At 56.2% G+C, this 59,158-nt stretch overlaps 2 protein-coding genes and 1 long non-coding RNA gene across 3 annotated transcripts; 1 reads left to right on the top strand and 2 right to left on the bottom strand.

Annotated features, from left to right (window-relative positions):
* The first annotated feature begins 7,463 nt into the window (after window positions 1-7,463).
* On the top strand, window positions 7,464-14,363 carry LOC119100390 (FERM domain-containing protein 5). The gene is made up of 9 exons (XM_037223489.1): window positions 7,464-7,566; window positions 7,958-8,100; window positions 8,766-8,933; window positions 10,056-10,144; window positions 10,521-10,643; window positions 11,219-11,293; window positions 12,600-12,703; window positions 13,446-13,483; window positions 14,253-14,363. The coding sequence occupies exons 1-9, from the start codon at window positions 7,464-7,466 to the stop codon at window positions 14,361-14,363; spliced, it is 954 nt and encodes a 317-aa protein (XP_037079384.1).
* Window positions 14,364-22,692: 8,329 nt separating this feature from the next.
* On the bottom strand, window positions 22,693-35,476 carry LOC119101440 (protein O-linked-mannose beta-1,2-N-acetylglucosaminyltransferase 1). Its single transcript, XM_037224780.1, has 13 exons — window positions 35,401-35,476; window positions 34,263-34,390; window positions 33,877-33,947; window positions 33,190-33,334; window positions 32,465-32,583; window positions 32,081-32,194; window positions 29,868-29,955; window positions 28,313-28,503; window positions 27,456-27,579; window positions 26,183-26,260; window positions 24,468-24,577; window positions 23,456-23,558; window positions 22,693-23,041 (listed from the first exon to the last, which is right to left on the bottom strand). The coding sequence occupies exons 4-13, from the start codon at window positions 33,331-33,333 to the stop codon at window positions 22,934-22,936; spliced, it is 1,179 nt and encodes a 392-aa protein (XP_037080675.1). The 5' UTR covers window position 33,334; window positions 33,877-33,947; window positions 34,263-34,390; window positions 35,401-35,476; the 3' UTR covers window positions 22,693-22,933.
* Window positions 35,477-35,535: 59 nt separating this feature from the next.
* On the bottom strand, window positions 35,536-38,014 carry LOC119099856 (uncharacterized). The gene is made up of 4 exons (XR_005094424.1): window positions 37,966-38,014; window positions 37,181-37,287; window positions 36,542-36,724; window positions 35,536-35,614 (listed from the first exon to the last, which is right to left on the bottom strand). It is a non-coding gene; the product is annotated as an uncharacterized LOC119099856 (long non-coding RNA).
* Window positions 38,015-59,158: the final 21,144 nt, after the last annotated feature.

Genomic DNA, 59,158 nt, shown 5'->3' with positions numbered 1-59,158 from the left:
CGAGGATCCGCGTCATTCATGTGCACGTTCACGCATCGTTTTTTATCCTGGGACATACAATCAGCCAGAACCGCTCCACAGATTAAGCTAGTTGGGATCAATGCAGCAGAACGAATAAACCACTCGTATGTGGACTACATATTATCAATAAGTCCCTGAGAAGACAAGATAAATACATATATTTCATAGAAATGAAACGCATGTATATCGCATGAAAGTATACGACCAGCAGCACAAAATGAGCCACGGAGACTGCTCGCAAGGATCGCCACCATCCCCGGTCGATGAGAGCCGCGTCGATGCGTGATCAAGCGCGCGCGCGCGCGCGTGATAATGCGTGATCATGATCTGCCAGTCTGGAATGTTTGACGACATAACAGACGCCATCAATATCAGCTGGCCATCATAACACGGACGTTATCGGTATCAACTGGCCATCATCACACGAACACCATCAGTATCAGCTGGCCATCATCACACGGACGCCATCGGTACATCTGATTATCATCGTAAAAACGCAATCGGTATCAACTGACCATCATCACACGGACGCCATCGGCACAGCTGATTATCATCACACACACGTCATCGGTATCGGCTGGCATCATCACACAGACACTATCGGTATCAGCTGGCATCATCAGACACCTCATCACCGCCATCACTGTCGGCCTCTATGACAAACACGTCACTTCTGTTGACTAGAGTGGCACATGCAGCATCATCTAGCATCCGCCCCGACAGCCCTGTCACCACCCCATCGGTCCCTAGCTGCTCCACACGACCCGGGTAAGGGTCTGTCGTGTTTCCATGGGATGCTCTACGCTCTGTCCGAGTCGAGGAAACACCTGCCACTACTTCGGCAGCACCAACACCGCCTGCCGTCACCAGGGGCAAATCTTGCACCACTCCATCAGCGCACAGCTGTTCTGCCTGGACCGGGGAAAGGGCTGGCACCATTCTGGCGGCATCCGGCTGTCCTGCTCGGTCCTGAGGCGGGTCTGTCACCACCTCACCCGACCCCAGCCGCCCCGCCAGTAGACACGACGTCTGATCGAGCCGATCGGTGCTGGCCAGAGCCCAGTATTGCTCGATCAGACCACGCACCAGCGGCACGTACTTGGCCGGCGCGGCCGCCAGCCGGCCGGTCAGGTCAGAGGTCACCGCCTGCAGGTCACAGATCACCGAGCTCATGGCTACCTCCTCCGGGTCGTCGACCGGGGCGGCGCCACCGTCGGCGTCCCCGGCCGCCGTCGGCTCGGGCGGGTGCTCGACGGCCGAGCCGAGCGGGTCGCCGCCGCCAGCCGGGTGCGTCGGCACTTCGGTCGGACTGACCGGCTCGCGGCGGGTCGGCGGGGCGTCCCCGTCGCCGTCCGTCGGGTCGACCTCGGCCGATACGAGCACCTCTAGTCGGGAGAAGCCGGCGGCGGCCGTCACCGCGTCCAGCCAGCCGGCGGGCACGGGCGGTGGCGCGGAATCGTACAGCAGCAGCCGCGCCAGCAGCCGGCGCAGGCGCGCCGCCGCCGCGCCCGATGGTGGCGCTGGCACCAGGGGCCGCTCCAGCCGCAGCGCGGCCGACTGGTGCGCGCACGGGCCACCGGCGCGGCCCTCGCGGCACGTGCAGCAGCCGAGCGCCAGCTGCACGCGGTGAACGACGCCGCGCCGCTCGCCGCCGCACGCCACGTGGTGCTCGTGCGGCCCGACGCGGCGCGGTCGCAGCTCGGCGTCCGGAGGCGGTGGAACGTAGCGGGCGCGCGCAGCCAGCGCGCCGCTGCCGGCCAGCCGGGCGCGCACACGCCGTGCGTAGTCAGCGTCGGCACGGCGCGTCCAGAAGTCGAATGCCTCGGCCGGGCCGTACTCGGCGGCCATGAAGATGAGCCGGTCGCGCAGGATCTCGGCCGCCATGTCGAACAGGCTAGCCGTGTGGGCGGGCCGATCGCCGCCGCTGCCGCTGTCCTCCTCTCCGTACCAGACGGCCCAGAGGTGTCGGTGCTCGTAGATGGAGGTGAACTGCTTGAGGAAGTCAGGGTGGCGCGCCATGGCGGCGTCGGCCACCGCCTGCTGGTAGCGCCGCTCTAGCTGCGCCACCGAGCCTGACTGCAGGAGGCGACGCGCCAGCAGCAGCAGGCGGCCGCTATCGGCGCGCGCCACGCGTCCGCGCATCTGCCACAGCCAGCGCCAGACGGCCTGCAGCAGCCTGAAGGCGCAGAGCACGGCCATGGAGGCCGGATAGCGGGCGGCGAGCGCGGCGCGCTGGCCGGCGCTGTCGTCGGCGATGAGCACCTGCGGCCCGGCCGCCGCCCGGCCGAAGAAGGCGTCCGGCGGCAGCGTCTGCTGCCAGACGTCGAGCGCGGCCAGCAGCGAGCCGGCCGCCTCCGACGAGGCCAGCAGCAGGCCCAGTGGCAGCGCGCCCGCCTCGCTGGCGCAGACCAGCAGCCAGAGGCAGCAGCCGTGCCGCTCCGAGCGCCCGGCCGAGTCGACGAACACCAGCTCGCCGCTCTGCGGCATCAGCCGGTGTACACGGCGCATCAGGGGCGTGGTGAGCGCCGCCGCGAAGCCGCCGTCCACGAGCCGGAACGCGGCCGCGCCGGCGCCCGCCATGGCCGCCGTGTACTCGGCCACCAGCTGCTGCAGACGACCGCCGGGCGGGCCGGTCGCAGGCACCGAGCGGGCCGCCAGCAGGCTCGCCAGGGGCGGCACCTCCTCCTCGTCCCCGTCACCGTCCGCCCAAGCGGGCACTGCCGACTCCGCTGCCGGCGTGCCGGGCTCGGCCGTGAACTCCACCACCAGGAGACGAGGGTCGTCGGTCGCCTCGGCCGCCGCCGGCGACTCCAGGTCGAGGTCGGCGTCGGCGTCGGCGTCGGCGTCGGCGGCACCTCGGCGCTCGGCCGGTGCGCCGTACTGCTGGTAGTAGATGCGGCACACGTCCTTGAGCGAGGGCAGCACGGCGCGGTCTGCCGCCGCCAGCGGGTAGTGCTCACCCAGCTGCAGCTGCAGCTGGTGCTGAAGCGCGCGCCGCGCCGCCGCCGGCGCGTGCCCGCGCGCAAACAGCGCCAGCAGCGCGGCGCGCGCCTCGACCGACACGTCGCGGAAGCGCAGGTCAGCGGCGCACCGGATCGGGTGGTTGTGCACGTGCTTGAGCTCCACACAGCCGGGCGAGTCGGGCAGGTGCGGGTCGGCGCGCCGCGAAAGTCGGTCCGAGCAGACGGAGACGGCCAGCGCTGCCGGACACGCCGTGTGCCGACCAGCGCCCGCCGCCGCGCCCGGCACGTTACGCTGGCATCGATACCACGCCTTGTAGAGGAGGCGCGGGCCGGGCCGCGGGAAGGTGCGCCGGCTGCGGAACGTCCCCAGGCTGCTCTCCTGGAAGGCCGCCAGCCAGGTCCGCGCGCCCGCTTCTGAGCAGAAGTTGACGCGCAGTGTGGCGACGAACCCCTCAGACAGCAGCTGGAAGCTACACACGTGGTAGTTGTAGTTGACTGGCAGGAGCTCCAGCAGCTGGGGCAGCGTCTCCAGCTGAGGCGCGCCACCACGCAGGCAGGGGTACTGACGGCGCACTGGTGGCCGGCCGACACGGCTCCTCCAACGGGGGCGGCCAGATGGCGACGGCACTGTAGAGGACTGGCTTGACAGGGTGGCACCAGTGGCTGACTCTGGCAGCCCTCCCACCTCTTCCATTCCTATCACCTCCATGTAAGATTAATTATGCCAGCAAGCCAGGACCCAGCAAACTCCATTGTAGCAAGAGTCTTGAAGGGTTAACTGCAATATGCAAAGAGAAAGATAGCATAAAAAACATCATAGCTGACCTAATCAACATGCAGACTGGATGCAATGATGTAAGCTTTTGGCCTTGGCATATCTGAGAGTACTGACTTGTCAAACTGCACATTGCAATGTAAACCAGCACAAAACAATCACAAGAGAACCAGGAAGCACTTTTCAGCATCTCAATCACTTTTTCACCACAAAAATGGCTTGACGATGACCTGTGCTTTAAGTTTGCTCTGAAAAGGAGCCGTGACTTCCATACCAAATTTGGGTTGGAGGTGATTAGAAAGATAAGTAACACAAGCTTGAAGATACATAACAAAGCAAAAGTGGATCTTCGTTGTGAACTTTACATACCTACCAAGCACCATGAGAAATGAAGGAGTAAAATATATCTGGAACAATAGTTCAACGACTTAACACTCAACCAGAACCCTGCTTACAGACAAGCTTTGCATGCAGTGTTTAATATGCCCAAGGCCAATATGCCTACAAATGTGTAATACAATTTGGTCATACTAAACGCCACTTCTGTCATGGCCGCGCATAATATCCCTCAATAAAAGTGCTGGACGGTGGTTAGAAACCGTGTTTTTCGAGATTAAGATGCCTAGCCTGATTTATTTGACCTGAAACGATATTAATTAAGTAAATAATTCATGTTTAATAGCCGTAGGTGACTTAACTCTACCCCTTTTCAGTAAATACGTTAAATCATCCATAGCATTGATGTCCATTTCTATTGGCGATGTTACTGTGGCGCGACGGTGACAATGTAGCTAATCTACTATTGCTTTATTTACTGCGCGAAGCAGGAAGTGGGGGTGGAGGATGCAGAGGCGGGAGGTGGGTGGTGCGAATAGGTCGCCGAAATGATGCCGTCGCGCTGTCTTTGCAATGTTTTTTTTTAAATCTGCACTTAATCTTGCATGATTGAAATGGAAAATAAATCCGGAGTCGCAACAGTACACGCCTATTTCCTGGTTTCGCCCAGGTAGGGCGGGTCCAGTATTGGACTTGGGGGGTGGGGGGGGACACGAGAGCTAATAGTGTAAGGGGACAACTTCCAGATGTTGGCAGTGAAATAATGAGGGAACAAGGCTCTATTGGAAAGCTCAGCTTGTTTTACCATTTACTCCTCTGCTACCATTGTTGTGATCAATCAGTGTCACTGCTCAATGTAAATGGTGTGGTCTTCAAATTTTTAATAATTTGATGTCCCTGGAATGCAATGTATGTAATGTATGGAATGTAATGCAATGAATGTATCTCAAACATGGAGCATAATGTTTGTTATCTCTAGGTCAGTACATCATCCTGAATTGTATTTGGAAGCATGTTCATGTGTCAAAAGTGTGCATCATCTGTATGAGTGCGGGAAAGCAAAACTACATTTGTCTTGAAATATGCCAGGTAATAGTCTGCATGGTGTTGCATGTGTTTGCTATTAGAGCCAACTTAATGAGAATAAATGGCTGGGTTTAAATGTATAGGCTTGATCACTATGACTTATGTGCTAGACATTCACTCATACAGGCAGTCATTGAGTGGACATAAGTATGCAGTGCCCAGTGATGTAATCTTCCTCATATGGTGCGCTATGCTGGTGTGCACATGGAGATGGGATACTGTATTGCTCAGAAACTAGCTTGTTATTTGGTGGACAAAGCTTTCTTTGTGTACTGATGCATTGCTTGATGTGCAAGAGTCCCTGGCCTTCTTGGTTTGTAGAAGTGGGATCACCTGACTATACTTGGTGTGTAAAACTGTGAGATTTGTGTATAACCAGTCTATAATAAGCTAATTTTTCCATGTCTGATGACCTTATGTCTGGGCATGGGGTCAGGGGTCATAGTGGTCAGGGGGGTCATGGGGTCAGGTGGTTTTACCATAATAAAGTATTGGGGAAAATCAAAACAACAAGCTCACTCATGGGATGTGACTGTAATGTTGCAACATGATCTGCCAATTTTGAAATAATCAGAATAATATCCAGTATCAAAGGAATGGGCTGGCAAAACCCATTGATGCAAGTCAGATGGTAATGCTGTTTCAAAACTAGATAGGTTTTTTGATATTGTTACAGTCTGCAATGTTCATACCTACATGGTCTTTTAACAACTGAAGCTCAATGTGATGACCTAAGAATATGCTTGGTGAATATGACATGAAGTGTTGAAACTAATTAGGCCAATGAATTATAATATCTGACAGGTACCATACCACCCTGTACATATGCCTACCTACATGAAGGTCATGTTTGTAATCCAGGGTCACCAGACTCACATTAGTTGGTAAGATCATGTGCTAGGAGCTAGTTAGTGATCATTCTGGGTTTGATTTGAAGGTTTTTGTGGCCACACCATAGACTGCTAGTTTGGCCCATTTATGTTGCTGCTTTGGATTTATCACCTGATGTAATTGTGAACTTTTCAGCTGAACTTGACAGGTCTTGTTGCTTGAGCAGTGGCTTGCATGTTACATCATTAATGCCATAACCTGTTTCCCACCAAGGCTGTTGATTATATCAGCTGGCCAAAGAAGTACTTCAAATAAGAAAAATCATGCCATTTTTGTCCTCAAAGGCTAAGAAGTATGCCTACAAGTGTACAGTGAGATTGCTGGATGATTCAGAAATACTCCAGTGTGAGTTTCTGGTGAGTGCTATCTTTCTTTTCCACATCTCTGGTCTGTTCATTTCAGATGAACTGCAGATCTTTGATTTGAAGTGTAATATTTTCTATGATATAGTGCTCTCTCCAGTGGCATGGTGCTGTAAGCATCACAACATCTTTGTAGTTCTTCAGCACCCTGATTCCTCAGCAACTTTAGGCTGGACTGCATAGCAGATGTATTGTTGCTGTTTTTGTATGATTCTGAGGTCTTACCAAAACTTGCATGGCAGGGCAAGGAGACTGGCCAGTACCTGATTGACCAGGTGTGTGCCCATCTGGACCTGGTGGAGAAAGAGTACTTCTGCCTCAGCTTTGAGGACTGTAATAAGACAAAGGTATGCCCTTTTCTATCCCCCTTCAACTGAGCTATGACAGATTATCAAGGCTCTGCAGAGCTCAGAACTAAGGTGGTGAAAGTGGACCATGTAGCATTAATACTTCATTGATGATGTCATATGATCACTGAATATATTAATATCCAATAGGTGTTTGTGACCCACCCAGCTGTTCTCTAAATAAGTGTTGACTGGTGTTACATTGATTATGAAGCTGTATCATATATTGCATAATGGTCTGTGTTTGTCACCATGTCAAAAGTCTCTGCTTCTGGATCAGATGCCTGTGGTATAAGATAGCTGGCATGGCAGGGCATTGACGGTTTTATCTTTCCAGCAATGGCTAGAGCCGACGAAACCTATCTTGAAGCAAGTTAAAGGTGAGGACTAGGATAACTTCAGAAGGGATGAGAGGTCAATAGTTCAAATTCAAACCAACATGTAAAATTTGTCCCATATGCAAAGAAACATATCGATTTGAAAAACTTCACGTCACCACTGTTAAACCATGTAGCAATCATTAAGCTTCATTACACAGCGCAGAACCGAGGAGTGCACATACAGCCTCCGCACTGGTAACAGTGTCCCTGTACTGAACGGGTGCCCCGCACCAGCACGACCGCGTACCTGCGAGGCCGCGTTCCGACCGGACCGTGCGCGCGTGCCGTCAGATATGTGGCCAATGGTGTTCAGCTTCCGGGTCAAGTTCTACCCGGGCTGGCCGGAGCGGCTGCAGGAGGAGCTGACCCGGTACCAGGTGTACCTGCAGCTGAAGCGGGACCTGCGTGGCGGCCGGCTGACCTGCGCCGACGAGGAGGCCGCCCACCTGGCCGCCCTCGTCCTCCAAGGTGGGCCGCCGCGAGCCGGCTGACGACAGCTGGGGGGAGGGGAGGTGTCACATGGCCCCCAGGCCGTGCAGGCGTTCTGGGCGTGGTTAGTCGCCGCCTGTCCCTGGCTGTGCCGGCCTCCTGGCCCGTGCTCGTGTCTGTCATCGTCCTCGCGTCGTCTTTGGCCGGCGCCGAGGACCGGCGTCCCAACACGGTGGACGCGCGTCACTTCTCGGACGCCATGTGTCGTCGGCTGCCGCTGGAGACAGGCTTCGCGCACCAACTGGCGCCACCGGCGTGGACGGGTCCGATCACTGACTTGACCCGTGACCCGTGCCGCCGCCGCCAGTGGAGACGGGCGACTACGACCCGGAGGAGCACCGCGGCCGGTACGCGTCGGACTACTGCCTGGTGTCGCGCGCCAGCAGCCGGCTGGAGGAGCGCGCCATGGAACTGCACTGCTGCCAGATGCGCGGCCTGCTGCCGGCGCCGGCCGAGCTGGCGCTCCTGCGCCGCGCCGCCCAGCTCGAGCTGTACGGGCTCCGACCGCAGCCTTTCAAGGTGGGCGGCCGGCACGGGCACGCGGGCCTTCAGGGGGTCCCGCGTCCATGTCTGTTGTGGAGAGAACCCATGCACATCTGAGTTGGCTGACATGTACTTTGTCTCCACACGTCATGTGATGCGCCTCGCATTGGGATGCTGGACAAGTGGCGGGCCCTCACTGTGGAACGAGACCCTGTATTCAGAGAGCAGGTCCTGAGATTCATCCGACTTCGTGCACCGTCCATAGATGTGGTGTGCCTCGGATATGACGAGGCGGCATCGCATCCAGTATTCCCATGGACCGGACGATATCCAGCGCATGGCTGTCCTCAGTCATGACCCACCGGCTGGCGCGTCCCCGCTCCACCGGTCGGCCGGCGCGCCCCGCTGTCGGGTGCACGCGGCTCGCTGCGGAGCTGCCTGACTCGGGAGGACTGTCAGTGGGTGGCACGTCTGGCCGCGGGGCGACAGAGCGGGCGGTGAGCTGGTGAGACGCTCGCCGTGCTCGACATCTCACCAGCTCACCGGGAGGACTCCGCGACAGGCGCGGCCCTCACGTGAGCGCCACGCGTGACTGGATCGCCTGACGGTGGCGGTGCGTGCTCGTCTGTCAGGACCAGTGCGGCCGGCCCGTCAGCCTGGGGCTCAACTACCGCGGCATCTCCGTCATCCAGGACGGCCGCCGCTCCCACCTCTTCCGCTGGCAGGACGTGCAGAAGCTCAACTTCGAGAACAAGATGTTCATCGTCCACCTGGTGTTCGTCGAGGACTCGAGAACCAAGGTCGGTGACCCGCGCGCTGCGGGATCCGGAACCGGTATGCGTTTGTGTGCAGACGGTTTGCTGTGGCTCTGTGGGCCGGGTTCGTATCGTCTAGAGGTGTGGTCGTATTTAACGACGTTCTCCGACGTGTTTTTTTTTCAGTTCCTTGGTGCCCCAGGCTGGGTTGCGACAGCGTGATTGGCTTGTGGTGTTGTTCAGATTCCTTGGTTTGCTGCTATGTGATGTGTTTTTGTGTGACGCTTAGGCATCGTAGGCTTAGACATCGGCGCTCCAGATTTGCAACCGGCGGCATTTGAGGTTTCTGTAACATTCGTCAAGTACCACAACGCAACTACGCGAGATGAATGGGCAAAGCAGAGTAGCTAAATACGGTTTCACGGTCACCAAGCAGCTGAATGCGGTTTTAGACGGATAAGAAAATTACGATGACGATTTTGAATAGGCGCTGATGTGGTAAAGGAGGGAGTTGTACACTCATCTTTAATGAGGGACATGATAGATGTAGTGCAATGACAGTTTTCGCATGGCTTGTGTACTCATGTTCCCCACAAGTCATGTAATTTGATTGCACCGTACCCCAAATATGCGGTGGAAATAAGGCATAGGCAGCTACTACGAAAGTAGATTACGAGATACCATGACAATTTTACTCGCTAATTAGATAGGTAATAGATAATGCTAGGTTAGATAATGGTCTCAAAATCTTTAGATCGCCCAGATACATTTTTAGTGCAGAATGAGATGCCTTTGGTGCGATCAGTATTTATGTAACTTATCCCATGGCCCACAAAGTGCAACACGAACATGCAATTACATTGCCTAATCAAGCATGTATGGCGCTATGGACCCAGTCATAAGATCGAATATTCTACATCGCTGCTGACCTCAGTCTGTGGTTAGGCTACCAGCCGCTACCTAGAACACTGGCGAAATTTGCTGGACCATATGCTCCATCCTATGACGCGGTCGTTTTAACGCCGATCAGCACTTGCCTGTGCCGTGTGTACATACACCGCTGCATGCGAGGCTGCTGGTTTGTGGTTGGTTTGAGAGTGGGCGCTGCTGCACATGGCCTCGACGTGTGTCGGCCGGCTTGGCACTGACGCCGACGGCGTTCTGCAGAGTAAGCGGACGGTGGGCTACAAGAGCGACTCGGTGCAGAAGTGTCGCCACTTCTGGCGGGACGCCACCGAACACCGCCTGTTCTTCACGTGAGTACGGCGTCGCCGTCCGAGGGTGCCGCCAGCCGCCGCCGTGCCGCCGCCGCGCCTGTCATCAGCGGCCGTCGGAGACTGACGCCGGCTGTGACGCCGCCTTCGGTGTGTCAGGCGCCGGCCGACCCGCGGCCCGGCTCGTCACCCGTGCTCTGGCACCCTGATGTCCGCGGACGCTCCCGAGCTCCGCGCGGCGGCGGCGGAGGGTGCTGCGGGCGCGAGCCGCGCCAGGCCCCGACCTGACCTGACCTGATGTGAATGACCTGACATGACCTGACATGACCTGACCTGGTCTGACCTGGCCTGGCCTGGCCTGACCTGACCTGACCTGACCCGTGCGTGCGCGCGCCGGCAGGTGTGAGTCGTCACGCAGCGCGCCGCGCATGGTGCTGGGCGGCTCTCTGTTCTCGCGCCACTCGCGCGTGCGCTTCTCGGGCCGCACCGAAAGGGAGGTGTGCCGGCAGCCGGTGCGCCGCGACCCGCCCCAGTTCAACAGGTGAGCCCACCTGGCCGACGCGGGCCCCGCTGGCTGGAGGACTGGCTGTCGGAGGCGGTCAGACCGCGCGGTAGTCAGCTAATGGCGGAACACCTCAGCCATGGGTGAAAGGGTACTGGCATTGTCATGCAAGGATATTTGATGTTGATGTGTGGCGTTGGCTGTATCGGCGTGGATGCCCTTCCAAGGCCGTCAGTTGGTCACATCATTCACACCTAACCATGTATAGCATTACTATTTGGTTGGTGCATTGCATCTTTGGGTGTATCGTGTGGGTTGCGGTCAGAAGAATCGCGAGCCGTGCGGTTAATCATGGCCATCTGGAGACGGCCTTCAAGTCTCCAGACCTGCGCCCCCTCCGCTTACCATCTGAAGGTATTCTGTCCCTAATTGACGACGGTCTGTGTGGGTTCAGCGCTGTGTTCCTTGTGTGAGTATTGGGCGGGGCTGTCCTTCTGATGATGTCTCGACTGAGAGCACCGGGAGACGGCTCGTGCCAGCCGGTTCCGCCGACGGCGCAGGCGTCCGTCGGCACTGGGCCGGGACGCGACTGACCGGCGCCGTGTGGCCGACAGGTACGGTCTGCGGCCGTCCGTGCGGCGGAAGGCGCAGAGCGTGCCGGCCACGCCGTGCGACTCGCAGGAGAGCTCGTCAGGTGAGCGGCCGCCCCCTCCCCCCCCCCCCCCCCCCCCACCACTCACTGGGACACCCCTGTTCCCAGGTCAGGACAGCTGCCGCCGTCAGCGTAGCCACGGTACAGATATTGGAGGGGTTCATCAGGCTCTGGAAGACTAATCTTTCCTTGTTTCATATGAGAAGAAAGGCCTTCAACTTCTGGTGTTTTGGCATTTTAAGTTCAAAGTTCATCTGTTGAATGAATTGGGTATTCCACACGGAAGAACATTGCCTTGTTTACTATCGAACGTAGTATGTAAGATATCCTGTAACCTGTGCCTAGGGGTATTTTATTTAGGGGAAACAAACCGTAGCATTCGTAGTCACTTTAATGTTCCGTGCAAAAGAACGTAGCATACAAGTACTTGTAACCTGGGCCGAGGGACATTATATTGAGGGGAAACAAACCGTAGCATCCGTAGTCACTTTAATGTTCCACACAGAAGAGCGCAGCATATAAGTACTTGTATCCTGGGCCGAGGGACATTTTATTGGGGGGGGGGGGAAACAAACCGTAGCATTATTGGCCAATTCAATGACCACCTCTGAGACGCACGTTCAGGGAGAGCGTACACACCGCTAGAACACATGGAGGATCGGCACGCAGTAATGGAGCATAGTGCAAGCAATACCATCTTCAAAATATCAACTTCAGCGACAGCTTAAGACACTGCGGATCTCCAGATCTTAGAGTCACTGCACGTTCGAACTGTCGTCGGAGGATGAACTAACAAACTCCCGGTACCCGGACACCTGTCCGTGCCGGGCTGGACGGAGCGGGTCCACAAAATTGTCTATTCCAGGACGCCCTTGGTGTTTGTTGGTGAGCATGTCAATCGTTTCATGCGTTCTCCAATGTTTGTACTTAATGAGCAGGTACATACGTCCGTGTTGGCATATGCAGTGTGTGTATGGGTGTGTGCATGCGTGCGTGCGTGCGTGCGTGCGTGCGTGCGTGCTCTTTAAAGAGAATAGCTGCCGTTGTATTTGATCACAAACCCTTCCGTGATGAGTACCCTTGATCAGATATCCCTAAACATCACGCTTGAAAGTTCACATAGGTCGCCGGCCAAGGTCGTATGACTTCATCCCCGGAGTGGACGCCGCCCCTCCAGTTGCTTTCCCGCGAGGTTTTCTCGACGCGTGCGCGTCCTCGTGCGGTACACGCGTACATGCCTGTGTGGGTCCGTGTCCGGGCCGGACTGACACCTGCCGGCCGGCTCCAGCAGCTTGCGGCCCGGCTCGGCTGCCGCACGACTCGCCGATCCCCGAGCACACCAGCCTGGCCGACGACGAGGCCATGATGGTGTCGCCGACGGACGAGGCCGGCCGTCTGCTGCAGCCGCTCAGCGAAATCGCCGACTACACGCCGCCCTCCAGTCCCGGTACGGCCCCGGCCCTGCCGCACCACTCACGGGCGCGCGTACCGGCCGGCCGCGGCCGGCGCCACGGGCTGGCCCGCCCTCGGGGAGTGGTAGCGTGGACGGCGTGTGTGGCCCGCCTGCTGGACCAAGCCCGGGTTAAGGCGCACGCCTTCGGGACCAGCCCAGCGTCATGTGTGTGATTCGGCTCTTCTGAACAGCAGACCAGCATTCACTCCGCTCTCTTCGAGCTCAGTTTCAGGCCGGATGGAGTTTGTGTCCAGTACTTCCATCGGGCTGCACTGAGATGGTTCTCTGGGAGCGACTTTGATGTCATCTGGTGGTTTAGGCCTTGACGGCTTAGGTGTGAATGTTGACTAGCGGCGTACGCGCTTGGTTTGTATTATGCCTACGGGAAGAACACAGTAAGTGGCGTTCAGGTCCCTGTTGGTACACCAAATAGCGGGAAACCTACAATGGTAAGTTGTATTGCGGCTGGGTTAGATATTACAGCTGATTGTGTGACAAGGGAGTCAACAATCTGCTGTCTGTTTCCCGGCCACCATTCTGGAAGTTTTTCCCCGACAGGGTAGACGGGGCCGACGCTCTGGTATTTTGCCGGTGACTCCCGCCTGGTCGTGCCCTGAAGCCTGTGACTCAGATCGGCAGCGGTGACCAGCCGGCGCCTTGTCAGTGGCGCGCCTCCTGTCACGGAGTCCTCACAGAGTCCTCACGGAGTCCTCACGCGTGTGGTGTGCGCCGTCAGACCTGTCGCCGATCCGGGCGTTCGAGGACGGCGGCCTGGCGGAGACGGAGCCGGGGACCGAGTCGCCGCCGCTGCCGTTGGACGCCGGCCCGGCCGGCTCGCCGCAGCGCTGCGGTGAGTCCCGCCCCCGTCTGCCCCGCCCCCCCCCCCCCTTTCCACCCGCCACGCCCGCACTGCACTGCACGTGCTGGCCAGCTGCTGCGGAGAACGTGTGGTGTCCCTGGTAGCGTGGTGGTTGGGGATGTCGGAAGGCGTGTTTGTGGTGTTCGATGAGATATCCGAGACATCGTTTGTGCTGCGGGATGACGTAAATGGCGGGGACGGTGGGTCGCCTCTGTGTATTGGTTGTGTATCGGACGAAATAGTCAATGGAGTCGGTGGACCATCCGGCACTTTACTAAAAACATTTCGTGCACTCTGTCTGATTGTGACTGCAGTTCCCTTCGGCTTTTGCGCAACGGCTTGTATTGTTCTCGTTCATTCGGCTGTTCTCGATCACTGGATGGAAGTTTTGCCTGTGAGGCGGCTCGTGTCGACCTGGTGGGCTGCGGTGCGGGCGTCCGTGCCGCCCCGCTGACCGATGCTGCCCGCCCGGCAGCGGTCGTGACCCGCCTGGAGCGCGGCGTGCCGCCGGAGCCGCCGGGCGCCGGGGCCGGCGCCGGCCCGCCGCCGCCGTTGTGCGCGCGCGCCGGCAGCGTCCATTCGGACCGCCGGCTGCCGCCGCTGGTGCCGCTGCTGCGCGTGCTGCTGTACGCCCTGCTGACGATGGCGGCGCTGGTGCTGCTGCTGCTGGTCTGCGTGTTCGAGCTGGACACGGCGACCACACGCGAGCTGCGCGCCTACCCCGAGCTGCAGCTGCTGCGCCACCGCCTGTACGAGCCGGCCAAGCAGTTTGTGGCGCGCGGCTCGGGCGTCTAATGGGTCAGCTGCGACACGCGGAGGAGGCAGCGAGCCTGCCTCGCCGCCCAGCCTCGCGCATGCGCAGTATTGGAGCTTACCGTTCCCTTCGTTTACGGGACCCGCGATGTTTCCTTACGTCCTCGATTTGACATCAGTCCCTTAAGGCCGCTGTGGCCAGAGACGTGCCGTGACGTCCCAGGGGCCGGAATCGTTTTTGAACGCCTGTTGGGCTGAGGTGGCGCTCTGCCCGTCGGACTGAGGTGCGGAGCGCGGCGACGTTTTGATCGCGACAGCCTTGCACGCAAGAGCCTCGCATTGCTGTCCTCGTCCGCGCCTTGTGCACGGCCCTGCCGTGTCCTCACTGTGACGTGCTGACGCCCGGTGATGTCCCCCCTGTCGCGTGCCGACGCCCGGCCGTGTCCTCCCCGTCGCGTGCCGACGCCCGACCGTGTCCTCCCTGTCGCGTGCTGACGCCCGGCCGTGTCCTCCCTGTCGCGTGCCGACGCCCGGCTGCGTCATCCCTCTGCTGTGCCGACGTCCGGCCGTGTCCTTGTCACCCGGCGGTGTCCTCCCTGTCACGTGCTGACGTTCGACGGCGCGGCGGGCGACGAGTTGCGTCCGGTCGCGTTCTGACCGTCAGTCCCTTTCTGCATGCAGCCCGCTCGTACTAAGAGCCGTTGTCTGCTGTGGACCACGCGGCGGCTTACCTGGCTTGGGGTGCGGGCATTATGCGACATCGCACTGAACCGTGGCAGCTACAGTCCACGTGGGCTAGATCTGTAGTGTTTTACACGATTTGGAAGCTTATAACTCGCCGTTATTAAGGCGCGTGTCTGTGCTTTGCTTGCTACGCCATTACCGGCGAGGAAGATGCTAGCACGGTTGTGGGCAACTAACCGATCTCAGCTGCTTTTGCGGCGCGTTGCATTCCAATTCCAGCCGGCAGCGGCTTGTCTGCGGCTTATGTGGCCGGGATGTGTCCAACTGTGTTTAGTTGTCTAGTCTTTTAGACCAGGGGGTCGCGTGTTCATGGAACTGGTGCGTGATCCATGTTCGTTTTATATATTTGTACCTGGTTGACTTTTGTCTCGTTTTTGTTCAATGATTGCGTCACTGATGTACGTCCTTGTTTGAGATCAACGTTAATCATGTTATTTGTTGTTTTGTGTGGGCGCCTTTACCCATGAGATCTGCACACATTGCCGGCATTTAATAATCAAACTATTCAGTACAGTGGTATTTTTGGCGGAGGCGTCACGCCGACTCTCCCGAGGTGGCACTGAGTGAACCGATGCGCTGACCCCGGACCCCGGATAGCATTCGCCTCCCGAGACAAAGGCGGGCAGTCCCGCGGGCCATTCCAAACAGAGCTTACAACACGAGTTCCCAGAGCACAGCAGAGTTTGACGGATGGCCACCCCGCGCGGGCGTGGGCGTCCCGGCGCAGGCGCGGGCCGCTGCCGCCGGCCCCTCGCAGCACCCCCGCCGCGTCAGACCGCGCGCCAGCTGGTCCGCCGCCCGCCGGGCATTGGACGGCCTGTCAAGCGGCGCTCGTTCCCCGAGACTGCCCCGAAGACGTCACAAGCCGACACCGATGGACAATCGCTTATATTCTAGTGACGTACAAACTCTCGCGACGATAGCACGGCCTTGTCTGAGTATGGGAACAGATCAGCTTCTTTCAAGCGAGCGGACGTTACGCACGCGGCGTACACACAGGGACAGTCCCGCCCCGTCCACCCGTCGACGGAGACGAGTCGGGCCCGAATCCAGCGCCCGCTGCCCGCCGGGCTGAGCTGGTAGAGAGGAACAACAGTGCAGAGCGACAGGTCTGCCTCATGATCGGGAGACAACGCACGCACTCTCACACGCGTCCGCAGCCGGATGCATGCGGAAATGATATGTCATGCACGCCGAGGAAAGCCGAGGGTAGATGCTTATGGCTACCAACATCTCTAGCATCAGAAGGGCATGATAAGCGCGAGTCGTGACGCGGCGCGCCAGCGTGACTGTCCTCTCCCGGCCGGCGCGAGCCGCCGCCGGCGCCGCGCCGCGCGTCCGGCCGCGGCAGCTCTACCACAGACCGAACAGACGCTCGCCGCTGGCGCAGTACCAGCTGACCAGCATGACTACGCCCAGCAGCATGGCGATCACCAGCGCCACCGACACCGTCCGCCAGAGGCGCCACGATCGGCCACGACGCGCCGCGCGCCGCCGCTTGGCCGCCGCTGCCGCCGCCGCCCGACCGACGTCCAGCGAGAGGTCGGCGAAGTGGCGATCCTGCAGGCGCGCGTTGACAGTCAGCTTCGTGTCATGTCTCTGCATTCCGTTCAGCAAAAGTGAAGTGCGCCTGGACCAATGCATCAACTGATGAGAAGAACACGCAGATATTCCGCCTTTCTTTACCTTTGTTTGACGTTCACGTTTTACCAACATATTGTATTCCAAATCTAGCTGTGTTCTCAGACATCAAACCAGAGCGATAATAATCACCTAGTTATTGTGCCAGTCATTACACAATCAGCCCGAGGTGAACTGAACAGGCGATTCCTACTACCTGAACGGCCAGAGTCGATCTGTACTTTCCCACCCAACGAGAACGGGCCGGTCGGACCAGACGCGGCCCGCCAGTCCCGGCCGCCGTCTGCTCACCCGTCCCCAGCCCGGCCGCCGTCGCCCCACCCGTCCCCAGCCCGACCGCCGTCGACTCACCCGTCCCAGCCCTGGCCGCTGTCGGCTCACCCGTCCCCAGCCCGGCCGCCGTCGGCTCACCCGTCCCCAGCCCGGCCGCCGTCGCCTCACCCGACCCCAGCCCGACCGCCGTCGCCTCACCTGTCTCGTCGCCTTCGTCACGCCCAGCCGCCCGTACACGTTGGCGGCGTAGTAGCCGCTGCGCTGGCGGGCGGCGGCGCGGCCGGCCGGGCCCGACTCGGGTCCCAGTGGCGGCCGGCGCGGCCGGGCCGACCCCGGCTCGTTGTCGACCGTGTCGGCCGAGAACGTGACCCGCCGCTCGCTACCGCCCTCAGAGCCGTCCGATGGCAGCAGCTGGTTCAGGTAGGCCGGCGGCTCCTCCAGCGAGCGCTTCACGTGCGAAGGCTGAGCTAGCGGTTGAGCCAGCGGCTTTTGTTGCTGGCAGGCGGGCGCCGACACCAGCAGCTGGCTCAGCTGCAGCAGTTGGGAGAGCGCCAGCTGGTCAAGGTACAGCGGGTCGGCCGCTTGACAGCTGCTTCAGAACATAGGGTTGGTCTAACGGCGGCCCGTCCAGTGTGGATGGGGGCTTCTCGGGCAGCTGGTCGGGCTTTGGCGGCGGTTTCCAGGGCACCTGCGGCAGCTGATTGAGCTTGGGCGGGGCCTCCCATGGCAGCTGGTTTCCTTCGGACGGAGGTTCCCATTGCAGCCGGTCTGGTTTCGACGGCAGTTTCCACTGCAGCTGGCTCAGTTTGGACGATGGCTCCCACGGCACCCGGCGCGTGTGCGCCGCTTGCTCCGCAGGCCACGCGTACAACTCCTCCAGGCTGTCATCGTCCCGGCGCTCGCCGCAGACCTCATAGTACTCGCCGGACTGTGCGGAGCTCGGCTGCGGCTCAGGCAGCAGATCCTGCTCCGACCCCGTGGACGTGCGGGGCCCGGCCCTCTGCCAAAGGCGGCGCACGAGCGCCTCCGACTTGGCTCGCGCCGAAGCGGCGGCGTCGCCGGCCGACGCCGCTCTGGAGCCGACGCCTGAGCCCGTCTCCAGGCTGCGGTTCGCCTCTCCCCGCGAGCATCGGGCGCACACCGCCCCGGTCAGCAGCGTAGCCGGCTCGCCGACCGACGGAGGCCGGCTGGCGAGCCGCGAGGCCTCCCCTCGAGCGACTTCAGCCGCTCCGCGAGCCGCGCCGTAGCCGGGCTCGGCCGGCGCCCCGGCGGCCGGCCGCAGCGTGGCGCTCGGTGTCGGCTCCGGCGACGTCAGGATCAGCAGCGAGTCGGTCACGATCGAGTCGGGTGCGCAGTCGCCCCCCAGCTCCGCCGACTCGTCCGTCTCCTCCGGCTCGCGCTCGTTCGCCAGCCAGCGGGCGGCGAGAAGGCCCGGAGCCGTCAGCCGACCGCTGGCGGCGAGCGGACGCGACGTGCGCGGGCCGGCGAGGAGCCCGCCGCCGCCGCCGCCGCCGCAGTCGGCCAGCGACCCACGGTCGGCCGGCCAGGTGGCGCTGCTGCAGCCTGTGCGCCGCGCCAGCGCCGCCGTCGGATGCCCGGTGGAGTTGCAGGTCCGCGCCGGGGGCCAGACGGGGCGCGGCAGCGTGCAGAGCGCGGTGGCCGGCAGGTCCGGACCCCGCCGCAGCTCCGGATCCCACCAGAGGTCCGGATCCCGCCAGAGGTCAGAGGGCGCCGGCGGGCCGCGGTACTCGACGAAGCGCCGCGCCGAGACGGGCGAGATGGGAGCCACCTGCGGCCTGTCCGGTCCGCCGCCATCGCCGGTCCACCGCTCCTCGTCAAACACAGGGTTTACCCTGAAAAACGCACATCGGCACAGTTACGCCGGCTGAATCGAGATGAATGAATCGATGTCGTTCCTCGTCATTACGCTAGCCATGGGATTACATTTAAGAAACGGCTATATCCGTTGTAAGCCGGAAACTACGACAGGAATGGATAATTAGACAGCGCGCTTAATTATCACATGCTTCATACTTGACAGCGTGAGAGCCGACCGAAGACGCTGAACCCGACGACCCGCCGCGGAGGTTATTTCGGCCATAAATAACGTGACGAATAGTCATCCGGTAGTTGGACACTGCCACCTGTGTGGCATCCTCGCACGCAGCCCAGCACGGCGCCGCCTCGCCCCCAGCCTCGTCCCCAGCACGGCGTCGCCTCGTCCCCAGCCCGGCGCCGCCTCGTCCCCCAGCCTCGTCCCCAGCCTGGCGCCGCCTCGTCCCCAGCCCGGCACCGCCTCGTCCCCAGCCCGGCGTAGCCTTGTCCCCACCCCGGAGCCGCCTCGTCCCCAGCCCGGCGTAGCCTCGTCCCCAGCCCGGCGCCGCCTCGTCCCCAGCCCGGTGTAGCCTCGTCCCCAGCCCGGCGCCGCCTCGTCCCTCAGCCTCGTCCCCAGCCCGGCGCCGCCTCGTCCCCAGCCCGGTGTAGTCTCGTCCCCAGCCCGGCGTCGCCTCGTCCCCAGCCTAGAGCCGCCTCATCCCCAGCCCGGCGCCGCCTCGCCCGCCGTTAGACACGCGTCGGGGGACGATCGGCCGCCCTCGTCTGAGCGGCGCCGGCCGTTTGCCGCGGCTCGGCTGCCCGACACCGAGAAACGAGCGACATCCGGCGCAGCACCTGCCGGCCGGCGGGCGGCGTCCCCCGCCCCTCCCGGCCCGGCCGGCCCGGCCGGCGCGGCGGGCGCGGCGGCTCACCGCGACACGCCGTAGACGGTCGGCGGCTCGTGCGCCAGGCCGGCCGAGATGGTGGCCAGCGGGTCATCGGTGAGCAGCTGGACGGCCGACGGCGACCGGCGGCCGGTCAGCCAGCCGAGCATGGCCGGCCCGGAGCTAGCGCAGCGGCCGGCCGGGCGTCACCCAGTACGGACGGCGCAGCGGCCGGTACATGTCCGCCATCGCGACCGACCGAGCGGTGCTGGCTGCGGCAGGTCAGGACGTCAGGCTGGCGCAGAGCAAGGCGGATGAGGACGGGGACGAGCGTGGCGGCCCTCACAGCGTCTGATAAACAATGGTCGGGGGATGTGCACACCTCATCAGCGTCAAATGGGCGCAACGAATTCGGTGAAAGGGTACCACGATTCAAAGGGTCAGATTAACGTGACGGCGTGGTACGTGGTCATGGTGCGTGACGGCGAATGAAGCGTGCGATGATCCCGTCACGCCGGCATCCAAAGGTGAACGCGCAAGCTTTGAACTACTAAGGCGCCGCCGCACGCGCATTGTAGGTACTACTTGCTGAGTCTTAATATCAAATATAGGATTTGCGAACATCATTACACTCGCAACATGAGGAGACTGCGGGTCCGCACATTACCGGAGGCACAAACACCTCGAACATATTCAAAACTAAAACAAGCTGCATTCGGTGCCGGAGGTCTCCAGACGTGGCCACTGTGTACAGGCAAAGTGCAGACATCTGTTTGCCCAGCCTGCGGGTTTACAACCCCCTCGTCTGCAGCACTCACCTGTCGACTGCGACGCCGCGCGCCCGACACCCGCCATGGCGTCCGTCCCTCTCGCCCTCCTCCCTCCCGCGAGCACGGCTCACTGCCGGCCGGACGCCGCTCAGTCAGGTGACACGCGCCGCCCGCCCGCCGCCTGGTCACGTGACGCCTCCCGGCGGAGGGGAACAGCGCTGCGATCGGGGGTGAACGGCCGGCGTCCAGCGACGTCGCGAGGGGCGCCGACTTTCCTGGTGCGAGGCAGGACTTCCTGACGGAGCGGGTCAGGGATCGTCTGGAGTTGACGGATACGGCTGAAGCCAAGCGGGGGAGCAAAACGGGGGACAACCCAATAACATATGACAAATGCTGTTCAAGCTCTTCGGATTTCGACCACGTTTTGAATCCCAGGATCGGCTAAGCAGTTAATCGGTAGTTTAACCTTGTACTGCGGTCCTTACCTAAACGGCAGTTGTTCCAGTCTGAATTTGAAGTCTCAGAATAACGAATAACTATCACTGCGCTTGTGGCACAAGAAGAAAAAGGCTCCAGATATCACCGAGGACAAACGACCTGAAAACATGACACAAAACTAAAACAACTTAAAAGTAAAGGCTGGGATGAAACCGCAGAATGTGTGGCGCAGCCAAGGGGCGTCGATTTTCGTATATAGATGTCATGCCGGGCTCATGAACGACATTTTTAACTCATCGCCATGTGCGTTAGTCAAACCGTTTGACGAACTTTACTTTGATGAACTTTCTTTTGATGGACGTCAATTTCTCTCTTTCAATATATGTCACATTTATCAAGTAGTCCTCTCTTAAGTATGAAAGCAGTCATGGACAACATGTAATGCCAATACAGCTTTGTCAGACAATTGTCTTTGCTGAAAGGCTTTGTCTGACCATTGTCTTCGCAAAAAGGCTTTGTCTGATATCAAACTTTTTTTTCTCCCTTATGCCGTAATATTTCAGCAGAAGGTATTTAGAGCCCATTTTAGCCTTGAGGGAGGGCAGGACTTCCATAAGATAAAGCAAAATCGACACCCCTGCCCCCCCCCCTTTCCCCGTGTCCCCAACGTGCCCAGGCTTCCGGCTTTCGGAACGCTGCGCGACAAACAGGGATTCTCACCGCCGGCCTACCCCGACCTTCTGCCGCAGCCGCGCAGCTAGCTCATCTGCCCTGCCGCCAGCGCCGGAAGTCCTTTGTCCGCCAGCTCGCCGCCGGTGGCCGAGATCATCGCGTCGGATCGGTCCGCATCAGGCCGGCTTACTCATACAGAGCGGCGCCGGCGCCGGCCGCGCCGCCGGCGTTGGAGCGTGGCGCCGCCGGCGGCCCGGCAGGTGGAGGCAGAGCACGCTGGGTACGGCCGGCGCCGGCGGCGGCGTGGCCTTGGGCCGGGGCGCGCGGCGGACCGGTGCCGTGCTCGGTCACGCCCGCTGCCCCGCTGGGAACGGCCGCCTCTGGCCAGCTCGCGCCGCCCGGCCGGCCGGGCACGTCCGGTCCGGAGCTCGCCAAACGGTCCGGTCCGGTCCGCCTGAGTCATCCGCCGAACGGTCGTCTGATTCGTGTGAAGGCGCCCGCGTGCGGAACAGCTGACTCCGACTCTGAGCGGGGGTCTGTTCGGCTGACGGGAGGAGGGAATGCCGCGTCTTGCTCGTGCGGGGCGCAGTCCGTCCGGCGCGAGTGGGGAACGGCAGTCTGGCTGATGTGGTGAACAGCGTGTCTGGCGTGTGCGCGGACAGCTCTAGTGTCACTTTAAGAAACTGCCCGCGATGAAATCGGCTGTAAAGAAGTTTGTCTGGACCCGTGCAAAAAGCAGTCTGTTTGACTCGTGTGGGGACAGTCCGTTGTGGTCCTCCTGAGTTGTGTTGCGAACATCAGGCCCCGTCTGGCAAGGGGCAACTCTGCTGACCCGAGCAAGGAACGGTCTGTCGGACTTGGCGTGGGTTCGGCCAGCTCTCCTACAAGTACGAGCTCTATCTAATCAACTGTATGTCTGTAACTGTAACTGTAACTGGGAACGGCCGTACGTCCCTGCAATCGCTCGATGCATGTTTTTGTAATGGGTAATAGTGCTTCAAACGCAGCTCGAGCATGATGTCACCGCCTTGCCTGCCAGCAGCGTCGATTGGGGCATCCGGGCCCGCATGGACATTGTAGCATATTATTATGTCATTGCACGATGACGTAATGGACTGGGAAATGATCCGCCTAGTTTTATTGTTGCACAATGCGCACTAACCGACACCTTAAAGCGGTCGCCGATCACTACCGTACACATGAAGGCACTTAATGTAAGCATGGCATATAGACGACACAGCTATGGCACGGAGCAATGCACGTACATACTTAGCGATCGGTTTAACAGGCTTTCAGGTTCCAGGCTAACAGGTTTCCAATGGCGTATATCAGGCTGAATGAGTTCATGCAGCTGCTTTTCAGCTAACTGGTCGCATTATTCCACCATTGAAGCAGCATTGTAGTCTGAATCATGATCATAGGTGAACATTTTGGAGTTGTAGTCGTCCTCATACTCTTCGTCGGGAACGCCGAAGGTCACGACCTGCAGCAGTGTGCGGTGCGTCATCAGCAAAACATACCGCGCTCGTGCACGAGCTGCGGACCGCTGCCGCCCAGCCTACTCTCCGATCAGGAACTCACGATCGGAAATGCGGATGCAAAACTGATCTGATCGGTACTGGAGCACAGGGAACCAAACGACACGCTACAACGTTTCGTGTAAACTTGTAGAGCGAGAGAGAGAGGGAGAGAGAGAGAGAGGAGGGAGAGTTTAAGTTCACTTGTAGGATAATATACCAGTACGATTATGCTTATGCTTAAGCACACAGTAGGATTCGTGGGGCCCTGTTCTTACATACGAAGTGCTTCCATAAAGGCTGCCGCATGTCATCGCCACTCAACACGTGTTTGTAGAAAACCACTGCCGCCAAACTTGATCTTGTAAAACACTGCAGACCTTGGGATTTTCGCCGTTAGATCCGGGACGTCTTGTTCTGGTCAGGCTGTATTGCTTGAAGTCGAAAACCGGTGATATTCCAATGGCGCCCATCACGCTCTCACTGAAATCATCGCCATTATGACGTCAGAGGTGAGTGTGACGCCGCACGCCCCGCTGGAATACATCGAACAGCTCACTCAAAAAGCTTGGCAGAAAACCAGCACCAGCGACGCATTTCAGTGTTCCAATTTGTAACAGGTATCACTTAGTAAAGGCGGCTTCGTTAAGTTTTACTTGTCTATGCGGATTACATCATGGTGACCATCCTTATGAATTACGATAGTATACTTACTGAGCAATCTAAATCGCTCTCCCGAAATTCCAACGCGGGTTTGGCAGCTTTAAGTGCTGGGTCGACAGAAATATACATTCAAAGTTCCTATTTTCTATTTCTATAAGCTCAGAGCTCTTATCATTCGCATTAGAGTCCAATCACCTAACGACCTTCAGTATGCCTGGAGATACTGGCTAAATGACGTCATGGTGCTGAAAAACGGTTACATTTGCGGGACTCAACGTTTCGAACTGCACTCATCCTCAGGCCTCGTTATAGTCAAGAGTGATGAGCGCAGTGTGTCGTAAATTGAGTACCGCCAATGGAGTCATTGCTTAGCACTATACCGTCGTCTAACCAGTACCTCCTGGTGTATCGAAAGCCGTGAGCTTCTGGTGCATCGAAAACCGTGAAATCAGGACTAAAACTCAACACCATCATGCCGAAAAACGAGTGAAACGAAAAACTGAGGGACTTTCCTTCTTACATCAAGACAAATATGCTTAAAGATTGCAGACATATCTAGTGTCGCTTTTCAGTCGGGTAGTTCTTTTCAGAAGTAGCAGTATTTGGAATGCTCAGGATTTGTTCGTGTCCAAACAGCCAACACGCCGACAGTGACACGCGCAGCCCCGCAGGGTCCGTGCTCCGTGCTCCGTGCTCCACGCGGGGTCCGTGCTCCTGCAGAATGCTTACGCATACTCCGAGTAAGGCGCGCCCACGGCCATCACTGGGTTGCCATTGATGTGGAACCTCCAGGTTCCCTGATGCTCGCCTCGCACATCCGTATCCCACAAACCCAGGCACTGTGGACAAAGGCACGCATGCTGCTCAAATTGATAAGGTGTTAGACGATACACACCATTGGCTCGGTATGGTAAGCGTACTCCGTAGCGTTGACACCGCGCCGTTAACTTGAAAAAACACCGCAAACAAACGGATGCACGTATGGAAGTTTTCAACATCATGTATTATCACAGACCACAGTACATACAAGCCCTGAACAATCGGAACACCTTTGAAAGGCTGCAATACGTGGTGCAGAATTTTTTCGTCACTCCAAACCATTCCATGGATACGTGGCTTACGGCATTCAGGAGCTATAGCTTATCATTACCGAAATGTAGCCAACGCTGTGAAATCACCATGGCTGTAAAAGCCTTCCAAAAACCGAGAAGCCTCTCAGTGAAATCAACTTCTTTCATGCAACGTAATAGGCTAATGTTAAACTTACACGAGAAGGGGGCAGCCACGGATCTTGCCTCCCCCCACCCTCCCCACTCACTGTCCCGAGGCTTATACAGCCCGCTGCCAAAAACACCTCGTGAAGACTAACAAAGCGTTGTCTGCCCGATGTCTTAATGATCTCTGGAGTCAGCCGGGTGAGACGGTGGCAGCGCGGGTCAGTGACGCGTGAACGTTCCGCGCCACAGACCCCGTCCACGGAGGACTGACCGCGCTCCCGGCCCGCCCCACACCCTCCCCTGTCTGAGCTGCAGATCAGCGAGCCACCGCTGGGAGCACCCCACACCCTGTCCCTTCTGAACTGCAGACGAGCGAGCCACTGCTGGGAGCACCCCACACCCTGCCCCGTCTGAGCTGCAGACCAGCGAGCCACCGCTGGGAACACCCCACACCCTCCCCTGTCTGAGATGCAGACCAGCGAGCCACCGCTGGGAGCACCCCACACCCTCCCCTGTCTGAACTGCAGACCAGCGAGCCGCCGCTGGGAGCACCCCACACCCTGCCCTGTCTGAGCTGCAGACCAGCGAGCCACCGCTGGGAGCACCCCACACCCTGTCCGTTCTGAACTGCAGACCAGCGAGCCGCCGCTGGGAGCACCCTACACCCTGCCCTGTCTGAGCTGCAGACCAGCGAGTCATTGCTGGGGGAACCCCACGCCCTGTCCCGTCTGAGCTGCAGACCAGCGAGTCATTGCTGGGGGAACCCCACGCCCTGTCCCGTCTGAGCTGCAGACGAGTGAGCCGCCGCTGGGAGCGCCCTACACCCTGCCCTGTCTGAGCTGAAGACCAGCGAGTCATTGCTGGGGGAACCCCACGCCCCGTCCCGTCTGGGCTGCAGACCAGCGAGTCATTGCTGGGGAACCCCACACCCTGTCCCGTCTGAGCCGCAGACGAGTGAGCCGCCGCTGGGAGCACCCTACACCCTGTCCCGTCTGGGCTGCAGACCAGCGAGTCATTGCTGGGGGCAGCCCACGCCCTGTCCCGTCTGAGCTGCAGACCAGCGAGTCATTGCTGGAGGAACCCCACACCCTGTCCCGTCTGAGCTGCAGACCAGCGAGTCATTGCTAGGAGCGCCCTCTAACGGTCAGCTGGTGAGGAAGGTACCGAGTACACGGGAAAACGGAGGTCACGTGTGGAAACAGCGCGCGCGCAAGCACGGTAGCTTACCGTCAGTACGTTCTGTATGGCGGCACGGTCGTAAGCGTGTTTCATTTCAAAAATGATCACGTAGGTTTTCTTCCTCTCCTGTAAAAGAACAAACGGCGCTCGACAGCACAGTGCAATTCTCGGATAGACAGGACGAGCCTTTGACGAGTAAAACACACGTCAACTGTCAATGCACGAGCGAACGCTGCCAGAGGGTCTCAGGTCCGGCACACATTTGGGCATATATCACAAATCAGATCGGTGGAAATGCCGGACAAGACGCATGGAGATGTAATTTTCAGCACGTTCTACGTAACTTTCATGAAACGGCAAGCTGCTCAGTTCCCAGTTTCCCTGTCGTGCGGCCCATAGCCCAGCGGACAGCTGGAAGGTGCGTCATTTTGGGCTGCCAATGATGCGGAGACGTTCATACCACAGTCTACTGCCTCCCGCAGAGTAGATGGACGGAAGCCATGCATACACTTCTCGTATCCCATACGGCACGTATTTCGGTAGATGCATCCGCCGAGATGACGTCATGAGAGCCAGAAAATTATCACTTGCATCGTCACCGCTACCAGGGCACAGAGGGAGACATGGCCTGATGAGAAGCAATCATCAGTGGAAAATATCCTTGTTTTTTAGTCCCTTTTTGGCCCTCCAGACCATGAGATTGGTTAGTTTATAACCTTTCTGCAGTTTCTGCGATTGTCGCTGAGTTTTCAAAAGCCATAAATTATCAATACTTGAACCATTTTGATCACACGTATTTATCTGAGGCCGTGTGGACAGATTTACGCCACAGTTGTTTCAGTATTTGCCTGGGAGAGGTGTGACTGAATGGTTTATTTTACTCCAATGAGACAGTTCATGTTCAACTCTAACGTGTTGACCCATCTATAATGACCCAATTCCCTGTCGAATACTATGAGGCTGTTATGAAGACCCACTTCTTCCCTGGCATGTTCGCATCACCTTATACGCCGCCAGTCGAGTTTTCGGCGAAGCACGCCATTAAAACAGAGGAGGTTTTACATGGAAGACGACATTTTTGAGAGCTTGCTGGCTACGAAACTCTAGCTTGATAAGCTTCCATCTGTCATAATGAGCCCGTTATGCCTGTCACCTGCCACCATTCATGCTTGCTGCTTCAGAAGTGACCCAGGTCTCTCCCCCGCACGTCACCAGTCTCCGTCACCGTACGTCACCAGTCTCCGTCACCGCACGTCACCAGTCTCCGTCACCGTACGTCACCAGTCTCCGTCACCGTACGTCACCAGTCACCGAGACTCACCTCGGGGTCCTCCGTCACGGGGAACATATCGAAGCATGTCCGGTAGTAAACCTTCCCAGGCGGCAGGCGGAGGTTCTTCTGGATCATCTCGTACATAGCTCTCCTGTAGTTTGGGTAAGTCATGCTGGAACAGAATATACTTTAGTCCGCACGCTCCAGCACCGACGGGGATAAGATTGGGTTGGAGCAGCCATCCGTTCTTCAACAGGATAATTCAACCGTGCGTTCTCCTGGCTGGGGTATAAAGATCTTCACTTCACTACCACGGCACAGTTAGATAGATGTGTGGCTTTTTTAATCATTTTTAAGCGTGGCAGTAACCAGGAAATCAATCGGTCGATCGGGCGCCATGTTGTCTTGGGTATAAGCTGTCCAAATGCTTCTTTATGCTTGAATGACTTTTGTCACCAATAATCCGCTAAATGGTACATTAAGAGTTCAATGTTATTTCTGGCATCATGTACCCAACAGTCCCATGTCGGGGTTGTGGATCCCATTCGGATCCCATGCTGGGCCGAGGCTGTGACGGAGGTGCAGCTTCGCATCTGAGCTGCACCGCTCCACATGTCTCGACCGACCTGGTGACCTTGTACAGCTCAACATCAGGTGGTGTGTCCCGAACGACCTGGTGACCCTGCACGGTCGGACACCGGGTGTGTCCCGACCGACCTGGTGACATTAAATAGCCCAACATCGGGCAGTGTGTCCCGACCAATCTGTTGACCTTGCACAGCTCAACATCGAGCAGTGTGTCCCGACCAACCTGGTGACCTTGCACAGCTCAGCGTCGGGCAGCGTGTCCCGACCAACCTGGTGACCTTGCACAGCTCAACATCGGGCAGTGTGCATCGACTGACCTAGAGACATTGTACAGCTCGACATCCGGCAGCGTGTTGAGTGACTTGTCGGAGAAGTACTGCAGCTGCAGGAAGCTGTACACGTGGCCGCCGAGGTAGGCGAAGTGGTAGGTGCGCGACACGTCCGGGATGATACACTCCCGGTACAGCGACACTACTTCAGTGCGGAACCACATGTCCCAGTCCCAGTCCTGTCGGAAGACGGGCAGACTGCGGATGGAGGGGCAGGGGGCGGGAAAGGGGGGGGGGCGGACATGTTGGGATGGCGACAGCAGACCCACAACTTCTAACGGTCAGTCAGAGACGACGGCACAACCATTGCTCACTGTGTGCGAGAGCGGACGGCAGAAACGTGTTGAAGGGGGACACCGGCGATGCGTGCCCTATTATAATTTGCTACATGTGGTAGTACGATGTGACAAACGCCATCAGTCAAAATAAAATTGGAAAGACCCTTAAGAGTCCTTGAATTAAAGCATAGCATGTTGTCAAACATTACGCACGGAATTTACCGAGCTTTTAACATTGGGTGAAATGAGCGCCATTTGCATTGTGTTTTTTTTGTTGTTGTTGCTTTTTTGTTAGAAAATGAGATGCACTCTAGATTGGGGCGCGGGGGGGATAGCGACATCTGACATACGCCCTTTGTGAACAGTGCGCAATTTCACACACACACATCCCTTTTTCGTACCATTATTTTGCTGCCTCCAACAAGTCAGCTTTTTCTATATCGGTTGATTCTTCCGGGGTTGGCTTTTCATAGTTACATCATAAAAGATTGGCAACGACCTCAACCCAGTAAATAGACATCCCTTGTTGCAATGCCTCCCAGCCTCAGTAGCTCATTGGCTCATTCGGAATGGAATCATGGCACGCCTTATCTGAGTCTAATGGGACTAATTCGCAACATCCGCGCACGCGTTGGTCTTAGTTGAACGCCCGTATCTTTATTTGATAAAAGACCGATAACGGTAAATTTACGTTCATTGGGGCAAAAACCAACAAATGTCTAAATTTTATTGAAAAGAGTGTGGCATCATTATGTTAGCACTAACTTCATGTCTATATCAACCGTCTACCGGTAGCATCAATACACAGGGACCTAATTTTGAACGAGATCTGAAATGTGCAAAAAAATGGGATGAGCAGGAACAAAGCCCTTGTTATGTTATCAGGATAATCAGAACAGCCGTGCATGCTTACTCCGGATTTTTTTCGTCGTCATGAACGTGCTTGTCCGTCATTTGGCGTTTGCGGAACTTAATGTTTTGGTCCGTAGATCTAAATCCGCAAACTTGAAATAGCGATACGCCACGTGATAACCAAACAAAAGTTTCCAGAGTAACGTTTTCCGATCTTTTTGATAGTCATGCCGATAAATGATAAGCTTCGCCATTGTTTATTTCATTGCCGTGCACTTCCAATTTAGTGCCGCACTGGGCTCTTGTTTAAAAATGGTGACGTTAAAAGGGCTGCTGTAGGCATCAGAACCCAGAGCACACCCGACGACCTCGGCTAGCATAAGCCAAGGCATCGGGCCAAATGTGTTCCTTACCTTCCAGTCCGCTTTCCACGCCGGCATCATTTCGCCCATCAGTACTGATTTCTTCATCATCCACCCCAGGCCGGGGAAATAGGAAGTCCTGCAAAAGGAAGCAAATTTAAGCCATCGTAGCGAGCATTGGCATGTGCTTGTTTAATTGGCGGAGTGGATATTTTGCGACGCATGCGACTTGGGTTATAACAGGGACTGTGTCACATTTGGATGCGGTTTTGAACTGATGTAGCTGTTTTCGAGATCGTGCAGCCTATTTCGCGTCGCCATTTAAAAGTGGACCAAGACATTCACAACGTCATAGAGATGTCACACGAATGCCCCTCCTCATTGTTTGTGTTATGCTCGTCGTCAAGATAAAATCATGGCCGCTGTAATATTTGTTTTGCCGTAATGTAGCGAGAAAATGTCCAAACGACAGAAAGCAATTGGCCGGCAGACATTTCGAGCTGCCGATAGAATGTCACGATCACGAGTTGCTGTCTTTAATGACCACAGGCATTTGGGCAATTACTTGTCATGACGGACGTGCGCCCAATAATCGGCTTTCTTAGGAAACGCTCATAAATATAATTTTTAAAAAAAATTCTTACCGCGGAATATACAAGAACCTCACGGGAAAAGCCACAAAACAGGCACACATAACATCCGTAAATAAATTCCCCCCCACACACGCACACACACACACACACACACACACACACACACACACACACACACACACACACACACACACACACACACACACACACACACACACACACACACACACACACACACACACACACACACACACACACACACACACACACACACACACACACACACACACACACACACACACACACACACACACACACACACACACACACACACACACACACACACACACACACACACACACACACACACCACACACACACACACACACACACACACACACACACACACACACACACACACACACCACACACACACACACACACACACACACACACACACACACACACACACACACACACAGACCAGTGTCGCCGCCTTGCGGTGCATAGAAATACCACAAGTGAGTCACGCAATCCGCTACAACGGCAACTCTGATACAGCACTTTGGCAGCGGCTCTCACGTCACACGAACGTTCCGTAATGAAATAACGACGCATTGAAAAGCAGATTTACCAATTTGGTAAGTTTGGTTAGCTAGAGTCGCCTTCCCTCCAAAAAGCATATCTATACTTAAAAGTGAGCATGTTGTAAGGGACAGGTTTATATTCTTTATCCGGAGATGGCGGAGGTGATTTAGGACTGGTGTTCTTGGTCACAATAACAGGGTGAATAAAAATTCATCACAGTGGAATCGACCATAAAAGATTGGCTAGGTGTGGAACCACTGACAAATTTCGAGGTCAATCAAGACCGCATCCCCTGCTAAAACAACCGAATGGTGCAGCTTTGGCTCGATGGAGCACTCGCATCACATGCAACCACTACGCTTCACTGGCGGCTTAATCGGATAAAATTTTAAGCGGATTAGAAGTAGATTTCAAACTCTTATTTCACTGCGCTAGTGCAATCCGTGTGCATCCGGTGGCGACGTCGCTATCCAATCACCGCCGACGGGTATCGAATTTAACCATTCCTTTCGCTGAGTCCGGCCGATGGCCGACGGCAAGCGTTGCGGACGAACGGAAACGGGCGTGTACAGACGCGGTGCCGACCGGGTTCCAGGACGGTTAGAAGGCTGGCTTTGATGGCCATACGGTCTGGGTGACGTAGCGCAGGTAACGGTAGATAAAATGATATTCATGCGGTATACAGCCGCTGTGCGGTTTCTGGTTAATTTTTTCAAGTGCGCGGGATTGCACTGGAAAATAGTATTCACATTTTTGTTTAGAACACGTTGAGCTTTCCAGGCCCATTGTTTACTAGAGCCTTGCCGAGGTACTCCTCATTAAGATGCCGTCTTCAACTGTTCATTTGAGCCCACACTGAGACGGGAAGCTGAGTACCACACATGCTGGACATTCCAGCTCGGCTTGAATGCAATGGAGTCCCCCAATATTGTAACGCACAGGGTCTCCATTCTCACACATATGCTCTTTAATGCCGCTCGCCGGAAGCCGGCATCATGCTAGTCCACCTGGAGAACGTTTGGTAGATGACGAGAATGGTGGCTGCAGAAACGGCGTTGCTCAGAGGAAGGATGTCGTGCTGACCTGTACAGCAGGGCTGGGTCCTTGGAGCTGTGTCTGTAGCTGTTGTCATTCCAGGCGGACACGCAGTACAGCGTCACGTCCTCGTCCAGCAGCGGTGCGGTCTGGGCGAAGTAGCTGAAAACAAATACGCATTTGCTTCCGAAAACAGCGTCAGGTTGTAAAACAGCGCAATGTAACGCGTGCAGTATTAGCTCTTCACCGAGTTCATTTAATGTGGTCTTTATGACGCGTCACGAACTCCAGCACCTTTTGCATGCCGCTATCATATATTGATCAGAAATCAAAATGACATGAGTAAAAAAGCTCAATGCACTAAATCCTGACCAGGTGACACGCCTTTAAAACTGACTTAGTAGCTACACCTGTTGAGGGTCAAATTCTGACCTGATGAAGTCGGGTGACACATAGAGATCGTCTTCAAGGACGATCATTTTGTCAGCGTCCGGAAACAGCTCGAACGATGTCCGTATGGCGTTCTTCATGTTCATGCTGATCTTGGCGCTCTGGAAAACGACACTTTATGTGATCATTTACTGCTGTGATTGCTTTTTTATTCACACACTTCACCAGGACCAAATAAAGTGTGATGATCTTGCTTGCGTCGTATTCCTTCACACATGTCATGTTCTTATTTTCTCTGTCATGTTCCTGAAGTGCATGCCAACCCTAAATACTCCGCGTTCGCTGCAACATGTGGCAGCCCTCCTAATCGATAAACAGCAGTGAAGACGCGCCTGTGACCCCGGAGACAGCCACTTCTTCCGAGGTGCGGGCCGACCGCCTGACCGCGCCAGCGAGCACAGACTCCCACCCCAGGAACAGGGCTCAATTCCCTGAATACAGCATCCGGCAGTCGAGTGCGTCGTAACCCCCAATGGGAACGACGGAGTCCCACCCACCCCACCTCATCCCGGACGCGGCGTGGAGTCTGCCTCTGCGGAGGCGGGAGGGGGGAGGAGGGGGGGGGGGGGGTGACCGTGGAATCTGCCTCTGCGGCGGCCGGAGGGTGACCGCGGAGTTTGCCTCTGCGGCGGGGGAACCACGGGGTCTGCCTCTGCGTCGGCGGGTGGGGGGGGGGGGGGGGAGGCGGGGTGGCCGCGTGACCTAACCTGCCTGTCGACTGCCATCGTCTGCACCACCACCCGCACGTCCAGCAGCGCGGCCAGCTCCAGGATCTGGTCGTGGTAGTCTTGAATGAAGATGGTCAGCCGGGTGCGGTTCAGACCGCGGTTGGGCAGCAGCGTCTGCAACATGCTGGGGAGCCTCGTGGTCACTCGGTTGCCCCCTGCGCTCATATCAGATGCGGATACACGGGCGAGCGGCCAAACAAGGCGTGTCATGTGCTGTCATGAGACACGGACCGAGGGCCATAACAACGGACAAACTCGTCCTCTTACCCGCGCTTCTAACTTCGCCGCACAGTGCTCATGTCGCGGCAGTCCGGCGTCGTTCACAGCGCCCAACCAGACCGACAAAAGACAAAACAAAGTCATCCGTTGCGCCATGAAAAGCTATTCTATGCTTGCAGCCGTGTGTTAAAAACGGAATTCATTGGTCGTTCACAGTTGTCCTTCTCGTAAATGAATGCGTTTGAACAAGGCCCATTCTAATGCGCTTAAATATGCCCCGGCACACTCCCTAGAACTTCATTCCATATCCCTTAAGTCTGCTGACGTTTCCGGTATGTTTGCAGTATGTTTGCAGTTTCCGGTATGTTTCCGGTATGTTTGCTGATCATTGTAGGCCAGCTTGCTGAAAGCTGGCCTATCTGATTGGCTGGACGGCGGTCTACTAACCGGTAGAGGTACGTTCCCCGGTCGCCCCCTAGCACAGCGATCGGGTACGGGAACGTCCGGTTGTGAAGGAGCTGAAGTGGACACAGCGCGGTCAGAGAGCCGTTCAACAACAAAGAGACAACGTATCCTCAGGACACAACCGCGAGATAGCAGTGGGATTCTCCTCGCCCAGCTGTCCATTCCAATGTCCGAATGCATCTCCAGTCAAACCATACTGTCATACGACCCGCGGATTAACGCCGCGGAAAGTTTCGTTCATGTATTTCCCGGATGCTGATTGGCATATGGTACGCCTTCTAAGCGGCGTGTGGTGTGGTGCCTGTCTGGCCGGCCCGCCCGAGCTGAGCTGCAGGCGGCCCTCGGGCGGCCTGGGCGGCGCCGCTCACCGGCCGGAACGGGTAGTGCAACGGGTCGGGGTCGGAGCAGTTACACAGGTGGCCGAAGCCCTCGTGCTTGTCGCAGAAGAGCGTCCTCTGACGGGCCTTGATCCCGTGCGGCCAGGCGCACGGCTCGCCTGTCGGTCAGCGACACACCGACGGTGTTTGGACCGGCAGCAAGCACACAGGGGTGGGCGGCTGAAGTGTTGAGGAGGCTGCGGACCAGTGCCGGCTCATATAATCTGGCTTGCATTGATATCCTTAGACATGTTCGTAAGGTACAAGCTGTTTTCTTTCGCAGTGGTTTCAAGTACTCGAGATTAGTTCCTCGCTCTCAATGTTGCCAGGCTGCATTCCAGACATGATGCATCGCTCCTCATACCGCGTGAATCAAATATGAAAGGCGGCTCTGTAACCGTGATTCAATTTGTGACGCCGCTGTGCCGCTGTCAGCCGAGTGAGAGGCTGAGCCCATCTAGAGGGGCGATTGTGTATCGACACATAGAAACAATACATACGGTTCCAAAATCTGGTAATGGGGCAACAGCCGTGGGCATGAAATGGGCATGTGCCGTGCACAACGTCGATAGTCTTAAGGAAGGGAAGGGAAACCATCTTCAGGCATGTCAACATTCTCCAATCTAATAAGCAGTACATGGTCTGTTGGCCTGCACATCCGAACGGTTTTGCTTACCAGACTGACCGAACTAGCTTAAATGATCGATCTGATTTGTGCATCGAATGCAATTATTATTTATACCATCATCCTTCCCTAGCGTATATGTACAATGGTATATATGTATATATATGTATATATATATATATATATATAGAGATATATATATGCAATGGTATATATATACATATATATATATATATATATATATATATATACCATTGTACATATATACATTACGTGCTCAGCACACCAGACGAAGGTGATATACCAAACAATTCTTCTATCCGTGTTGTCGACATTTCTCATTTCAATCCTTCCGTAACATTAGAACTGCTTCGTCATTTCACTGGTCTGGCGTGCCTGACGGACATAGCCGCCGAAGCCGTCCAAACGGCCGTGCCGACCCGACCCATTCGACACGCCTGAAGCCCGTCCGGCCCGGCCCGCCGCGCTCCGAGCGCCACCTACCGAGCGCCGGGGTCGCCGGAACGTCGACCGTCAGCAGCAGCGGCTCGCTTGGCTCGACGCCGAGCTTGCGGCGGGCGACGGCCTCGGCGAGCGTGGCGCCGCCCTGGCGGGCGACCACCGCGAACCGCTCGGTCGGCCCGAGGGTCGCCAGGTACGGCGACAGGTCCGCGAAGAAGCGCCGCGAGGTCGCATCCAGGCTGAAGCTCGCCTCGTGCTGCCATAAGGAGATCGTGAATTGGCTGAGAAACAGCTGCCGGCCGCCGTCCCAGCAGCGGCACGCACCAGAGGAGTAGTTTTGCAAAATAAGCTGGAGGGCTGAGCGGTGAAAAACGACGAAGTGTACCCCAAAATGCGCCAACACACAGGCTGCTCCTGGGGTGTGGCTCATTTCCTGATCAGCTATGATATAAATCTCGCATGGTATGAAATGGGGGGGGGGGAGGAAGGCTGTAGGTCTGAGGCAAATCGGCTTCACGAGAGGCTCTCGCTTTTCGGTGTATAGCAAAACTATCGTGAAAAATAAGGCCATGGCCAAGAAACCGGATATCGGTGTGCTGGAATTGGTCTTGAGTCACCTGAAAAGCACGTTTCGTGCTATGGTTTTAATAGGGATGGTTCATTATCGCCGGCAATAGTGGTTACCACCACTTTCCTTTGTCTTCAGGTGCACAATGAGCGGGAACAATTCAACGTCGTAATGAATGCTGAAACTAGCGCTGCATGACAATGAGAGCTATCAAAACATGGTATAAACTCACGCTAGGCAGGTGGTTGTATGTTTGCAGGTAAAACGGACAATCACAGTGGAAGTCTGTTCAGCCAAAATGAGTTTATTTTTAATGAGCTTTTTTAATTAACTAGCAAATTTAACTAGATTTGGTAATTAGCTTATTTTATGCAGAACTGGATAAAATGTACGTTTTTATGCTGCTATGGGCCCACCTTTACTTGAGGCGTGACTAGTTCAACACATCATATGCATTACACACATATCGTACATTGCATTTCTGCCATGCCATCCACACATTGGTTTTGTTCATAACCCGACCTGTGCAAGGCTCTGACATCGTTTCCGACGAAGGGATCTTCGTCGCCGCGTGCCGGCGCTGGCGGCATCTGTCGCCGGTGACCCCTTGCGTACCTGTGAGCAGAAGACGAGAATGCGGCCGGGTTGCACGCGCTGCAGGAACTCCATGATGTCGGTGAAGCCGGCGCCGAAGTGTCCCGGGTTGAAGCGGCGGGCCATGATGGCCCCCGTGGTTGGGTGAAGCACGAGCATGTGTAGCCCGCTGTGGTCCCGGTCCGAGTACTCCTCGTAGTGGATCTGGGGGCGCAGGGCTGAGGTGGCGAGCCAGACGACGGCTGCAGGTGACACACGGGTGCTGCAGCGCATTTCACTACTTGGGCTCACGCACATTGAACGGACAGGTATGATAACTGGGTAAGAGACATACCACCACCTTGCCGGGCATACGTTTATAATAAGAATCGTCAATCGATGCATAATGGACACGTCCTTGAATTAAAAATGGTATGCTGCCGCGCTGTTCTGTTGCATGATGCAAGTAAGAACCTTTCGACACATCTGCAATGGCTTTATCATCGTCTTATCATCGAGAGCCAATCGAATGGGAGCTGAACTGAATGCAATATGAAGTGTTAATGCTAATATCAGCGGTGCATTTGATGGCTGCCGCCCACGCAAGCAGTTTAGCGGAGATAGGTTTTCGTGCCTTTGAATGTTTTACTAATAAGCCCACGTACGGTTTGTTGTACTTACGTATTTTCCATTAAGCCTGATGTAGCTATAATTGCGCGCTGAAGCCACTTGCAAGTGAAAAGATGACGCCTGTGCGTACTCCAAACCATTTTCTGACCGGTCAGTGCCTGAGGAAGAGAAATGATATTACAGGGATGATGTGTGCTGTCAAATATGTCGCGGGGATCTGATACTGTGTGCTGGGGAATATCTCGCGGTGATCTGATGCTGTGTGCTGTGAAATATGCGTCGGGGACATGATGCTGTGTGCTGTCAAATATGTCGCAGGGATCTGATGCCGTGTGCTGTGAAATAGGCCTCGGGGACATGATGTTGTGTGCTGGGGAATCTGTCGCGGGAATCTGATGCTGTGTACTGTGAAATATGTTGCGGGGATCTGATGCTGTGTGCTGGGGAATATGTCGCGGTGATCTGATGTTGTGTACTGGGAAATATCTCGCGGTGATCTGATGCTTTGTTCTGTGAAATATGTCGCGGGGATCTGATGCTGTGTGCTGGAGAATATGTCGCGGGGATCTGATGCTGTGTACTGTGAAATATGCCGCGAGGTCTGACATGACAGGATGCAGTTGATACACCTATGGTTAAGTTAGTCGAATACGGTGATCGATGGAACAACAGAACGAGTCTACGCTCCAGCGGCGGAACAAGGGATAACCATCAAGTCCATAGGATGCAACGCTAGGGGATATTCCCTCGCAGAGCACACAACAGCTAAGTGGATGTCACCACACAATTTCCCAAGAACGTCGGGCTGCGTCCAAATGTGCACGCTCCGGTCGCACCTAGGCCTGCTGTGATGATGGCGGCGTTTGCGAGGACAGATGTCAGGAGATGAAATGCCGTCCACTCTATCACGGTCACCCGTCCGTAGCTCGGCCTGAAAGCGAGACGCGCGAGCCGATATAATGCATGGGGCGCCTACCAGCTGAAGTGAGCAAGTGATGCACATGGCCATGGTGTAAATAGTCTAGAGATACAAAACAGAAAAGCTGATAGCTTTCGAATGTAAGATTTTCCAGTCATTCTATATGTGAGCAGCGGGAAATCCGAGCGCAAATAAGTATCGCGATCTGTACTCCGCAAGCCTACCAATGCAAAGTAGGAGCTAAATAAACCAAGACATTTAAGTAACAAAAATAAACGCAGGCACTAAAATTGTATGCAATATTCTCTAGTGAGCATAGTCATCCTCGCCAAAGTCAATGTAACATAACCTGGTTGCTACAACAATAAATCAAGATAACAGCAGGTCATTAACATAGTTTACGAAGAGCTTAACATAACGAGAACCGATAGTCTTTGTGATCTCCTCTTTCAGCCATTGCAAAGCATCTACAGATCCTCTCTCACCTGACCCAGTCGTTTGACTTACATGGCTGTACAGTTCTGCCGCTCGACACTTCAGTCTTGTGCTGCCCCCCTACAGTCGGATGCTGTCTCCCCGCTCAGCCGGCACCGCGCAGAAACATCGCAGGTCTCCTGGCGTCCGCTCTTCCGTCACGTTCTGCCGCGCCGCTCAATCTCTGCCAGCTGCAACTGGACGATCGCTGCGGCCAACTATGCAGAAAGCCCTCAGGCACCCTGACCAAGTCACTGACCGCTGGCTCCACCGGCGATGTCAAGGCCAAAAACAGTCGTGACGAGTGCGGCAGAAACCTAAGAGGAATTACAGAGGCACTGCTAGCACGCGTCCCGCGGGTCTTATCCATCCGCGGACGTCCGACTATGTTATCGTCCGGCTGGGCGGAGACTTCATCTCGCTAAAGGTCAGCAACCTGTGCTGCAGTGCTGCCATCTAGGGTACCGCGCCGAAGATATCTACTATGAGTACAGGCACCAGGTGCTGCTGATGTCTCATGCACCTTATGGAACATGTGGGCCAAATTGCCAGCAAAACACCGTTTACCATCCATCAGTCACAAGTTCGCACTCAAATTGTGCCGAGCTGATGGGTTTGCGAACCTCGAGCAGAATAATGGTGATTTAGACACGCCATCTCTGATTACCTTGTTGACTCGGAACCGCCCATTCGCGCCTTCTCATCTTTTCGCAAAATGCCTGCATCTTTGCACACCTCTAAAGAGGTGTGCACCGGGGTTTTGCCACCTAGAGCAGAGCGGCTTGCGGTTGTCCCCGCTGACGGTCCCGCTCCAGCATGTGCCCATTGCCACTTATCGTAGCTACAGCACGCGGGATTCCCTGCCTTGGGACATGTGTACTGTGTTCAAGGTACGATGGTTACAGTGCAAATGCTTCATGTCCCACCTGTGACCTCGATCCGCCCGTCTTTTTTCATTATCGTTCTGTGTTGGGCCCCGTGACTTCCCGTGAAACCGGGGCAAGCTACATGCACCAGCCGTGAGTCGGTGTAAGCGCTCATTGGTGGCGCCCCGTCCGAGTGCCGACCACATGTCTCCTACGAAGACACCTGTGCGGTCCACGTCGCGGCGGATGGACCGCCAGGTGCGTGCAGTTTTGCCCCACCGCTGTCTACCCTCCTTCATCCATAGCGCTGGAATGGTTATTTCCAGCCGAAAAGGTTTTAATCCAAACCAAACCAGACCAAACATGTAACCTCCCTCCCACATCTTATATTTCTACAATGGCCCACTGATAGGTCGAAGTAGCTCGACCTAATAAAAAAACAACACAAAAATCAACCGTCAACCAAATGTATGTATGTGCTCACAACACAGTCGGCATCAATAAACCCTGATTCAGTCGCTCATATGTGCTTAAGTCATCGTCTAGACCAAATCGTAACTTGATGGCTAGCATACGCTCGGACGGCAGGTCAATTTGACTCCCCACCCTCAAAGGTTTTCCCGGAATGAGTTCTGAACGGTGCGGCGCAGCCGCGCCAAATTTTACATGGCTGTAGAAAACTATGAAAACAAAATCGTTTGGTATCAAAAATTCAAATGCAACTTGAAAGGTCATTGTCCTACGGCAGGTCAAGGTCAGGCCATGGATTCAGCGAAGATAACTTTTAATAGATCACCCAATCTGATACAACAACTGGGTGTTAAGCGATGCCATACAACCCTGTGATAGCTTCTTAGCTCAGGTTATATAGTATAGATAGTTGCCTTCCTTCCTCAGGTATGAAGATCACACCAACGTCAAGCCAACTGGTTTTATTACTCTAGAGCTTGCTGTATGGAGTGGTTTCTGGTGCTCGTCTTGAATTTATTACTAACAGAAACCGCATTATGCATTTTCCATGGACTTCTTAAAGGTCCGAATAGGCCACTGACCTAAAATGGCCCAGGTGAACGTCTTGTTTTTAGAAACATACTATCTAGCGTAGGCCATAAAGCTTATTCAAAAGCACAAATCAAAGTAGTATTGCATGATTTTGGCCACCATGACCTTCGAAAGGTCAAAGGTCAGGGTCACCGACTTAAAACATGCATAAGTGACCTTTTGCTTAGAACAGGTATCTAGATTCACGGTGGTTTCATGAGAAGAGCTGGGGCACTCCGGACACCAATCTGGACTTTTATTTTCTTTGACTTTATTTGAGTTTTTGCTTTGCGCCTTGCCATCGTTTCTCCGTGTTTTTGTTTCAGCCTACGCGCATAAACTAGGAAGATCAAGTCACCCCATAAACAATGCGCAAACTTGTATTGCCACTACGCGTTTTGCCTTTGACGTTCGCAGGCACACACACAGCGTTGCTCGCTACCAATGACAGTCGAAAGCATTGGCAGAACATAAGTGGCCAATCTCAGGGAAGAGACGCGTGCAAACGCCGGGAGTTTCGCTGTAAGGCCGCAGTAAGATATGTAAAATACCTTAACACTTGGAGACAGATTTCTCAGAACATGTGGCAACAGGCGGGATGCAATGCAATAGGCCCAAGCGATGCTGTGGCTATTCACACGAAAGGACAATCTCGATGCCAGGTCTCACCCAGCTGGCTTTAGTCCTGCTGGGTCCGAGTTATTTAACGGGTACTCTGTACCTCAGTTTTTATCCGGCTGCGGTAAAGTTTAGCTCAAGCTGCTGGTTTACCTCTGATCAATAACATCCTTATGCGCGTTCTAACAGATATGAGACAATTTAATGAATCATAGACCGGCAGCACACAAAAGCATTTATTGTTCCAGCCTCAACGAGCCTTTGCAACTGTTTTCCGCCTTCCAGGCGTGTAAAAGTATCTTACCACACCGCCGTGGTGTCAACCTCCGTCACCGTCTGAGCGATGTACTGCTGAGAGCCATAATCACTGTGTGAGCTACGAACTGCACTATCGATGGCTGAGCTGCGGACAGTTGAGCTATTATTTGTAGCTGAGCTGTGGACTGTTGGGCTATCATCGGCGGATGATCTGTCGGCTCCTGAGCTATCACCGGCGGCTGAGCTGTTGACTGTTGAGCTATTGTCGGCGGCGGCTGAGCTGTCGCCTGTTGAGCCATCAGCCCCTGAGCTCGCAGACGCCCTCTGGGCCGACCAGCCGAGCCTGTCACCGGTGCGGCGCGCCGCCCGTCGGCCGAGCCAGCGATCGGCAGCCAGCGGCTGGCCCGACAGCCGCGTCAGCAGCGTGGGTACGTCGTCACCCCGGGCACCGTGCAGTACACGGACAGGCTGACCGTGGTGGCCGAGTTTGTCGACGCCACGGACACCGTCAGTGTGGAGGTGGTGATGGTGGTGACCGTCAGGGCGGCGTAGGTCCTGCCCTCGCGCGCGCCGGCCCCGCCCGGGCCGATCCCGAGCCCCAGGAGCCCGGGCGCCGCACCGCCGGCCGCTCCCAGGGGGCGGCGCGGCAGCGGCGGGGTGCCGGAGGGCCGCTGGCCGCCGCGCGCGCTGGGGACGGCGGACGTAGCGCTGGACTCGTCGGCGGTGAGGCCGGAGCTTCTGGAGGAGCTCCCCGGTGACGGGACGCCCGTCGGCGTGCTGCCGGCTCTGTGCCAGTCGCGGGAGGACGGACTGCGAGACGGAGGGCTGCCGTACCGGTCAGTGGAGCTGTGTGGGCTGTCCAGCACGGCGTCCCGCGGCGCGGCTGGGGGGACGCTGTCGAGCCGGACAAGGACGGAGGATGCAGCAGACAAGGACGCTGGGCCGGGGATGAAGAACAGGGAGAAAGCACTGGTCTCTGGCTCGCTAAGAGAGCCCGTGTTGTCGTCCACGGTACTCGTGGTGCCTGTGAGGTAGGGTGGATGCTCCGTGACGGTAGTGACAGCGGCCACGTCCTGGATTGTCCTCGTTGATGGGTGCAGCAGAGTCAGCAGGTTCTCTGCCTCCCTGAAAAGTGGGACACGATAGCCAGGTGCTGCCAAGAGTGGAGAACGCCATGCCATGTGATGGGTGTGTCATCGTCCACGGCAATTTTACTCAAATCAGCATAACTTCCAAATTGTTTTGCAAAACTACTGCGGCCTACATCGCCTTGACATCATAACACTAGACACTATCTCGACATGTTCCGGAGGATGGCTGTCCACGGCGGCATAGATGTGCCACGCAAAATGTGACAGATGGCCCGTGGCGGCGCGACTTGTTGGCGTCGTCTTCCTAAAATGGAAAGAAAGGTGCCGGAATGTTGAATATCCTGAAGGTAAGCCTCGGGCGTTTGAGTGCTAGCTCTGCCCAGCGTCTACCAATGCTTTTGTCGCGGGAGCAGTCCCGAGGAGTCCCATAGTGCCAGTGGTTATGTCGTCTTTGTTATTGAAGGTCAACCAATAGCTGTTCCATTTCCGTCCTGACCTCTGAACGGGTCATCACACTTACCTCACATGATGCTACAGTTTCCTTGCTGGCCTCCGAAGGGGTCGTCACGCTTACCTCACGAGGTGCTACAGCTCCCTTGCTGACCTCTGAACGGGTCATCACACTCACCTCACGAGGTGCTACAGCTCCCTTGCTGACCTCTGAACGGGTCATCACACTTACCTCACGAGGTGCTACAGCTCCCTTGCTGACCTCTGAACGGGTCATCACACTTACCTCACGAGGTGCTACAGCTTCCTTGCTGGCCTCCGAAGGGGTCGTCACACTCACCTCACGAGGTGCTACAGTTTCCTTGCTGACCTTTGAACGGGTCATCACACCTAACTCACGAGGTGCTACAGTTTCCTTTCTGGCCTCTGAACAGGTCATCACATTCACCTCACGAGATGCTACAGTTTCCTTGCTGACCTCTGAACGGGTCATCACACTTACCTCACGAGGTGCTACAGTTTCCTTGCTGGCCTCCGAAGGGGTCGTCACACTCACCTCGCTAGGTGCTGCAGCTGCATCACCGGCGACCTCTTGCGCCTTTTTCCGGTGCACGCGGTCGATGTGCTGATGTCTGAAACGACACGCCCTGGACTGAGCACCTGCTATGCAATAGCCAGCCGATGGCGTACAAATTCAAAGCACAAAAGCACCGTCTGTTCAGCATCCGTGTAATTCCGCCGCTCACCATTCGCATGAACGATTGATTCCGCCGCTCACCATTCGCTCCGTCCAGCCACGTCGGCCTAGGTACGCCCTGGACTCCATCGGCGATCTGTCATATTTTACCACAGAGTGATGGTTGCCTGTTGCTTCATTTGGAGCCAACGGAACAACGCTGTCCTCTGCTGTCTGTCAACTAAGCAAATGACCCTTTCATGCCGTCACTTAATAACCCTTTTCTCCGAGTTGAAGTTGAGTTCTACGTGCTTCCTTCCAGAATGAAGGACGTGCTGGAAAATCGTCGTCCTTTTGCTGCCACTTACCAGCTGCGCACGTGTAAAAGACGGTCGACGTTGTGGTTGTCGAGATGGTGGTCAGAATGATGGTGGTTACCGTGCCCCCGAGCAGCAGCCGTGGACTAGCGGCTGAGTCTCGAAACTCTGCAACAAATATTATGAAATGAGTGCTGCCTCTCCTGAATGTAGGGTCTTCGACAAAGCTGCATGAGTGCATATGGTTTGCGTTTAAGTAATATGCCATGGCATGAAATCATAATTGGACGCATTATTCTTGTTGAGTCTAAGGCAAACATGCACATATCGCTGGGCAATTCAGAAATATGTTTGCAAATGTAACCGCACACGTCATTATTTTCACACCTTACATGAACCCCGCTACCTTTTCAAATCAACAATGCGTTACGTCATACCTCTTCTGATGATGCTGAAGAGGATCACATGTACAGTATGGCGTATGATGAGTGCATTTATGTCTATCTGACGCGGCAAGTTCATTTTCTTCTAAATGAAACTCATTGTCTAATATTTCTTATCAGAATCCTTTTCCTTGCCTCCTTGACCGCGACCACGAAATGGGAGTTTCTTCCTCCGCGATGTCTACGTTGTTTTTATTCACCTGGCGCTGAGACCTTTCTTCATCATACTTTGTACCAATATTACCTTTGTGAGCATGCGCACGTTGATAAAAACACGTTAATCATTTACTCACAGTTCAGTGGAGGCGTGATTAGCCAAGGCTTAAGTGCACAATGTAAATGACTTTCCGTCAGTAGCGCCAGTTTTGCCGAAAAGCAAGGAAGTGATTGGTGTGCAGCCGGCGTACCTAATGCGATGAATATATCAGCATCTTTTTTTTACAGATTTCATCACTTCTATGTCTGACATTGAACCCAAATGGCTTGTACATTGTATGCTATCTGCGAACCATGCGAATTTTCCAACGTCGCGTACGAGGATAACTAGCCCACACGTTAGTGACAAGGGTGTTTGTGATAGCCTCTGGAAGTGGCGTGACTTTTAAGGATGGACAATCGCTCGCAGCGTTCGCCCGCGTTCTTCCATACTCATTTCACGGCGCAGAACTTGTGATACTCCACCATGGATGCGACGATCTAGCATGACCCATTTGTGCCAGGCATTGAAAGAAGTCCATGAACTGAGGTTCACGAGTACCCTTTCTCACACTGACCTTGGTGTTCGCCCTGCGCCGCCTGGCAGATCCAGACCAAGAGCAGGCCGATCGGGAGCCTCATGGCTCCGCTGGTTCCGGCAGCGTCGACCTCGACTCTGGAATTGGCCCGCCGGGCGCCTCTCCGCACACAGCGGGCTCGGCGTGCCCGGCAGCTGTTTTGTATTCGTCGGCCTTACGGTTCCTGCAGGAGTCAGGTGGTGCGCACCTCCTGCGCGCAAAACACGAGCAGCGTTCGCGGCGGGACGTTTTTGCTTCGGCCGCCGTGTCACGTCGGTCGTGGCGAACGGAGGCAGCCGGTGGTGATCACGAGAGACCAGTTTTCTCTCGCACCTCCCAGCCGGGGAAGGCCCGGCGACGCGTGAAGCTCGAGCGGCAGGGCCGCTAACTCAAGCGCACTGAGCTAAGACCTGTGGTTGTTTGGCCTACTGGCTTCCCTTAGCGTGAAGTGAGTGATCGTGAAATTCGTGAGATGCTGAGAGCACTGAGCCTCGTGAGCCTCGACCCTCGCCTTTTCTACACCACTGATGGGTTTTATTGGTATTAAGGTGTGATATAAATTGACTTTACAGTGTGGCGGATGATTGTCTTCTTGTCTTTTTTGTCATTTCATTTACATGTTCCGGCCAGGAATAAGCCCAGCGTGCGTGCCAAATTTGAACAACTCCCAGCGACATGCAGCATGCAGCGTGACATACAGACTTGTTTAGGATCCAGGATCGTCTCACAAAATTACGGCAAACCCCCTCTCAAACCCCATTCTTTCTATGCATAGCTACAGGAATGGTGGTCAGCTTTCACAAGTTTGGGGTCCAAGGAGGCCCCTACCATTTCCGTTCCTACATCCATAGTCATGTCCTTTGTAAAACGTCCGGGAATATTCTTAATTGCCTGGCGCACATTAAAAAGTGAAGATGCATCCTGCGCACTTTGTATAACGTCACAGTTCCCGGTTGACTGCTTCTTGCGCCTTGCTTTACGAGATGCACCTCGTTTAGCGAAGCCATGCCGCTCTACGTGACGGGATTGGCGACTACGACTCGCCGACCAGCCCGCGTGCACGGCTGCCCGGGCCGCGGCACGCCTCGAGGCGGCGCGGGGGGCATACAGGCTCACGAGCGACACACAACCGCTCGATCTTATCGAGCTAGGCTAACGGCAACGCCGCCGTCCGCCGTGGGAATCACTGCAACCCCGGTATCATCGGATGGTTTCACTTCACATGCAACGACATTAGACGTGGAGTTACGTTCTAACCGCTGAACTGATGGTACTGATGATGGGGGCGGCTCATCTTCATTCGCCACGATAGAGTACCGTAATCTCTGCTCGAAATCCTTGCAGAAGGCCGAAACATCATGCCAACTCGGGAAGGACAGGAAATGCCATTTCAGACGCAGGCATTGGTGCTCCTCCCCTCCCCCAGTGGCACGGGCAGGGGGCAGGGGGCAAGGGGACGTGCCCCTTCTTGGGTCCAATGGGACCCAATGGCCAAATTTAAATGCTCGAAGGGCTAGGAGGGCTGGCCGGAAATCGTGTAAAAGGTTCTGGATCTCCGGACCGGCCGTAAATGCCTGTCAGAGGGACTCTTTGTGGCGAGTGGGAACCCCCTGAGTCGACGAGGGCCTCTGTGTCAGTCAAGCACTTCCAGTACCAAACAGCTGCCTCCGTATCGGTCGGGGTCTGATGACTCATATCCTAAGCGGGGGCGAGGCTGAAGCCCGCGAGTTACAGTGCTTGGGGCCCCTGACTCAATGAGGGCCCCTTTGTCGACAAGAGCCCCATATTCTTAACATGAGGCGCCGTGTTGGGACCCGTCAGGGTCAGTGTTCGAGGTGGCCCAAAAAGGAGCCCTATGGACCTTTGGGAGCGGCAACCAATCATTGCGCCACTGAGAGCTCAGGCATCGATTTGGGGTCAATTACCCGAGTCAGAGGACCTCCCGCGCCATGGAGGGTACCAATGCATGATGTATTGTCATGAGGAAAACGCATCATGCATGAGGTAAAAAAGAAATGACCAGCCAAGGTTGCCTCAGCACGTTTATCCTTGCAGCAGCGGCGACCTGTAAAACAAATCACACACAAATGTTAGGCCTACGTGCTCGCAATCTTAGGAGCGAGAGCAGTTGTGACCGACACTGCACTTCTTTCAGACGTCGCACTTCTTCATTTTTGGCCGCCCGTTGGCCGCCGTCTAGCGCTTATCGTGGGCCGACGCCGCACAGCCTGTAGACTGCAGGTTCCAGTTTTGTTTCCAAGGCTATATAACTACATAGCTATATCCTATTCTCCATTTTTTCAAACTATATTCAAGACTATATCCCGTTTTTTCACTTATCGACTCAGGCTGAAGGTTGAACACCCCAGAAGACCGTGGGCGAGCCATAAACATGCATGTGTTTGACACCATGTCGATCTGCAGTCAACGTTCACGAGGTGCTCAATCTCTGCTTTTCGGTTTATTCCACGCAGTCATTTAACACCAGATTCTCTCAGTTCATTGCATAGGCGTAGGAACATTTCAAAAAGTGGGGGGACAAGCTCAGGGTGTACTTCAGGAACTTTTTCTGGAAAGCGAGCCCGATGGCCGGGGGGGGGGGGGGGGGGGTAAGGATGGAGATTGTTATCACTCTTTATTCAAATGCCATGGCTGCTATGCTAGCTAGGCATCTAGAGCTGTTTATCACTGGTGCACAATCTTGCCCATTCGACTCATCTGTTATTTATCAAATAAGGCTATCCAGCTTCCCTAGATTATTCGTCCATTTCAACATTGCCTTTCCTGGGGAGACGAAATTCCACGAGCGGGTAGGCATTTTGGGTCATTAAGGAAGCGTTTGCCTCCACAGTGTAGATGTCAAAATACGGCGTGGATATAGGTTGGTGAGAATTTTGAAAGTGGATCCATGGCTCACAGTGCAACAGGTTTTTCACGCGTCTTCATTTTGCTGGCTGCTTCAAGAAATAAGACTTGTCGCAGCATTTTAGGCGGAAACAAATTCGGGAGCTTGAAGCTGCTAGAATCAAAGTGACAAAATCCATAATACTGGAGATTCCCTTTTAAGAGTTAACCCACATAATAAGGCCCATCTGTCATATGTTCCTTATCTGGGCCCTGCTCCTGTCCGCCGTCGGTGGCCACTGCTCTGGCCTGGATGTCTCCCGCATGGCTGACAGCGAGCTGATCATGTGGCTACTTTGTTGCATACTTTTGGACCAGCGTTACTTCTACATGGTGTATGAAACATGTGTTGGATGTGTTTGTGTTGGACACCTGCAACAGTATTTTTCCCGAATTATCTTCCCTTATACCACACCATCGCAGAAAAATAGCCTCCGGGGAGCTATCCGCCTTACGTATGGATCGGCCCAACGGACACTTCATTGCCCATCACGCAACGTGCGCGACTTGATCTGCCTTTGTGTGTAGGTAGGGGCATAGCCAGAGCCTTGCCAAGGGGGAACACAGGGTTGACAAAAGCCCATCTTATCGTAACCCCCCCCCCCAATCCCTGGATATGGCTTACTTGTTAACAAGTGACACAGTTTTCTTCGTTTGATTGTTATTTTTACCTTGTAGCCAGAACAGAGACCAGGAGCTACCGTGAGCTCAATTTTGTTTGCATTTTGAGGTCAGTAAACTGCAGAAATCAGGCGTTGAACGACTGCATGGAAGAAATCACCGGCGCTCTCAATCTACAATAGTTAGCTGACTCTTTCTAAAGCGATAGAATTCAGAAGCTTTGTCCTTTTTTATTTGGGTTCTACAGACATTGAGGACATGGCGAGGGTAGATTGTAGATCAATATGTTTGATCCAAATTTGAAGACGAAAATTTGGGTGCAGATCGAGTGGTCAACAACATGTATTAACATGGCCAAGCCATGTTTGTCTGGCAGCGTTCACCATTCAGCCGTAACCGATTAGTGATACAATTCATGTAACGTGTTTTTTAACACGCTCGCTTGCAAATCTTGGCAACAAAAACCGCGGCACTATGCGTTGCAGTCTCCATGGTCCGCGGAGCGTTAACCCAGTAGCTAACATTTAGTCGTGACCCACCGGTGGACGAAAATGATGACGCTTCTGAAATGATTACCTCTAATCACTTTACTCAACTAGTTGTACAAGTTATGTGGCGTAATTTTGAGCACGCGCACTCAAAAATTTTAGAAACAGTCCTCGACCCCAGGCGTTGCAGTCTCCGTAGGACGCGCAGCGTCGGTATTGGCAGCTCATACTAACTTGTGGCCAATGGGTAGACGAAAATGACGACGCTTCTGGGAAAGTATCCTTGGACGCTTCATGGCATCAGATTTTTTATTTAAAAGGCAGTCTGAGGGCATATTTCACGCGTGCAATTTCAAGATTGATGAAAAGAAGGATTGGCCCCTAAAGCATCGCCAAGTTGGGCTGGAATCTGATGGTTGAACTGGAAGAGTGAAGGTAAAATATCTGTTTTTCGTGTCTCCGCAGCTATTTATCTGTCCAGAAGACAGATAAACACGGCGCCCGCCGTCTGGTGGCACTTGCAGTGGCCGGAACTTATCGGTTTTACGGAAGTTGCATTCCAGACATCCCTGCCCTCGCTCCCGAGGTTGCAGGAGAGCATGTTCAATCCTTTTGATGTAATTTGTTTCAAAGGTACATTCTGAAAAAATGAACGTTCTCAGGTGAACATGGCATGAACTTGCTGTTTTTCTTAAGTTCATTTCGACCTGTGCTTTTCAACAATAATGAGAGCTCAACTCTACTCACCATTAATGAGACCCCTTATTCCCTTCCTGGCAAGGGGCCTCTTGAGTAGAACACCAGGGGTACATTACCGTTTCCGGTCAAAGGCTGAAGGGCCATTCCGTCTCATTGCGAAGTGTCCACTGGCTATCATTCTGGTGGCACGGGGCGGGATCTCATGGTCGATCCGGAGGTCATTAGAAGGATATGTCATCACATTGTTCCCATCCCTGACACGGGATGTCTTCTGATCCGCAGCTAGCCCCGGATCAGCACAGGGACCCTCACTGACGCAACAACCACGGCAAGCAGTCCGATATTTTTCACATAGACTCCAGTTCATGTTTTTCTGTGTTCTTCAGAGATATTGAGCTCTCCCTAACTGTAGATTGCAGATGAAATGGGGTTCATAATTTGTATTAACATGGCTAGCCCATGTTCGTCTTATAATGCTCAAGATCCTGTCAGAGCTGATTACTGATAAGAAAACTACATAATATGGTGTTGAACATGCGTGCTCGCGAGTCATAGCAATAACAGCCTCAACGCTCGGCGTTGCAGTCTCCAGGCCGTGCGGCGTTGGCCTTGCAGTTGTAACACTAAGTGATGGCCAATGAGCAAACGAAAAAGATTACGCGTCTTAAGGGAGATGGCCGGTGAACTAAGTAAATCGGCATGCATGTTTAATGCGGTGCAAAAGCAAGCCAAATGCAACCTTAATCTGAAAAGAGGGGGCGAGGGGGCAGTTAACATTGCTGGCCCCCCACCTTGAAAAGTGGGGGGACATGACCCCCTGCCCCTCCTGTTCCTACGCCCATGGTTCATTGGCTTGCAAATGAAAACACGTGTATCTTCCGGTGCCTTCCGTGGAAGCTCTTCCAGTTAAAAAGATTAAAAACAAAACAAAGCGAAGACAATTGTGCACCTCGAAATAAAGGTAAAATCCGGTGATTTTTGCGGGGAGGGGCTTTCAACAATAGGGGGTCCTTTCTCAGTCTTTTTCCGTTTTGTGCGTCTCTTCTCCCCCTACAGAGGCTGCGGCTGCGCCACTGCCCTCCTCTACTGCCGGCCTCCCCTCCAGAGTAGGCACGGGCCGACGGCCGGCGGCGGGCCTCCGTCTCATCCGCAGGTCTAGCGGCTGCGGTCCGGACGGAGCAGACGGGACGGGACGCCCGCCGCCCGCAGGTCGATGACCTCTGGCCCGCCGCGGTCAGCTCTCACCGAGCAGTTAGCCCAGTGCAGCAGCCGGTACAGGACACGGCGATGTCCAGCAACCTTGAGACTGAGTGTCCACAGCCGGAAGGACGCAATACAAAGGGATGCATGGGGAAAAGGCGGGACAATCAAACGTGCCTTAGTTGGTGCGGTGTGCATACGTGTCAATCATACCTTATCGTTTTATCTTTGAGGGAACATTATCGTGCCTGCTTAAACATCCATATTGTGCGTGTGTCCGTGTGTGCCTGTATTAACGTGCCTCAATTTTCAGCTCAAACTGGTTAACATGCGGAGGCGAAATTTGTATTGCACTTGCTCACGCAACGCATGATTGCGAATGTACACTCAGGGGCGGCGCAGGGGAGAGGGGTGGCAAAGGACAGTTGCTGGGCCAAAAATATGTTTTGCGTCCGCTCAAAAAGCTTCTTTTTCCCTAAAGGCGTTGCAGTTACACAAAGACAATCGAATTTCGAATGATGTAGGCCCACATAACCGACCCAGAAAGTGATAAATCTGTACCAGAAGGCCCTTTGCCACATCAAGAGACCATTTTCTGGGTTATGTGGTCACCTTTATGAATAAGGTAGTCAGCGCTCTAGATCAGGAGGTCCAATGTCGTGTTAAGAAGGTCCTTCTGCTGGCTCGGGAGACCCCTGTTTTGGTTTACGCGGCACCCCCATATTCATGAGGCCTTATTTCAGGAACAGAAGTCTCCTTTACCGCATTAGGCGGCCGCGGTTTCCGATAAGGATGCATTTAGTTCGTAGACAAAAGTCAGCATTTGGTCGTTCGGATATGATGCATGCATGCATGCATGTTCGATAACGAGCCACATGCCCTCGGTGCCCCTCCCCCTCGATTACGACGCCGCACAAGGGGCCGCCCGGTGAGGGGGCCCAACTCTGTCTAAGACCCCTTGGAAAATCCTACCCCCCGAACCAGAACCCATGGCGCCGCCCCCGTATACAGGTGCAGGCGACCATTGCCTTTCGTCGACGGTGTGCGCGTCCCACGTGCGACGACCTCGATCCGCCGCCGGCGAATTTCGTCAAAATCGGCGTAATACGTTCTCACCGATCTTCCCATCCATCCCAGACGACCCTGGCTGTGCATATCACTATGTATGACAATCGCCCCGACCAAAGTGAGATAACGTTTTGCCGGGGCACTGGACAGGGACAAACAAAAGAGCCCGCTTCCCGCTGCACGGACCATGCGCGACGAGCACATTCAAGCTAACTTGGCTTCTTGTTATCTCGTTGCAGTTTTACACCGCACCTTGGAAATTTGGGTTACTGAAAACGGCTGCATCCCATGCTCCATGTGCAGAAATGTTACGATCCCCTGCAGCGGACCAGTCGACTTTGTTAGAGCCGTGGTCGCCCTGGTAACTGGTGGGCGAATAAACGACGCTATTTTGCGACTCGTCGCCAGGTGCACGTCGGTGGAGCTCAACACGAGTAAAAATGTTGCCCTGCAAATGGCATAACCGTGCAGCCTGCTGTTCTCGCCTTTTCAATCATGACTCAGCATTATCGCCGCCAACTTGGCAAAAGCCACTCTCGGACCGAGACTGGGACAGAGGCCGCGGGGCTCCGGGTAGAAGGCAGTGACCGCAGAGTGGAGCAGGACTCCAGGCAAAGAGCCGACTGGTCACCGAGCTAGCACGACGCCGCTCAACAGCTCGCCGAGAAACGCACCCGCTCCCTCATCCGTTGCTCTGTTCGGCGAACAAGTCATAGGCGACGCACACCCCTCCCTCACAACAAAACTCAGAAACGAGAAAGACCAACGACACTGCGCATGAGCATACGCCATCACGCCGCTGGGTTCGCTGGATGTCTACGGCACTGCGCTGCAAGGCACGGCACGCTTTATGCACATCACCAGGTCGCCTGAGATGCGCTCAGGATGCATCAGGCATCACCGCATCATCTCACCGATCCGGATCTGATACCGGATCGATGCCGGATCTGGTATCCGCGGTCACTTCGACAGGATATCTCTCTCTGGGAATACGGTACACGCCGCCGCGTCCCGACGCCGTCCGGCGGCAGCCTTCAACCCGTAGATACGCGTAGATACGGAGGTAAATACACTGCCCACAAGCGCGCAGATACACGCGGATCACAGCACAGCTGGCCGCTTCAGGTACGAACATATGAAGAGGCCTCGCATAAGATCCCTGCGACATGAGAAAGCCCGCACCGGTGGGGTCGGTCGGCCGTGCCGAGCTCTGCGCAGCAGGCGGTGCCAGTCACATACGCGCTCCGAACGGGCCGCGCCGCCCGGCCCTACTCGGCGGCGCCAGGGCTATGCGTCGGCGCCAGTCGAACCCGCGCTCCGAGCGGGCCGCGCCGCCCGGCCCTGCTCGGCGGCGCCAGCGCTATGCGTCAGCGCCAGTCGAACCCGCGCTCCGAGCGGGCCGCGCCGCCCGGCCCTACTCGGCGGCGCCGGGGCCCTGCGCTCCGGCCGCGCCAGCCCGCAGCCGCTCCAGCTCGCTCTCCAGCCGTCGCACCTTGGCCAGCAGCGCCGCCCGCTTGGTCACCGACGGCGCCGCCTGCGACGCCTTCATCGTGTCGTAGCTGGGGCCAACACCGAGCTGGGTCAGACATCTGCACTGGCAGCAGCGCGGCACGGTCGTCCGAGAGTCCTCTACCACGTGTCCACCAAAACGCTCTGCTGCATATTGTGACGCAGCCGTGCATGAGCTCACAAACAGCATCCTTACTTAACCACATAACAGTGATCATATATTGAAACGAAAACCACGACACTAAACCGGGATCATAATACGGAAAGGGCGAGAACTAACCATTGCACTTTGAGCTGGTTGATCCGATCCTGCACAAATTCGGCTCGGCAGTCTCCATGTCCAGGCGCTGACTGCGACAGACTGGAACAGACGGCGCGGTCGGCGGCATGCCTTTCACTCTGCCAACACACCAACACTCGAAAAGGCGCTGTCGATCTCATGACGGCCAGGGAAAGCATCGGCAGGCTGAAGCCGCCACACTGAACACAGCAGGGAGCTGGGTCTCGGCCGCATCTGAGCGCCGCCCCAGCCGGCGGCGGCAGCAGCGGCCCACCCACCTGACGGCGGCGGCCGGCGGCGGCTCGGCACCCTCCGGCGGCACGCGGTCCTGGCCGGCCGGCGGCCGGCCCCCGCTCGTCCAGCAGGCTGTACACGCTGTCGAGCAGGCGGCGGCGGGGCGAGCGGAGCGGCGCCGGCGGTGGGGCGACCGTGCCGTCGTCGGCCACCTCGGCCAGCTGCGCCTCCAGCAGCCGGTCGCCGACGTGCAGGTCCACCGGCGTCCGCGTGTCGCACAGCAGCAGCGCGCTGCAGAACTGGGGACGGATGCGTACAAACGTACAGAGGCGGACATTGTTTGGCGTTTGGATACAAAACGGACGCCACAGATGAGCCGAAATCAGAGCACATTCCCGATAACTGTTTTCACCCGCAGACACGTAAACACGAGCAATAGCTAACGCGGCGATTTTCTGCCGGCAGAAGAGTGCTGGTTGGCTTGGACACAGCGCAAACAGGGTGAGTGCAAAGCGTCCGATGCAGTGACAAGAGGATGCACCGCCGAACAGATAAGGCGTAAGACTGGCACGAAATCTACATAGCGCGCTTTGGTTGTCAAGCTCACGCAAGCGATGTTTTGCAAACCATCCACGGGTTTCCACCGCGAATCATCCGTTCTTGGTTTCACATCAATGCCCATTGCTGACAAGTCAGCTGCAGCGTCCTGACGTCTACATCCAATTAGGCGGACGCGCCGCGCAAAGCGCAGAAATCCATCTAAATCTGCGCTTAGCCTGCACTTCCGTCCACCTTTTCCTCCGTACGCCGCGTCAGCACACCCACCTCGGTCTGGTAGAGCACTGTGGCCATGAGGACCACGTGGTCGGCGACCAAGCTGCGGAAGAGGCGGATGGCGCTCTCCGCCCACTGTCCGCGGGCCGGAGCGATGCTGGCCAGCGTGCCCTGCGGCCGGGGAGGGGGGGGGGGGAGGAGCGTCAGCGGCGGGGACGCGGCGGTGCTGACCGGACCAGGGCCGGCTCGACGGCCGGGGAGGGGAGGGGAGCGTCAGCGGCGGGGACGCGGCGGCGCTGACCGGACCAGGGCCGGCTCGACGGCCGGACCAACACGCCCACTGGACAGGGCGAGGCCCATGGGCCGGAGACCGGGACAGAATAGGGGGGGGGGGGGGTACCGGGTCCCGGGACCCGGGGACCGGAGACCGGGACAGGATAGGGGGAGGGGGGTACCGGGGACCGGGGACCGGGACGGGACAGGGCGGGACAGGGCGGGAGGACAGGACAAAGGGTTCCGTCTGTATCCGCGGACCGCGGATACGCCACCCACGACCTCCGGGGGCGGGCGGACAATCATGTACGCCAAGGCACCGGCAATCATGTATGCAACAATCCGTGTACGCCAAGGCACCAGCGCCACGTGTTCAGAATGTATTTCAAACCACGTAAGCCACCTTTGCACCTGCATGCGCCATGGACTACATGTTAGACGCGTGGCTACAGTATCACCGCCTGCAAGCACCACTGGTGAGCACACGTCCCGCGCCAGCGGCCCGCGGTGCCACTGCATCAGGAGCTGCATTTGGTATCGCTCACCTGGTGGCACAGGATGGGCGGGTCGACGAACCGGTCATGCAGCAGACGCACAGACTCCAGCGGCAGCAGCAGGGTCGACCCGACGTCCACCAGATGGACCTGCAGCCGCAGAACACGCCCGGCGTCTGAAAGGCTGCCCCACACGGGCCAGCAGGCCGCCACCGGCAGCCAAACACGGGCAACGAGCATGGTCTGATCGGTGTCCAGGGCAGGTCCAGGTGAAACCGCACGGTCAAACAGCGCTGAGGTGGGTATGACTTTGCCGGTACGCGAGACAGCACAACTCCGTTCGTCTTGTCGTGGAGGGGGAGGGGAGGGCTGACCCGCCTGCAGCGGTGGCCGTGAGGACTGACCTTAACCTGTTCGGCGGCGCGGCCGAGCAGCAGGGCGCGCCGCCAGCCGGCCGGCGTGCGCGCCGCCAGCGGCCGGCCAGCCGTCAGCTGGTGATCGGCTGGCGGCGGCCGGCGGCCGGCGGTGCCGCCGTACGCGGCTGACATCTCCTCCTCGAGCCGGGCCAGCGTGGCCAGCGACGATGCCAGGCAGAAGTGGAACTCGCTCGGGGAGCGCACCTGTCGCCGCGGCCCGGTCAGTGTCGGTCCCGAGCCGCACGCCAACGCCGCACGACGCCGGTTCACGACGCTACGCTGTCAGCACGCTTAAGCTCATTCTTCACAGAACTGCGCGAGAGAGCAGTTCCAGCAAATCATGCAAATTCCATGCATAGCGAAACATCGCGAGGTGCGGCGCGGGTCAAGTCGCTGGTTCCCTCGCGCTGGCGGAACAGCTGAGCCGACAGCCTGCCAGCACAGCGGCGGCCGTCCCTCCCCCCCCCCCCCCCCCCATCCCGTCCAGCCTCTCACAACTGACAGCGCGCCGGTGTCAGCCCGCCCCGCGCCGGTGTCAGCCCGCCCCACGCCGGTGTCAGCCCGCCCCGCGCCGGTGTCAGCCTGCCCCGCGCCGGTGTCAGCCTGCCCCGCGCCGGTGTCAGCCCGCCTCGCGCCGGTCCGGCGGCTCCGACTCACGTGCGTGACGGCCACCTCCAGCAGCGGGTAGCCGGCCTCGGTGAGCACCTGCTCGCCGGCCTCGAGCAGCTGCAGCCGCTGGACGCTGAAGCGGCGCGGCGGCGGCTGCTCGACGCCGGCCCGCAGGCCGAGCAGCGGCGGCGGCCCGGCGGCGGCCGACTCCGCCTCGCCCGTCGGGTCAGGAGCCGCCTCTGTAACGGCCCAAGGGGCACCGCTGTGACCAGCGCCACCGAGGGCCACCCGCGCCGCCGACATGTGAGTACAGGTCGGAGGGAGCTGGCCGTGACCGGCGGAGCGTGAGGCCGGAGTGACGGCCCGGTTCGCACCACGCAGGGACACGAGCGTCGGAGGAAGACGCTACGGCCGTTTTGATCGGTGAGCCCGATGTGACCACGGCCATATCCACCGCAGTGCAGCTCGCAAGTCCCGTAAGTCAAGTCTTAGGTAAGCAGTCTCACAGCTGGCCGCAGCGCACCAGCGAGACCCGCTCCACTGAATCACAGGGTGCCTTGGTGCTCGATACCTCGAGCTCGCCGCTCCATCGTTCTAGGAGAGCTATCCATACCCAGCTCGTATCCCCATTACGAGTTAGCTGACCCGCCCTTCGCTTGACATGCACTCCCGCGGTACTTCGTACGCACTCTCGCGTCTGAAGTCTGCGTCTGAAGTCTACGTCTGAAGCACGCGACACAAACGTATTCGGGCCGCCACAAATACGCGACACAAACGTATCCGGACCGCCCCAAGCATGCGACACCACTGTATCCGGACCGCCCCAAGCATGCGACAACACTGTATCCGGACCGCTCCAAGCATGCGACAACACTGTATCCGGACCGCTCCAAGCATGCGACAACACTGCATCCGGACCGCCCCAAGCACACGACACAAACGTATCCGGATCGTCCTAAGCACGCGACACAAACGTATCCGGATCGTCCTAAGCACGCGACACAAACGTATCCGGACCGTCCTAAGCACGCGACACAAACAAATCCGGACCACCTGAAGCGCGCGACACAAGCGTGTTCGGAGCGCCTGAAGCCTGACCTGAGCCCGAGCAGGGCGCCGAGTCGTCGGCCGGCGCGGCCGCCCTGGCCGCCGTGGCGCCGCCTGGGCGCAGCGAGACGAACCACTCGTCGGCCCGCTTGGCCAGGTGGAACGGCGGCCCGAGCGACGCCAGCATACTCAGCACGCTGGTGAAGCCGCACTCGCTGATGTCCAGGTGGCGGCCGAATGCGCGCTGCGGGGGACACACCGCTCAGTGGAAGACGCCTCGGTAGTCGCTACCGCTGCCGGGCGCACTCCTACAGGCGCTGACGGCGCCCGGCTGATCGGGGCACAGGATGGCTGACAGCGCCCGGCTGATCGCGGTACAGGGTGGTTGGAGATCCACTCCCGAACGGGCCGATCTCACCAGCTCGGGACGTCTTCCACCTCGGCTCACGCTTGGGTCAACGTTCACGGGAGCTACCTGTACATACCGGCTCCTCCCGGCATCAAGAATCGCCTGTTCACTTTCACGTGGTACGGTCTTTAACTTTACAAATGGGAGATGGGTACCATGAAGTGCAGCATCACAGGCGATGAAATGTAAATTTGTTCATGAACATAGCTTGAGAGAGGGAATTAGTGATGTGACTTTGTTTGGGAGACGTGAGTACGTAGGTTACAGTGGAACTGAAGGCTCCAAAGTGTAATTAAAGATCAAATCACCGTGAGCGGATTATCCAATTCTCAATGGAGGGACAGAAAAATATTTCTTTAATAATCCTCAATCTCGCGGGTTTCACACAAAAACCTGGCTTCTAATAGCATGGATCCTAGTGAGTCAGCCGGATGAACCACAATCCAGCAATCATAACCATTCGGTAAGCTGGACATCTGCTCCCTCTCAGGTGTCACTATCATTAACTTGAGTGTTTTAGGAAAATTTTGGGCAGATTCTAACGTTTTTGCCAAGTTCAGGATAAACCAGATATGACTTAAAGGGAGTGTTACACGTTTGTGCGAGTTATGAACTCAATTCGTCATCTTGAGGATCATTTCTTGCAGTTTACAGTCCTGCCCTTCTTCGAGACCTAAACCCCTTTGATTTATGAACTAGACGCGCGCGAAGATGTGCAGATTATTTTGGGGAGGGGTGAGTACGTCAAGGTCACTCAGGCATTCATAGCGCCATAATGCCGTCATTCAAATTTGCCATGCCATTAGCCATGCGGCGGTCAAAGCCCCCAAACATAATTGTCGAGTCGTTCATATCTGACGTTCGCGAACGCGATTTCCAGATAAAAACGCCGGTCAATTGGCTCTCAGTCCATGTTGTGCAAAATACGACGAAGTATCAGACAATGGCGTACTGAGAAGCATATCTATTAGCACCCGTTCGGGTGGGGTGGGGTGTCAAATTGAACCCCGAAGGTTTTTTCCAGAATGGTTCCCGAACGGCGCGGCGTAGCCACGCCAAATTTAGCATAGCTGTGGAC

The sequence above is a fragment of the Pollicipes pollicipes genome, unplaced genomic scaffold, assembly GCF_011947565.3.
Source record: "Pollicipes pollicipes isolate AB1234 unplaced genomic scaffold, Ppol_2.1 Scaffold_4881;HRSCAF=5763_pilon_pilon_pilon, whole genome shotgun sequence".
Classification (NCBI taxonomy): Eukaryota; Metazoa; Arthropoda; class Thecostraca; order Pollicipedomorpha; family Pollicipedidae; genus Pollicipes; species Pollicipes pollicipes.
This window is presented reverse-complemented; position numbering and strand designations above follow the sequence as displayed.

What these genes read in the sequence shown, in the direction of transcription:
- LOC119100390 (XM_037223489.1), top strand. Translation starts at nt 7,464, where the DNA reads ATGGTGTTCAGCTTCCGGGTCAAGTTCTACCCGGGCTGGCCGGAGCGG. An exon ending in GAACACCGCCTGTTCTTCAC is followed by an intron (nt 10,145 to 10,520) that starts GTGAGTACGGCG and finishes GTCGTCACGCAG; the next exon opens with CGCGCCGCGCATGGTGCTGG. An exon ending in GACCCGCCCCAGTTCAACAG is followed by an intron (nt 10,644 to 11,218) that starts GTGAGCCCACCT and finishes TGTGGCCGACAG; the next exon opens with GTACGGTCTGCGGCCGTCCG.
- LOC119101440 (XM_037224780.1), bottom strand. Translation starts at nt 33,333, where the DNA reads ATGTTGCAGACGCTGCTGCCCAACCGCGGTCTGAACCGCACCCGGCTG. An exon ending in CGATGGCAGTCGACAGGCAG is followed by an intron (nt 32,584 to 33,189) that starts GTTAGGTCACGC and finishes GTCGTTTTCCAG; the next exon opens with AGCGCCAAGATCAGCATGAA. An exon ending in GACCCAGCCCTGCTGTACAG is followed by an intron (nt 29,956 to 32,080) that starts GTCAGCACGACA and finishes TTCCTTTTGCAG; the next exon opens with GACTTCCTATTTCCCCGGCC.